Below are 72089 nucleotides of genomic sequence, written 5' to 3' on the forward strand. Positions count from 1 at the left end.
TGCAGGACCCTTTTTGCATAGATGATTCAATCCTTACCCCTAATAATAATAATTTCTTTATTCACCAACATATTTCTTTACATTACAATAGATTGCTGATCTGTAATTACAGTTTGGTAAAAAAAGAAAGTAAGGTATTAATAGACAATGGCTCTGTTATAAGCCGTCTGTCATATATATAACTTTTCATGCCTTCTATACGGAGTTGTACTCATTTACTAGAAATTTCCTGTAGGATAAACAAGTTTTTAAGTATGAAATTAGCTGTCGCCAATTGTCAGGTTCACGGCCGTCTAAGATGTTGATCATGGTTTCCTCAGATAGCACAGCAGATTGGAATATTGTAATTCTAAATTCTCTCAAAACAGGACACTCTCCAAGAAAGTGCAGTAATGTTTCATCTCGATTAAGGTTGCACATAGAACATTTTCTTTCCTCGTTTTCTGCATTAAATCTGTTGGCATTCAGGTTGATCAATCCACATCTTGCCTTAAAGACCCAGGAAATTTGATCGCTAGAGTAAGAATCAGTAAAGTACATTTCTCCCATTCTATAATCTAAATGTTTGTATATTCTAGATTGGCTTTGATATTTTAACTTCAAGTTTTCATAAAAGATATAATGTCGTTCACTATTAACCAAGCATGTGCTGAATAAATTCCACTCATATTCATTCGTGGTATTTGGCCATTGTACGTTTAATCGTTGTGCAGTTCTTTTAATATCTGATACCCAAAATCCTTCTTCTTGCAGTAATAAATTAGTTAGCTTTCTTGGTAAACGAGTTTCTTGATATTTGTGCATTATTTGGTGTATGTATTGTAGATGTAGATTTAGTGTATATAAATGGCAACTTTCAACCGCGGTCTCGAGCATGAGTGCGTAGTTAGGAGCAAAACAGGGCACCTTCAGTATTTTCTTCAAAAAATAACGTTGTAGTTTATCAACCTCGTCAAAGTGAGCAAATCCCCATACTTGAGCAGAATATGTTTGTATTGCCCTGCAAACGGCCTGGTAGATTTTCCATTTCATGGGAATATTGACATCTTTTTTTCCCAGAAAGTTAGTCCATGTGGTATTTATTGCCATCTTTGACTGGTTTGTGCGATTTTCTACATGCTTTAAAAATGATAGCTTTGGTGTAAATGTGACGCCTAGATATTTATACTCGTTTACAATTCTAATCTCATTTCCATTATACATCCATTTCTCTCTTGCGCTAAGCCTTCCTCCCTTTCTGAATATGAGTATTTCAGACTTGCTCATATTGACTTGTAAGTTCCACATTCTGCAGTAGTTTTCGAGGTTTAAGATCATGGTTTGCAGTATATGTATATCATCTGCTAGGATAACAATGTCGTCTGCATATAGCAAAAGTCTTATGTTCAAATTTTTGATGTATATTCCACCTTCTAAGTGTTCATGTAGATCATTTATATATAGAGAGAATAGCATTGGCGATAATAGGCATCCCTGTTTAACACCCGAATCAGTTCCAAAGTATTCCGAAAGTTCCTCTCCTGTCCAAACCGCATATTCTGTGTTGTCATATATATTCTGAATCAGTTTTACGAACTTGTTTGATACACCAAGTTGAGCCAGTTTGTATAAAAGTGATTTTCTGTGAACATTATCAAAAGCCGCTTTGAAGTCCACAAAAAATGCGTATACTTTTTTATTTTCCTTGATTTTAAGGCTTACAATTAAGGCAATCCTTACCCCTAAGAAGCATTATAACAACGTCTGTGTAGCAGACGGGTTCCACTGCTTTCTCAGTCAGCATTCGTAATAGGTTATTTATGGTGGTCACCCATAGGAGTGGCGATGAGGTTTTTATTGTTAAACGCCCCAACAATATAAGACGTATGTATCGAAGGCATCGAAGGATTATTAAATTTTATGCACAATCTCTTGCAGAGGAGTCTCCGACGACCTACCCTTGAAATAGGGATGCAGTTTGTATTCTAGCAGTTCGATAGAAAAGACGAAAGGCTTACAAGTCTATAGATCATTGGTTTCGCATGACTTGTATTACTAAGCTTGGGTATAAATACCACCCTTGCTTCTTTCCAGGCTTGCGGAGTATATTCAAGTGACAATAGTGGCCAGGTGCCGATCCAGAATGTTAAAAAGAGAATGGCCTTTAATTTGATATATGACATGGGAAAATGCAAATGCAAATTTTGCCCAAGAACATTCCACTAAGGAACAGGGGCAAACTTCTCATATACCAATGCGTGCAGTCCGATACAAGTTTAAGCTCAATGATAAGGAGCGTCAATTTTTTAACCGAGTCCGAACGGCGTGCCGCAGTGCGACAGTGCGTCAGCATAAGGAGGGGGAAAACCACCACTGAAAATTTTTTCTGATGGTCTCGCCAGGATTCGAACACAGGCGTTCAGCGTCATAGGCGGACATGCTAACCTCTGCGCTACGGTGGCCTCCTGGGACATGGAAAATAGCTTTAGCAATTTAGCCGATCACCGGAAATTGTAACGCTTTTGAAAGAATCGGTGCAAATTGATCTGACAGTAAATGGAGATAAAACAAAATGGATGGTATTAACTCCCAAAACGCCTTGTACATCGTTCCAATAAGGAACAGGGGCAAAGTTCTCACAAGTGCAGTCCGATTCAAGTTTTATCTCAATGATAAGGGTCCTCCTTTTTATAGTCGAGTCCGAACGGCGTGCCGCAGTGCGACACCTCCTTGGAGAGAAATTTTACATGGCATAGTACCTCACAAACGTTGCCAGCATTAGGAGGGGAAAACCACCGCTGAGTTTTTTTTTATGATGGTCTTGCCGGGATTCGAACCCAGGCGTTCAGCGTCATAGGCGGACGAGCTAACCTCTGCGCTACGGTAGCCTCCTAGGCCGATAACAGGCTCATTTATTATTGGAACAGTGAGTTGCGTTAAGATTGTGACATTTGTTCCAAACATGGACCGAATTGGGCCATATTTAGATATAGCTGTCATATAGACCGATCTTCAGCTTTACTCTCTAAAGACAGTAAAGGGTGCTTGGACCGCTATTTTACATTCCGCTAATGGGATATGTGTTCTGTCATAGCCAATTAAAGTAAAGTAAGAATTTTATTAGGCCCGTCAATATCCGAACCAAATATGGTTCAGATCGGAACATATTTGGATACAGTTGCCATATAGACCGATCTGCCGATTTTAGATCTTAGGACTATAATAGGCGCATTTTTTATTGGAACAGTGCGGCCCATATTTATAGATAGGTGTCATATAGACCGATCTTCAGTTTTACTGCCTAAAGACAGTAAATTGTGCATTTATTATCCGATTTTGCTGAGATTGAAACAATGAGCTGCTTTGAGACCCTCGAGATCAGACCCAAATATGGTTCAGATCAGTTCATATTCAGATATAGCTGTCATGCAGATCAAACAGCCGATTTATGGCTTAAACACATGTGCGGCTTATTTATTTAAGATTTGGATGAAACAGTGAGTTGGATTGGGTCTCCTTCCTGTCTGAGTCGGAGATGGTCTAGATCGGACCATATTTCGATATAGCTCCTATATGGACCGATCTTCTCATTTAGGGTCTGAAGCTCATAAAATGCGCATTTATTACCCGGTTTCGTCGAAATTGGAACGCTACTTGCACCTAAACCAAATATGGTTAAGATAGGTCTATCTTTGGATATTTATGTGAATATATTGGGTTGCCCAAAAAGTAATTGCGGATTTTTCATAACGCTGAACGCCTGGGTTCGAATCCTGGCGAGACCATCAGAAAAAATGTTCAGCGTTGGTTTTCCCCTCCTAATGCTGGCGACATTTGTGCGGTACTATGCCATGTAAAACTTCTCTCCAAAGAGGTGTCGCTCTGCGGCTCGCCTTTCGGACTCGGCTATAAAAAGGAGGCCCCTTATCATTGAGCTTAAACTTGAATCGGACTTCTCTCATGGATATGTGAGAAGTTTGCCCCTGTTCCTTAGTTGAATGTTCATGGGCAAAATTTGCAAATTTGAAATAGTTGAGTTATAATGAAATAGGATATCTTCCTATATATAAATTTCAATTAGTGTTTTGTTTGTTTGTTTGTTCCGTATAGACTCAAAAACGGCTGAACCGATTACCTTGAAATTTTTACAGATTGTGTAGGTTGGTCTGGAAGGAAACATAGGTTATATAATTAGTACAAGTACGAATTTCATAATAAAAGTTGAGTCCAAGTGCCAGGGGGCCGGCGCAGCGCCAAAACCCATTAAAATAGGTTTATTTGACGATCATGACAATATGAGACTCAAATGAAAGGAATTCGGGAGTAGATTACGAATATGGTCAGGAAGTAGGAATGGCTTAATAATTCGTTGATAACAGCCACCACCTTTACCCAAAATCAAAAGTGGACCGATAAGGACAATATGGGTTTCAAATGAAAAGTATGCCGGAGTAGATAACGAATGTGGCATATAAATTCATGTATAGTGGTCACCCCAGCCCCACAAAAACGCCCAAAATGAGCACATTAGCCAATCACGGATATATGGGTGTCGGATTGTTTGTTCCGTATAGACTAAAAAAGGACAGAACCGATTTTCTCGAAATTTTCGCATATTGTGTAGGTTGGTCTGGAAGGAAACATATAATATAATAATATATAATTTTCGATATCGGAAAGGGGGACGGACCCTCCACCTTATACCAAAAACATTACCCAAAATCAAAAGTGGACCGATAGGGACAATATATGTATCAAATGAAAGGTATTGGTGAATAAAATACGAATATGGTATTAAAATTTGAGTCTAAGTACCCATCGGGCTGTCCCAACCCAAAAACTCCCCCAAACAGACATATTGGGCGTTCATTTCAATATAAGGCTCAAATGAAAGGTATTCGGGGGCAGATTTCGAATCTGGCATACAAAATCAGATCGAAGTATAGGGAGTCACGCCCATTATAAACTATGTGATACTTGGCTAAACCGATTTTCTTACAATTCTTTTAGATTGTGTACGTTTGTCTGGAAGGAAACATAGGCTATATAATTTGTAGATATCAGGTTAAGGCTGACCCTCTCCTTACTTCAAAAACGCCACCCATGTCTGAAAGTGGTCCGATGGGCATAATAAGGGCATCAAATGAAAGGTATTGGAGACCAAAAAACGAACATGGTATTAAAATTTGGTTTCAAGTACCGAGCGGGCTCCCCAACCCCAAAACTCCTCTAAACAGATATATATTCGAAGTGCATGTCAATATGGGATATTAGGGAGTAGATTACGAATATGACATTAAAATTTGCGTTCAAGTTTAGGTTATTTGACCCATTATGACAATATGGGACTCAAATGAAAGGTATTTGAGAGTAGAAAACGAATTTGATATCCAATTTTGGAGCCAAGTTTTTTGGGGTTCGCCCTAAAGCACCCTCTAAACTGAACTTCATTTCCTTTTGGAATAAAGAACGAATTTGATATCTATTTTCAGTGCAGTGTCGGTGGTCGCCCCAGCCTTAAAACACCCTCCAAACGGTTCATATTTACCGGTCATGGCAATATGAGGCTCAAATTAAAGGGATTTGGAAGTGCAGCAAGAATTTGATATCCACATTTGAGTCTAATTATCTGAGGTGCCATCCCTCCCCTAAAAAGCACTTCTCATTACCCTAATTTTTTAAAAACACCAGGAATCAAGCAGGGGCAATCTTCTCACACATCAATGAGTGCTTTCGAGATTCAAGTTTCAAATCAATGATAAGGGTCCTTTTTTATAGCCGAGTCCGAACGGCGTGCCGCAGTGCGGGGAAAATTTTTTAAATGACCATTAAATGTCGCCAACATTAAGAGGGGTAAACACCACTTTGTCCGATGTTCTCGCCAGGATTCGAAAGCGTTCAGCGTCATAGGCTACAATGGCACGAATTCGATTTCCGCATTCAGGGCAAAGTGTCCCCACCCTAAAAAGATATTAGAGAGTCAAAGAGGGCGCAGCGGATCGGGCCCGGTTCGGCTAGTTAAAAATAACCATGGTGGTGGGTCTAACCGAACTTTTGATATTTTCGTTTATACTCACTCATTAGTAATTTAATTTCCTTTCGCCATCAAAGATTCCACATTTTGTAGTTGTTGTTCATATTGTTTTTTTTTTTGTTTTTTATTCTCTTCAAATATTTATTAACATTTTCCACTGACATAACTGCAAAATTCAGTTGATTTATGTGGTTCAGTTAAATGTTTTCATATGTGTTTGTTTATTTGCGTTTTTTTTCTTTCAGTAGCATGCAATGGCACACATACATACATCTGCGTTTGCATTTTGTGTATCATTTAAATTTAAATTAACAGCCATTTTGACGAATTTTCAAATGGTTTAACAGAAGAATAAATTGATCAATTTTGTTTTGGTTTTTCCTTTTTCACATTCGTTTTTATTATAAAATTTAACAAACAAAACGTAAGCACATCTAATTTGTCTTGTTGCAATATTTAATGCCTTAAAAATATTTCTATTTTTCCAGTTGCTTAGCCTTTGTGTCATACATGTTTCTGTTTTTTTTGCAGTAAATATTTTGTTTAAAATTGTCTCACATTTCGATTTAAAGAAAACAAAAAATAAATGTTGTAGTTTTAAGATTTTAAGCCAAATAAAGAAAGCAAATAGAAATGCCAGTGGCTTGATGGTGTCAAAGGGAATGGTTGGATTGATGAGGGAATGAGTATTGGATTGACGACAACATTTTTCAATTATTTTCAAGAGGAGAAATATTCATTTCATTCTACAGGGGCCTTGGGACCTTTTTTTCTTTTGTTGGCATTGTTGTCGTTTCCTTCCACATGGCCCGTCACCATGCTGGGACTACTGCCTGGTGTCTCAATGACCTAGACAAGTGCAATGGAAGGAAAATTTTATGCTTGCAACATTATGAATGTCCGACTGAACAAGAAAAATTTCATTTTCTTTCCAGAAGGCATTTCGATTCGTTTTGTCTTCTTTCAATTTATTTTTTGCTCAAGGAACTGAATCGAAATATGTGATTTTCTATTTGAATATGGTTTTATTGCATTATTGTGTAGTACTACATGTTCGAGAAGATTTTCTTGGGTGGTTTGGTTATATGTTTCCCTTCTCAACGATTTCCGTTTCCGTTGTTCTCTTGGTAACAATAAAATGCTTTATAAAGTTCTTTAATGTAGGGTAAAGATGTTTGGTTTGTTGGTTGCTTCTCGGGTTGGGTTGGTTTTTCAGTTTTACAATATTATCAATAACGAATATATATTCAATATAAGTATGTACAAAGTCAGCCTTATTTTATGTAGATTTATTTCAATTATGTTTTTTTCTTGTATCTCTTGTTTTGTATTCAAATGAACTTTGGACTGCAACAATTTTTCGCTTTACATTTTAATTTAAATGTTTTTTTTAGTTACAACTTATTAAAGTGAAATTATTTTTGTAATAGTTTTGTATAAGGGAAATTGATTAAAGAGAACATAAATGAATTGATATTATGCTTTAAAGGTATTTATGAGTAAAATGAATAAAAAACTAAAATATAAAAGCAAATATAAAAAGTTATTTAAAAAAAATTGCTATTATTTAACCTCAATGTCATTGCCCGGCTTTTTCACTTATAACAGATACCTGCACTTAATTGGGACACTATACCAGACATGAACCAACTTAGGGCAGTAGCATAGAAAACAATTAAGGATTTTGTAAGTAGCACGGAATTCCTAGCATAGATTTTCTTTTTCGAGGTTACTTTATGAAGACCGTAGCCTTTGTGAGCTGGGGGATATCCATCTTTCTCACCACGTCGAGCTTTGCGCCCTACCAGGGAGCGTGAATACCTCTGATGAGCTGTTTGACGGTATCAATACATTCCGCCGACGCAAAACTATACCAGACATGAACACATGAAAACTATACCAGACATGAACCAACTTAGGGGAGTAGCATAGAAAATAATTAAGGATTTTGTAAGTAGCACGGAATTCCTAACATAAATTTTCTTTTTCGAGGTTACTTTATGAAGACCGTAGCCTTTGTGAGCTGGGGGATATCCATCTCTCTCACCAGGTCGAGCTTTGCGCCCTCCCAGGGAGCGTGAATACCTCTGATGAGCTGTTTGACGGTATCAATACATTCCGCCGACGCAAAACGCAGCGTAAAGATGTCCCCTCTAAACTCGCAGCCCATCATTTGTATGGGTGGACCCTCTACAGAGTTCCACACATGTTCAAAAAACCGATCGTTAACCAGATCCCCCACTTGGGACCGACGATCTGGTGGAATCCTACCGGATGCACAGCCGATATTGATGACTGCATAAGTCAGCCCATCTCTGTTGTTCTTCCTTGCCGCTCTGGACATATGTATACTTTGCGTACCAAATTTCTTCTAAATTAGGCATCACTTTAAGCTTCTAGGGGCCGTAGAGGACTAATCGGGAGGTACGATTATATGAGAGCTGTAACAGAACACTTACTTTAAATTAATTTAATATAATGCAAATTTGCAAATTTCACTAAGCAACATAGGCAAACTTCTCAAATATCAATGACTGTTGTCAGATTCAAATTTAAGCTCAACGATAAGGGACCTCCTTTTTATAGCCGAGTCCGAATGGCGTGGCCCAGGGAGAAGTTTTTACATGGCTGCCATACCAAATGATATAGTTCCTCACAAATTTCGCCAGCACTAGCAGGGGAAAACCACCGCAGATAATTTTTTCTGATTTCTCGTCAGGATTTGAGCCCAGGCTTTCAGCATTATAGACGGACAAGCTAACCTTTGCGCTACGATGGCCTCCACTTTTCACTTAAGAACATGAAACATATTGTGGAATTCCATACCATCTAAAAGAGTAGGACTACGCCAATGGAAGGTCGGTGAAGACAGGGTTGTGCAATGAAATATAAGAATAACAAGACTTAAACATTGGCGGAATGCATTGACCTTGAGGCGGCTTTTAACAATTTGGGAAAAGGCACACTGAACCAATCCTTAGACCAGAACCTGGTTCTTAGAGACTGAATAAACCATATGCTAAGGAACGGATGGATAAATTATGGTTTCTATGGAGGGCTGCCAGACGTGATGATTTTACGTTATTTTGATTATTTTTTGACCAAAATTTGGCACTCTGACGCTTGCTTTGTTATTAGCTTTGAGTCCCTTTATAAGTTGACGATTTTTTTTCTAGGATTTATTTGTATTGAATTATGTTTACGGTTGACTTTGTACGGCAAATCCGTATGATTGTCCTATTTAAATGTAATGATTGGTTAAATTTAAAGGATCGATGTTGGTTTTGAATTACTCTAACGCTTTGTTCGATTGTGTACCTTTCCATCATAAAAATTGAGCTAGTCTGAAATCGATAAATGTCAAATGAAATACAGAAAAAAGCTTTACGTTTACAACGTCGGCCCTTTATATAATAAAACATTTAAATGTTTTAGCCCTCCAATCATATGAAAGTCTGAATTTAATATATTTAGTTATCATTTGTTCTGTTATCACAATACAAATTATATCCTTATTATAAAAAAAAATTATATATTTATGTTTTTATTGAAAATATTAAAAAAAAATAGTTAACCTTCAATATTTTTTAAATCGCTCAATTTAATTGATTTAGACTAATTTAGGGGAGTGACGATATTGTGACGATGTTTTCAAAAATTGTCGATGATTTTTAATTTTTTTTTTGCGGAAAAGACCTGGCAGCACTCGCTCCATGCCATTAATATAAGGGAGAAAGTGGCATATGGCACGGCACAAGGGGCATTTTATCGCCACTCCTATGGGTGGCCACCATTAATAACCTGTTACTAATATGGACTGAGGAGGGATTTTGTATGCAGCATAGTATTTTTCTTGGTTACTTTTAACATTTAATATTTAATAACAAGCCGATTACTAGCCCGTATGTGCACAGTGGCATGGGCGGATTAACATTAGCACCCTCTTTTCAACCTTACCTAACCTTACGTTAATTGGCTATTGCAGAACATTTGTACCATTAGACGAGCTGAGAAAAAATTTCCAAGCGCCTCGATCTCCTACTCCAATCTCTGACACCAAGTTTAGAAGCGTCTCCCACCACTTGATTTTTTCATCGAGTTTACAAACATCTGGTATGCGTTTTTTTAGACAGATCGCGCAGACGAGCTGATGAAGCGTGTCACCCCCGTTCTTGAACCCGTACAACCCATCGGCTCCTGCTGAATTTTTGTTCTTAAGTTGTGTCATTGCTACATGGACCTCATCCTGACTAGGAGGTAAACTTTCTAAACCATAATCAAGGATTGGTTGGAAGGGAATCCTCTTTGCCGCCATTGTCGGACACTGGCAGCTGGGAAAAATATTCTTTCCATATCCCAAACGCACAGATGTCATACGACAGACTTCCTCTGTTGTCTTCAGTAGCTTTTCGACACTCTTGGTCGTACCACGTGTTTGATGGGTACCCAAGTAAGGATTTAGCGGCAATTTCTATATTGTGGGAAATGTTTTGCCATCGGGCCACTATACTATCGGGACAAGGAGTGCTTTCATCAAGCAATTGGTTCAGTCGAGTGGAGTATGTTGTTGCCATCTGTTGTATTTATAGCTTTTCAATGTCCAGATTCCGTGTAATGTCAGATCGTACTTTTCTTGCCACGCTTAAACGGATGTGAACCTTTGCAGCTACAAGGTAACGATTCGAATCTATGTTCGCTCCTCGGATCGATCGTACAACTTAAGCTGGGTGAATGCCTTCCATTTATAACAACGTGATCAAATTGGTTATTTACTTCATGATCTGGGAACAACCATCTGACTTGGTGTTTATTTTTTTTTATGTTGAAATCTGGTATTGCGAACTACCTTGTTTTTTGCCGCTGCGAAGTCTATTAGCATCAATCCATTATCGGACGGTGTCTCGATCGAAACTTTCTGACCGTTGAACCAAAGACATTTTCCTCCCGTATCTTAGCATTAGAATCTTCCTGAACTATCTTAATATCAAGGGCTATCATTCTCTCCGATATGGCTGATAGTGAAGAATTTGGCCTTTATGCAGATCCACCAGAGTAAACCTGGAGACAAGATGTTTCAGTCTCCGAATAACCACAAATCCACAGCTTAATTCATGCCTCGTTTCATGGTAGCTATTGTATAGTGTGTTAACTTTTAGTGTTTGTTGTGACACCTCTGCCAGTCCATTGCACATCCTGTCAGGTAATAGTGTCTGTCATTTACTTTTCTAATATATACGCCAGTGCGTATACTCCATCTTCTGTGGACTATCCAGGTGCAGATCCGCAAATCATGATACTTTTTCGTTTGTATGGGTCGTCAGCTTTAAGAGACCATAATTTGCCAATAAATATTCCATTAAGGAACAATGGCAAACTTTTCACATATTAATGAGTGATGTCCGCTTCAAGTTTAAGCTCAATGATAAGGGTCCTCCTTTTTATAGCCGAGTCCGAAAGGCGTGCCGCAGTGCAACACCATTTTATGGAGAAGTTTTTAAACGGCTACCATACCAAATGGTACAGAATCTCACCCGCGAACCCAGGCGTTCAGCGTCGTATCCGAACAAGCTAATCTCTGCGCTACGGTCGTCGTTTTTACTATACCTGTGTTTGTCATAGTATTCTTTTTAGTTTTACGGGTGCGGGTCTCTGTGGACTTGCGCCCCAACCTCGATGTTGGGTAAATTTTTAGCAAAATTCATGGAGGTGGGTTCCCAAAATTCGGCCCTGCTGAACTAAGCACGTTTTTACTTATTTTCTTCATCAATATGCGGAGGATGTTTCCTATATATTACAGTGTATTTCAAAAAATTTTAGAATCGTAGGCGGGAAAAGAGGAAGTAGCATTTATTAATTTTCGTTTTAAATTTCTGAGCATCAAGCTGATAGCAAAAATATTAGCCGGTAATCGCAATATGGACTTGTTGCCCAAAAACGAATTTTCTTGGTAACACATTGTCTGATTAACTTATCAATCAATTCCAAATCTCTATGAACACCCTAAAATCAGGAATAATAAGACGGATATGCTCGTTCACTGTTCACTTCCCCTCGTATGCTAGCGTATAACACGCTGGAGGGTACGTCAGTTTTTACATCTATTTATTTGGTTAAGCCACAACAGGGCTAGGATATCAAGATGAATATTTGTCGCCTAGACCTGGAACGGCACTCGGGAATACGGGCCAAAACTGACAGTGGCTGGGTGATGTAGATGGAGACCTCAAACGATAATCCCATCTCCCAGTTGGATTACACAACAGCGGTGCCGCGTCAGTGAAGACCTACGACGATACTTCGTCGAAAATGGACGATCAGATCGTGGCTATAACGTGGCTACGCGGTGGTTAGTGGTTGTGGCAGGGTCAGGCAATGGAGGCTGGGAACAGCACTCACAGGGCTGTGACTAGGGCAGAATGCTCTATAGCAGGTCGATGGCTGGGCGATACAAGACGACGAAGTTGAAGACCTGATACGGTACTTCCAACTTCCCACACAGATGCTAGGGTTAATACTAGGCCGGGCCAGTAATTTGGTTGCGGTGGAAGCCTATAACGGCACTCCCAAGCGAGGCGGTAACGTGAAAGCACATGTAACCATAAAACAATACAACGCTGCCCACATTCCGACGTTGCTCAATGAAAGCAATACAGTTGGATAACCCAATGTATCCAAACAAAACCATCACCCTAATTTGAATTCGGCCAAGAGGGCCCCAGGATAACTTTGAAGCTCCTGCCCATAGATTTATACACCATATTCGGACTGATGTTGGCAGTAAAGGTATTAAGAAGATCAGAATAAGTGAAGTACTTTTTGCACTGCTTAAAAAGCGCAAACACTTGAAAGCTTCTTTCGACATTTCCAATGCATGTTTTGGCCGCTCTTAGTATATGCTTTCACCAACGGACATCAAATTATACTAACATTTAAGACATAAGTTAAGTAATTTCAAGTAAAACCTATTTCAAACATTTCAAAGGTAATGTTTCTTTAAAAAGGTGGGAAATGCTTGTCCTATGCTTCCACTCACTGTGATATCTCTGTAGGCAAAAACTGGTTTTTACACTCATCTTTATGTAAGGATCTCCATTCAAACAGACCTAAATAATAAAATTCAAACTCCAGCTGTTTGATCTCTTTGTGCTAAGTGAGACCCTCATGCAGGATTTTTAGATACTAGGCCACCGTAGCGCAGGGGTTAGCATGTCCACTTAACAACGCCTGGGTTCGAATCCTGGCGAGACCATCAGAAAAAATTTTCAGCGGTGGTTTTCCCCTCCTAATGCTGGCAACATTTGAGAGGTACTTTGCCATGTAAAACTTCTCTCTAAAGAGGTGTCGCACTGCGGACTTGGCTATAGAAAGGAGGCCCCTTATCATTGAGCTTAAAACATGAATCGGACTGCACTCATTAATATGTAGGAAGTTTGCCTCTGTTCCTTAGTGGAATGGTCATGGGCAAAATTTGTTGTATTTGTAGATTTAACCACATCTATCGCGCCTTAATAAAAGCAAATCTTCTATTCCTTCTTTCCTTACTCTTAATTGAAAACAAAATGATATAACTTTTGTTGACTTATTGTATTTTAACATTTTACCAAGTTTGTAAACAATTGGCAGCAGAAAATTTTATAATGTATGAATAATTGAAACAAGAACTTGAACTACTGCATAATTATATGCCAATAAACCAAATTGTATCTGATGTTCGTTTATTAAAGTATTTATTAGATTTACTTTTAAAATTTTTTTCTTCAAATTTGTACCAATTTCATTGAAACCTATTACAATTTTTGCCGTTGTTGTTATTTTTAAATAAAAAAAAAAAAAAACAAAAAAATCCAATCCATTTTAAAGCGAGCACAAAAATTAAAACTTCTGATGATGATTTGTGAATTGTTGCCAGTCCATGGCCGATAATAAGCTATGGAAGGAAGGCTGTCAAAAATGTTGACATTTTCATTTATCTTCTAAAACAAAGGCAAATTTTAACCAAATGTTTTCTGCATGAATTAATTCCTCTGTAGACTAGTGTAATTATTATTTTTCCATTTTAATTCACATGAGTTTGGCATTAATAACTCTACGAATGTATGGGCATACATACATGTGAAAATCAATACATATGTATGCGTGTGTGTGTGAGTGTGTCTGTGTGGGTATGCAAGATTGCATGCCACATTTTCCCTATGAACTAATTTTGTAAGTACATATTTCTTTGTATATAAGTTATTATGTATGCAAGTATGTATGTATCAACTAACCTATCAACCTTTTATGCAATTTATGTATATATATGTTCACTAAATAACTTATATAACTACATATCTAAGTTTGTTTATTTGTATGGTTTTTAATGTATGAAACTATATTCAACTAACTTTAGAGTTTTGTTTCATAACATTCTCTCTTTAACATGATAGTATTGTGCGTTAAATAGAAATTTCTTATCGACTTAAAAAGGCCTTGGTATAACAGCATTTACGATGTACGAAGTAGCACATTAAATGTGCCGGTAATTATATAACTAACGAATGGGTAAGAAATGTGCCATTTGGGTCTGTATCTATCCGGGAAAGGGATCTGAACCGTTTTCTAAAAAAATTCATTTACAAAAATATCTTATTGATAATAAAGAATTTTTTTATTCTTCTTTATTCTTTATTCTTTATTATCAATAAGATATTTTTTGTAAAATTGTTTTATACATATCATAACGTTATATGAAATAAAGAACCATTGAATTGAATAAAATTCATTTCGTGAGAATCGGTAAAAAAATTACTAAATTATTGCCTTAATTATTTAAATCGGACGAACATTTATAAAGGGCTATATCTAAATCGATTGCTATGAAATTCACCAATAATCTCGGAAGTCATAAGGGCATCCTTCTTGCCAAATGGATGCTATATCCAAATCTGATCCAATATTGACCAAAACCTAGAGATATTTTAGCAGTTGTAGAGAACAACTTTGTGCACAATTTTGTGAAGTTCGTTTGATAAATGCGCTTGCAACAGCTCTAAAAGCGAAAATAAATTGGGCGAAACATATATATGGGAGCTATAGCTTAATCTAAGTCAGACGATAATCCCTTGTGAGAATCGGTAAACAAATGACGATGTTATCACAGTCGGACGAACCTTGAGAAAGTTGGACCGAGCTGATCAATAAATTTGTATCCCATGCAAAATGATTGTCCCAAAATTTCCTTTATAGGGTAGAAAGGTGATAAAATAAGGAGGTAAGTTTAAAACAAGTAATAAGGCGTAAAGTTCGGCCGGGCCGAACTTTGGATACCCACCACCTCCGGTATATATTTAAACCACCTTTCATCAAAATTCGGTGAAAATTTTATGCCTTATGTCCCATATCAGTTATATCCAAATATGTTCCGATTTGGACCAAATTCTAATAAGTACATTAGCTATATCTAAAAATAAACTGATCTGAAATATATACGACACGGATGTCGAAAAGCCTAACATAAGTCACTGTGTCAAATTTCAGTGGAATCGGATTATAAATGCGCCTTTCATGGGGCCAAGACATTAAATCGAGATATCGGTCTACATGGCAGCTATATCCAAATCGGGACCGATTTGGGGCCAAGTTGCATAAAAATTTTGAAGAGCCTAACCAAACTCACTGTCTCAAATTTCAGCGACATCGGACAATAAATGCGTCTTTTATGGCCCCAAAACCTAAAACCTAGAGATCGGTCTATATGGCAGCTATATCTAAATCTGGACCGATCTGTGCGATATTGCAGAAGTATGTCAAGGGGCTTCACTTAACTCACTGTCCCAAATTTCGGCGACATCGGACAATAAATGAGCATTTTATAGGCCCAAAACCATAAATCAAGAAATCGGTCTATATGATAGCTATATTCAAATCTGAACCGATCTGGACAAAATTGAAGAAAGATGTTGATGGGCCTTACACAACTCACTGTCCCAAATTTCAGCGAAATCGGATAAAAAATGTGGCTTTTATGGGCCTTAGACACTATATCGGAGGATCGGTCTATGTGACAGCTATATCCAAATCTGCACCGATCTGAGCCTAATTGACGAAGGATGTCAAAGGGCCTTACACAACTCACTGCCCCAATCGGGCAGTCTTAGATTTTTACGCTGACCAAGAATATATATACTTTATAGTGTCGGAAATGGATATTGCGATGTGTTGCAAACGGAATGACAAAATTAATATACCCCCATCCTTCGGTAGTGGGTATAAAAATTCAAACACACAAATTAAAAACTTGAAAAAAAAATATGATGGGGGTACATTAATTTTGTCATTCCGTTTGAAACACATCGAAATATCAATTTCCGATTCTATTAGTTACAGTTAATCCTCGATTATCCGGGTCTATATTAACCGGTTACCACTGTTAACCTTCGTGCTGTGCTTTGTTTTGATATAGCTGCCATATAAACCGATCTTGGATCTTGACTTCTTGAGCCACTACAGGGCGCAATTTTTATCCGATATGGCTGAAATTATGCTCGGAGTGTTTTTTTTATGATTTTCAACAACTGCGATAAGTATGGGTTAAATCGGTCCATAACCTGATATAGCTGCCATATAAACCGATCTGGGATTTTGACTTCTTGAGACCCATAGAGCGCAATTATTATCTAATTTGGGTGAAATTTTGTACAAAGGCATCCCTCATGACCTTCAACATACTTGTCAAATATGGTCTGAATCGGTTTGTAACCTTATACAACTCCCCTATAAAACGATTTCCTTATTTTATATTTTGAGCCCCTAAAGGGCGAAATCCCTATTCGATTTGGCTGAACAATTACTTCTACTGTGATCTCTAACATTCATCCGAATCGGACCATAAATTGATGTTGCTCCAATAGCATTGCAATTCTTTTTTTATACCCTCCACCATAAGATGGGGGGTATACTAATTTCGTCATTCTGATTGTAACTACTCAAAATATTCGTCTGAGACCCCATAAAGTATATATATTCTTGATCGTCGTGAAATTTTATGTCGATCTAGCCATGTCCGTCCGTCTGTCCGTCCGTCCGTCCGTCTGTCTGTCGAAAGCACGCTAACTTCCGAAGGAGTACAGCCAGCCGCTTGAAATTTTGCACAAATACTTCTTATTAATGTAGGTCGGTTGGTATTGTAAATGGGCCATATCGGTCCATGTTTTGATATAGCTGCCATATACACTGATCTTGGGTCTTGACTTCTTGAGCCTCTAGAGTGCGCAATTCTTATCCGATTTAGATGAAATTTTGCACGACTTGTTTTGTTATGATATCGAACAACTGTGCTAAGTATGGTTCAAATCGGTCTGTAACCTGATATAGCTGCCATATAAACCGATCTTGGGTCTTGACTTCTTGAGCCTCTAGAGTGCGCAATTCTTATCCAATTGGAATGAAATTTCGCACGACGTATTTTGTTGTGATATCGAACAACTGTGCTAAGTATGGTTCAGATCGGTTCATAACCTGATATACCTGCCATATAAACCGATCTGGGGTCTTGACTTCTTGAGCCTCTAGAGTGCGCAATTCTTATCCGATTGGAATGAAATTTTGCACGAAGTGTTTTGTTACGATATCCAACAACTGTGCCAAGTATGGTTCAAATCGGTTCATAACCTTATATAGCTGTCATATAAACCGATCTTGGGTCTTGACTTCTTGAGCCTCTAGTGGGCGCAATTCTTATCCAATTTGAATGAATTTTGGCACGTAGTATTTTGTTATGATATCCAACAACTGTGCCAAATATGGTTCAAATCGGTTCACAACCTGATATAGCTGCCATATAAACCGATCTGGGATCTTGACTTCTTGAGCCTCTAGAGGTCGCAGTTATTATCCGATTTGCCTGAAATTTTGTACGACGGATTCTCTCATGACCATCAACATACGTGTTTATTATGGTCTGAATCGGTCTATAGCCCGATACAGCTCCCATATAAATCGATCTCGCTATTTTACTTCTTGAGCCCCCAGAGGGCGCAATTCTTATTCGAATTGGCTGACATTTTACACAGGTCTCCCACATGTAATTTAATTGTGGTCCAAACCGGACCATATCTTTATATCGCTCTAATAGCAGAGCAAATCTTTTCTTATATCCTTTTTTGCCTAAGAAGAGATGCCAGGAAAAGAACTCGACAAATGCGATCTATGGTGGAGGGTATATAAGCTTCGGCCCGGCCGAACTTAGCACGCTTTTACTTGTTATCCTTTCCTTTGTTTGCCTAACAAGAGACACCGGGAAAAGAACTCGACAAATGCGATCCATGGTGGAGAGTGTATAAAATTCGGCCCGGCAGAACTTAGCACGCTTCTACTTGTTCTTTTTTTAAGGTGAATATTAAATCACATTTAGTCGTTGATTGAAAATTGACCGGTCAAGGTGTTTGTTCGAAAATGGCTCCAACAACAAAGGAGAAAAAAAGGGCACGTATAGTTCTTTCATTTCAGGAAAAATTAGAACTGATTTAAGATCACAGTAGAAATATGTCCATTGGTTAGTTATTAGAAAAATACAGCTCTGGCTAACAAACTGTACGCGATTTAATAAAAAATAAGGAAACAATTTTAAAATTTGGCCCTAGAAGTGAATCTATGGATGTTGGCTTTAGAAGTGAATTCCTGGATGATTTGATTTCGCAACATACGAATGGTTTCGTCAAGAAATGTTCAAGAGAACCCCAATTTCAAATGAGTTGACTCAAATTTAACAATTTTATTGCCTGACATGACAATTTGGTTGCGAATTTTAGGTGAAATAATAACTGAAAAGCTGGTAACACAAGAACTTTTCCTCGAGTGGTTCAACAACCATGTTGTGCCAGAAGTAAGAGAACTTCTACAAAACCTTGGCTTCGATAGGAACTGCCAAGTACTTTTGCTTCTAGATAATTGTCCAGCACGCCGAGAAGTAAATGTTCTGAAATCTGAAAACATTGCAGTAAAATTTCTTCCACCGAATTGCAGTTTCTTAATTTAGCCTAAGGATGAAGGATCAATTACCGAAATGAATTGTCCAAAAGATCGATTTCCCGATTTACCGTCTTGGACTTATAAAAGGTGCATTTATTGTCTGATTTCTAAAATTGGGACAGTGAGCCTTTTTAAGATATGCGACATTCTTGCCCTACACATTCACCGATCTCCCGATTTAAGTTCTTAGGCGCATGAAAGATGCATTTTTAACCGATGAATATGGTATAAAGAGTTGTTTTAGACACTTATATAGCCTTCCTGAATATAGTAGAGATCGGACTACATTTCGATATAGCTGCTATGGGTCCATAAATGAGGCATTTTTCACAGTACTATGACGATATTTGGTTAATATAAACCGTGACACAGAAAAGTCTACATGGTTAGGTTAGGTTTAAGTGGCCATTAGACTCACTTAGACGTTTTCGTCCATTGTGATACCTCAGGAACAGAAGAAGGAAGATGCCTTCTAGTTCCTACCTTTGAACCATTCAGATCGCTTTAAAAAGTCCAAAAGTCTACATACCCTACTCAAAAAAGACGTTTCACAAAACGAAACTTTTGTTGGAAAAAATTTTTACGCCAAATTTCTATAGTTGATAAAATTGTTTATCGGAACCATGGTAAAAATTTATCATAATTAGTTAACACTTTTAGTGTTAAATCTTATCCTACCTAAGTTACTGTCAGTTTACGTAACTGCTGTTTATGAAAGGGTATGTAGACATATCTGTACCACTGTGTATTTGAGGTGGTAGGTATCCCAAGTTCGGCCCGTCGTAACTTAATACCATTTTACTGTGATGCTAGTTTTAAAGTTTAAAAAAATCTACATGGAAAACTTTTTGGGCGTTTTTAAATCCGTTCATTTGTTTTAAAGTTATAGCGGTTCGAAAATTATTTTGTTACGAAATTTGACAAACTAACTATCCATGCGTCCATCTGTTCGTCTGTCTGGTGAAATGAAGCTTTAGTCTTTAAAAATGGAAATAATGAACTGAAATTTTTCACATAATATTTTTGTACTGAGTTTGGTCAAGATCAGACTGTATTTGGATATACTTACCATATGTTATGATCTACCGATATAAGGTCCAAACCGTATATATCGTTTTTAATTTGATCCTTACCAGGTGATATTGTGTTGATACCATACCGGATTGCTTCACTATCAATACCGTATGGTTTCGCAATAATATAAATTTTTCTATCAGTATATAAACAACTAAAGAGCATCTTTAACCGCGAAACAAAGTCAAGTAATCTTTGTATCATTAACGAAAGGGATGATATAGAATGACACATCTCGTAAAGAAGTATTATTATGATAGCACAAACTGTGTGCATCACTTTGACCATAGGGCGCTGCAAGCTACCTACGTATACTTCATGCATCAACGTATGTTGTTATACCATATGTCCATATTTTTGAGTTATAATTACTGGGAATGATCACAACTTGTTATTATAATTCTTCTATAATTAAAAATTAATTTTTTTAGGTTCATTTATTATCGGTTTTTCATGTACATAATGCTAAAATTTTGTTAATCTTCCTAAAATGTTGGATTATCGATTCTTTGTCTAATGTGGCATTAAGATTTCGCTGATTATTATATAATGGGAGTATTATTGCTTCACATTATCGAAAAGGGAAACCAAACAACGAAACAAATAAAAAGTCCTGTATGTTCAAAAACCACATAAGTGTGGCATTAAATATTGTAAACCATGGTGGGATATATTATTGAATTCATTTGTTATTCATTTTTCCGTTTTGCTTTTGATTATAATACAAAATACCATAAATAGGTTTTCACAATAAAATGTATGTAGTGGCAACATTATGCATGTAGTTGGTGTGAGGGAGGATTGGTTGGGGGCTTTGAAAAACTAATGCTTGAGTCATCATCAACAGAGAACTCACAGTAAATTCTTTAAGATTCTATATAACCTCTTTTAATTCATTTTGCAAATGAATATTTCTAAAGTTATTATTGATTAGTACATTTTTCTATAGGCTCTATGTTATTGCCGATAGTTTCTTCCTATGCCCTTTCAATAACACCATGATACTGAACAATGCTAAGTTTTAGGGGTATATTTCACAATTAGTTTTGCATCCGTTAGCGGCAGTATTCGCAACGACTCTCTCCACCTGCGTTTGTTAGGGAAATCCTTTATAAGTTTTCATTGTTCTTCTTCCTCATCATCATCATATGCTTATCTAAAAAATTCTTTAAGTATTTTGTATTAACTTTAAATAAAGTACTCGTATCTACTCTCTCTTCGTTATTTTTTTTTTTTTTCAAGTTTGAATGAGAGAAGTTTGCAAAATTTGCATTACTTTTTGGAGTTAGTTTACAGTGTATTGTTTTTTTTTCTTGTGTTCAATTTCAGATAAACTAGTCTAAAAACATTTTTTGTGGCTATAATATCTAGTATTGTATGTTTGTTTGTAATATTAAGTGTTGTTGTTGTTGTTGATTGATTTCAATGACGCTTTTCACCTATATCTGTCTATGCTTTCTTCTCCTTTGATGTGGCTTGACAATGTTTTCTATGTTTGTTGTATATCTTTTTCATTTTGAGTTCAAAATATTGATGTGGTACTAAAAAACTTATGCAGCAATTGCTAAAGTATTGTACAACGTCCTTTATTTCTATTTGATTGTGAAAAATCTGTGCCAATGGCACTGCCAGTGCTGGTACAACCCATTAATTCACGAAAGACATCACCAATTTTGTAGTTGTATCTGTTGTTTTGTTGGGGTAGCATATGTGTCAGACGCAGAAAGAGATTGAAAAGAAACAAGAAAATATTTTGTAAGTATAGAACATTAGTATTGATGGTAGTTGGTTGTGTTGTCACACAATGGGATGAGATAAACGAATATAAGATCATAACTTTTACTACGATATTTAACAGTGTTAACAATTGTGAATAGGCCAAATGGATCCGATTTATTTGATTTCCTTTTTTCAATAAAAACAAAAATTCTCATCACAATCGCATACTATTTTGGCCAAGTAGGGCCAAAATGATCGATTTTCAATTGTTCGATTATTTGGAAGGACACGGTAGAGTGTACGCCCTAGTCACAACGTTCTTGGGTGAAATTATTCTGTCGTCGCTTTTTAAACCATATAAAGCATTTCGTAAACATAAATTAAAGGGTTAAGTGAAATTTTGTTATACACATTGTCTGCCTCTAATTCATTTGCATCAAAAGTCATTTCAATTTACAGGTATTTTTATCTTCAACACCCGGGCCCGCTCCGCTGCGCTTTCTTTTACTTTATATGGAACAAAAGTTTCCTTGGAATATTTATTTTCGACAATTAAAGATCTTTTAGTGAAATACCATGCTAACTTGACTAACAGTAACACCAATATAAGTGCCTTTATCTGTATCCCATATGATCTTTATTGGTCTACGAATTTAAGTTCGAATGTAAGGTGTACTCCATTCTTAAAATAAATTATTTCAGCCTGATATTCTCTTGATGTCTGATTTAGTGGTGTTTTCGGGGGAGAGGTGGTCCCCCAGATACTTGGCCCTGAAAAATGTCAGCATCGTGCTCTTCTTTCAAATACCATTTATTTAAACTCCATATTGCCATTGGCTTAAGAGGAGTTTACAGGATGAGGCGTCCCCCAAACACATGGCCACAAAATTGGTTATCAAATTCGTTTTCTAATCTCAAATACCTTCCATTTGAGCCACATATTGGCATGGTCGAAAATTTTTTCCCTTTGGGTATGTTTTGGGAAAGGGGTGATGCCCTAAATACATGGTCCTACATTTGGATATCAAACTCGTATTCTACTCCCAAATACTTTTATTTGAGCCCCATATTGCGATGGTTACTAAAAAATTGCTGTTTGTGGGGTATTTCGGGAAAGGGGTAGACCCCCAGAAAATTGGTCCCGAAAATGGGTATCAATTCTTGCTCTAACCCCCAATACCTTTCATTTAAGCTTCACATTGACATGGTCGGTAAATATGCCCGATTTAGGGGTGGTCCCCCAAACCCTAAGCCTGGAAAATATATCAGCAACGTGCTCTATTCTCATATGTCTATATATCATTTATTTGAACCCAAATTGCCATTGGCCTCAAAATTGGATATCAAATTCGTTTTCTAATCTCATTTAAACACCTTATTGCAAAAGGACCTAAAAACTATGAATATTTAGTTCCACTCTCTTTAAGACCCAAATTGTCTTGGTGAGCAAATACGTCCTATTTGGGGTTTGGTATGGTGGTGGGACGTTAGCTAGACAGTTGGCCCCTAATGTTGATATCAGATACGTTGTCTACTCCCACATACCTTTAATTTGAGCCCCATATTTCCATAGTCGGCAAACATGACAGGCTTGGGGGTTGTTTTGGGGGATGGGCGGCCACTCAGTGAGATGGCCTTGAAAATATATATCGGATTCGTGTTCCACTTTAAAAACCTTCTTATTTGAGCCTCATAATTCAATAGTCAGAAAATACTATTTGGGTGGTGGTGTGCGGGTGGCGTTGCCCCGTAGACACTTTCCCCGAATATTGATATCAAATTTGTGCTTTACTCCCAAAGACCTTACATTTGAGCCCTATACAAATTACTATCGTAAATTTGTGCCCTTTGGGGGATATTTTTGATGAGAGGCGGCCCCCAAACACTTGGCCCATATTTGTATTCTATATTCAAATACCTTTTATTTAAGCCCCATATTCCCATGGTCAGTAAATAAGTCCTGTTTGGGGGGTGTTTTGGGAAGGGTTGGACCCCCAGAAACGTGGTCCCACATTTGGATATCAGATTCGCATTCTACTCGCATATACCTTTCATTTGAGTCCCATATTGCCATGGTCGGTACATATGTCCGATTTAGGAGTGTTTTGGAACTTGGGGTGGTACCCCTAGCACTTGGTCGGACAATTGGATATCAGATACGTTTTCTTATCGTAAATACCTTTCATTTGAGTCCCATATTGTCGTGATTGGTCTAAATATATGTTTGGTAGGTTTTAGGGTGGGGAGGCCCCCCTAGGTACCCCATCCGAAATTTGGATATTAAATTTTTATTTTTAGGGTACTATATGAGAGCACAACAAATTTCGCTTAAATCGCATCACCCATCTCCGAGATCTGGCGGAAAACAAACAAACAAACAAACAAACAAACAAACAAACAAACAAACAAACAAACAAACAAACAAACAAACAAACAAACAAACAAACAAACAAACAAACAAACAAACAAACAAACAAACAAACAAACAAACAAACAAACAAACAAACAAACAAACAAACAAACAAACAAACAAACAAACAAACAAACAAACAAACAAACAAACAAACAAACAAACAAACAAACAAACAAACAAACAAACTAACTAACTAACTAACTAACTAACTAACTATGGTTGAAGCAAGATTATATTTAGATATAGCTGCCAAATAGACGGATCTGCCGATAAAGGGTCTGAAGCCCATAAAAACTTTATTTTGATCCGATTTCGTTGAAATTTGAAACAGTGAGTAGTTTTAGGACACCCGCCATCTGAACCAAATATGGTTAAGTTTGGAATGTATTCAGATATAGCTGTCATATAGACCCATATACCGATTAAGGGTCTGAAGCTCATAAAAGCTTTATTTATTACCCGATTTGTTGCAATTTGAAATACAAAATTCTACAGTGACTCATATTTATTAGACCACTCAATGTGCTTGCCGAATTTGTATGCATAAGTTATCCAATTTTCACTGGATTGTGACGAAATGGGGTTTACATATATAGCCAAGGTGGTGGGTATCCAAAGTTCGGCCCGACCGAACTTAATGTCTTTTTACTTGTTTTTCATGATCTTTGGAAGACCGGCCAACGCGACAAATAAACTGATTTTCTGGATGAACCCTTCGCAACGATTCTCTTACAAGTCATTGCTTTATAATCATTCATATGTGTTGTGGCAAAATGGCATGAGCCGGCTTTAAATTAAAGTGGAGAGTTTCTAAGAGCATTCCTTGTGCAAACAAATTTAAACATAAACATAAAGATCGTCAAGTTTATCTTAAAGCAAACCATATCTCAGAGACAAAAGAAAATAGAGTAATACTCTGCAAACATTTTTGAACGCCAAACAATCTTCCGTGAATCTTCTAGATAAAGGTTATGATCAAGAGCCAGCTCGTCTAAGAGTCGTAGACGAATTTCCCGTCGTAAGGAGTTGTGTCTTCGAGACGAATCTCCTGGGATAGTATTCCGCGAATCTCCCATATGAGTTGCTAAAAAATAAATCAGACGGATCTCCCCTTGATAGACACTACAGTGATCGGACAACCTTCTAAGCCCAGTCCCAGTCCCAGTTCCGCAGAGTAAACCCTAATGCACACATGTTAACCCAGTCTCAAACCATCTGTATCTAAGTCTACGCATCTTTTATTACCATAAATATTCTAGAAATGATATTTGTAAATTTGTATATATATATATCTTTCATATATATCCATATATAACTTTCATTCGATATGGTTTTTTAAGGCTGTAGAAACCACAATTTTGTACGATCTTTACAAAATTCAGCATGAGTTGTTTTATTTAGCTTCCATATATATTTTTCAACCAATATGGCCTTTATGGCTGTAGAAAACACAGTTTTGGTCCGATCTTTACAAAAATTTGCACGAGATGTTTTTATAGTACGTGTGCAAAATTTCATTAACATCTGTTCAGATTTAAATATAGCTGCCATATATATCTTTCATCCAATGTGAAAAATTTGCATGAGACATTTTATTTAACGTCCCAATACGTGTGCAAAATTTAATCAAAGTCGGTCCAGATTTAGATATACAAACAAATACAAATTTTTCTAAGGAACAGGGGAAAACTTCTCACATATCAATGAGTGCAGTCCGAATCAAGATTAAGCTCAATGATAGGGGGCCTCCTTCATATAGCCGAACCCGAACGGCGTACCGCAATGCGACACCTCTTTGGAGAGAAGTTTTTACATGGCATAGTACCTCACAAATGTTGCCAGCATTAGAAGGGGAAACCCACAGCTGAACATTTTTTCTGATGGGTGCGCCAGGATTCGAACCCATGCTTTCAGCGTCATAGGCGGACCTTCTAGCCTCTGCGCCACGGTGGCATCCATAGATACAGTTCCGACATATGTCTTTCATCCGATATGGCCCTTTAAGACAATTAAGGCTCTATCGCAAAAAATCTTACAATATTCAATATTTCAATAGGTATGTAAAATTTAAGTCTGAATGGATTTCAACATAAGTTCCATGTATTGGATGAAGTACATATTCTCGGTGGTGTGGGGTATTAGATAGTCTGACCCGCCCGACTTTTGCCTTTCCTTACTGGTTTGTATATATAGATGTGCGGGAATAAAAGGAAGTCATTGGCTGCCAAGTGAGGGCTGTATGGCGGATGACACATCAATTCGACGGTTTGGCCGGTCGAAAAGGCACTTGTTTGAGCCGAGGTGTAAGTGCTCGTAAGACTTCCAACAACTGTGCCAAGTACGGTCGATATCCCAATTTGATTTCTTGAGTCCTTACAAGCCGAAATTTTTGTCCGATTTGGCTGAAATAATGCATGTAGTGTTCTCTGAGGACTTCCAACAACTGTGTTTTCTAGGATTCAAATCGGTCTTAAACCTGGTATAGCTCCCATATTATCAATCTCCCGATTAGATTTTTATACCCATATTATATATATTCATTTTGTCATTCCGTTTCCGACCCTATAAAGAATATATATTCTATTCTATTCTATTCAATAGATCAGTGTACAAATCTAAGACGATCTAGCCACTTCCGTCCGTCTGTCTGTCTGTTGAAATCACGCTACAGTCTTTAAAAATAGAGATATTGGGATGACATTTTGCACAGATTGTTTTTTTGTCCATAAGCAGGTTAAGTTCGAAGCCCCCATATAGACCGATCCGCCGATTTAGGGTTTTTGGCCCATAAAAGTAACATTTATTATTCGATTTTGCTGAAATTTGGAACAGTGAGTTGTGTTGGGCTCTACAATTTGGTTCAGATCGGATCAGATTTGGATATAGCTTCCATATAGACCGATCTCTCGATTTAAGGTTTTGGGGCCATAAAAAACGCATTTATATTCCGATTTCACTGAAATTTGACTCAGTGACTTATGTTAGGCTTTTCGACATCCGTGTCGTATATGGTTCAGATAAGACCCATATTTTGTTATACACAATTGAACATTGACTTGTACTTATAGTATTTGGTCCAAATCGGAACATATTTCGATATAGCTGCTATGGGGCATAAGGTATGCATTTTTCACCCGATTTTGACAAAAGATGGGTTAGATATATACCTGAGGTGGTGGGCATCCAAAGTTCGGCCCTGCCGAACTTAACGCCTATTTGCTTGTTTGAGTCCTTAACTGTCCCAATTTCGTTTGATTTGGCTGAAATTTTGCATGTGGTGTTCTGTTTTGACTTCCAACAACTGTGTTTAGTATGGTCGGAATCGGTCTATAACTAGATATTGCACCCATATAAACCGATCTCCGCATTTGACTTCCTGAGTTCATACAAGCCGCAATTTTTTCCGATTTGGCTGATGTTTTGCATGCGGTGTTCTGTTACGACTGGCAAATATGGTCGAAATCGGTTCATAACCTGATATTAGTCCCATATAAACCAGTCTCTCGATCATCTTGAGCAACTAGAGGACGCATTTATTATCCGATTTGGCTGAAATTTTGCATGACGTGTTTTATTAAGACTTTCAACAACTGTGCTAAGAATAGATCAAATCGGTCCATAACCTGATATACCTGCCGTATAAACCGATCTGGGGTTTTGACTTCTTGAGCCTCTACAGGGAGCAATTATTATCCGATTTAGCATATGTGTCGAAAATGGCATAAATCGGTTTAATGCATAATGCAGCTCCCCTATAAACCGATCTCCCTATTTTACTTCTTTAGCCCCTTAAGTGCGCAATTCTTACTAGATTTGTCTAAAATTTTACACAATGACTTCTTTGGTCCGAAATGAACCATAACTTGATATTGTTCCAATAACATAGCAATTATTTTTTTATACCCTCCACCATAAGATGGGGGGTATGCTAATTTCTTCATTCTGTTTGTAACTACTCGAAATATTCGCCTGAGACCCCATAAAGTATATATATTCTTGATCGTTGCGACATTTTATGTCAATCTAGCCAAGGCCGTCCGTCCGTCTGTCTGTCGAAAGCACGCTAACTTTCGAAGGAGTAAAGCTATCCGCTTGAAATTTTGCACAAATATTTCTTATTGGTGTAGGTAAGTTGGTATTGTAACTGGGCCATATCGGTCCATGCTTTGATATAGCTGCCATATAAACCGATCTTGTGTCTTGATTTCTTGAGCCTCTAGAGTGCGCAATTCTTATCCAATTGGAATGAAATTTTGCACGACGTGTTTTGTTATGATATCCAACAACTGTGCCAAGTATGGTTCAAATCGGTCCATAACCTGATATAGCTGCCATATAAACCGATCTTGGGTCTTGACCTCTTGAGCTTCTATAGTGCGCAATTCTTATCCGATTGGAATGAAATTTTGCACGACGTGTTTTGTTATGATATCCAACAAATATGTCAAGCATGGTTTAAATCGGTTCATAACTTGATATAGCTGTCATATAAATCGATCTTGGGACTTGACTTCTTAAACCTCTAGAGGGCACAATTCTTATCCGATTTGAATGAATTTTTGCACGAAGTATTTCGTTATGATATCTAACAACTGTGCCAAGTATGGTCCATAACCTGATATAGCTGTCATATAAACAGATCTGGGGATTTGACTTCTTGAGCCTCTAGAGGTCGCAATTATTATCCGATTTGCCTGAAATTTTGTACGACGGACTCTCCATCCATCTTGATAGAGACCCCTATGGACCGATCTGCCGAGTTTAGTTCTTGGTCCCATAAAAGAAATGTGTCTTTTATGGGACCAAGAACCGATTAACCGATTTGGTTGAAATTTGTCACAGTGAGATGACTCCCTGTTTAATATGGCCTAGATTATTGATATAGCCCCCATATATACCGATGTAAGTTCTTTGGCCCATAAAAGATGCATCTATTTTCCGGTTTAGCTGAAATTTGGTCAAATGAGCAGTGTTAGACTCTACAACATCCCTGTTAAATGTGGCCTAGATTTGTCTATTTTTGATGGGCAGCCACATCAAAAATAGACAAAGAGGTTAATATGTATATCCGAGGTAAACCTCGTCTTGGTCGAACTTAATGCGTTTTTTACTTGTTTTTACAAAATTAATTTTTTCATGTCCCTATAATCTACACAAAAGATGCACGTACGCTAAAATGTTCTGAATACGGTTATGCTAGAAAATGTCGAACTTTCCAATGGAAATGTTAGATTGCACCTGGCAACACTTTGTGCTGCCTAGATCAGAAATATACGGAGCGGCCCTCGTACATATCTAAGCTCTGCAGGGTACATTGTGCCGCATCAAATACTTTTAGGCCCATCGAATTTAAAGCCTTTTACTGAATGGAAGTAAGAAGGAAGTCAGTATAGCTATTGGTCTCATCACGGGACACATAGGACTACGAGATCACTTATGTAAAAGTCGGTGCGGCAAGTGATCGCATGTGTAGGGCATGCGGGGAAGATGTTGAGACGTGGGAGCATTTCCTTTGTCATTGCCTGGCTTTGCGTCTAACAAATAACGGCACTTAGGTGGAGACTCAATACCAGACATGAACCAACTTAGGGGAGTGGTATTGAAAACAGTTAGGAATTTTGTAAGTGGCACGAAATTCCTAACCTAAAATTTTCTTTTTAGAGGTTACTTTACAGTTCTTAGAGCGCACAACAAACCGGTTACCGATTAATATCTGCACTCTCTTTTCAACCTAACCTAACCTAAAGCCTGTTTTGTTTTGTTTAACTGCAAGGTTCGAATTTAATATATAACAATAAACTGTAGGACAGTATGCGTATTGATCAAGCACAAACAATGTGGACTTTATAAGTAGGAGGTCCGTAAAAACCATTCCACATGAGGAAGCATAGAAGAGTTCAGGAGCTATAAAGCTATAAAAACTGGTCAACATATTCCTTGACAGGGCGAAAATCCTTCCTGACGAAGTTCGAGAGAATCGGTCAACAAATGACAATTTTATTGCTGTATTACTGCAAATCGGACGAACATATATATGGGAGCTATATCCAAATCTGAACCGATTTCTATGAAATTCACCAATAATGGCGAGAGTCATAAGAAACCCCTTATGGCCAAATTTCGAGAGAATCGGTTAGCAAATGACTATTTGATTGCTGTATTACTGCAATATATATGGGAGCTATATCTAAATCTGAACCATTTGTACCAATTTCAAATGCTTCGTCTCTAGGCTGAAAAACATGGCCATACCAAATTTGGAGACGATCTGATAAAAATTGCGAACTGTAGTTTGAACACAAATTAACATGGACAGACGGATAGACAGACAGGCAGACGGACATAGCTAAATCGAATCAGTGATTCTGAGTCGATCGGTATACTTATCAATGGGTCTATCTCTCTTCCTTTTACAAACAAATGCACTAAGTTATAATACCCTGTACCACAGTAGTGGTGTAGGGTATAATAAAATAAATATTGCCCTCACACATTTGCATTTGAGCAAACTGGAAAGCCATTTACTAACATATAAAACTTTTAACTTGTACACTTTGGGGGGTACCAATTGGCAACAGTACCAAGCTATGAAAAAAGGAATACGATGTTTTCTCATCCCAATGTGAAACATTTTGTGAGGAACAAGAAATAAAGAGTAAGATGAGAAATGCTGCAAAATACTTACTGTGCAGAACATTCGACATAGCCACAGCGCCAGTGTTTCCGTACTAAAGTTGAAATGTCTTTTAGTTCCTGCAAAATAAAAAGAAAGCATTTTTCATAAAGAAGTGCAGTAAATAAAAAAATTATGTTGGAGTGGTATATAAATTTTGCTCAAATTTAAAAGCACTTGGTTAATGAGGAAATGGTCTTATTTTTTAGAGGAAAAGAAGAAAAAAAATTAATAATAATAACAACTAAATGATTATAAATGTTTGTGTTCCATGGTAGTGTTTTTTTGTCGATAGATTTAAAGATTTAAATTAATTAATGAGCTAATGGACAATTAGCATGACTCACCTGTGAATTTGCTTGTGTTTCACTTATTGTATCATATTTATTGCCGACAACAATTATACTAAAATCACGATGACAAAAGCTGTCCAAAATTTGATCTCTCATAGACCTGCAATACTGAAACAAAGAATAAAAATTAGACATTGGTAGTATTGGTATTAATGAAGACTTTAAGTTTTATAAAGTTGTTTATCACTAGCCAGCAAAATAAATTCGGAGTTATTCTAAAAGACTAGTATTTTATGTACTTCCAAAGAGACGAAGTTTGTTCTTTTCTTACATCTTCAGAAAAATATAAATTGGGGGAGTTATGAATGAATTGCATGTGCAGTAGCTTCAAAGTGACAAATTCTTGGTTGTACGCTGTACCCTATTTTTGACTATTTGAGCTAGGTGCTTTAAACGGGTTTCGTCATACTCTGGCAGAATTTTCGGTCGATTTTCCACTTAAAGCTTCTATGGTCATTTCCTTTCAAGTGGATTTTACTCTGCGTTTTTTCTTAACATTTCCTAAAATCTTGTTATACCCTCCACCATAGGATGGGGGTATACTAATTTCGTCATTCTGTTTGTAACACCTCGATATATGCTTCTAAGACCCCATAAAGTTTATATATTCTTGATCCTCATGACATTTTAGGTCGATCTAGCCATGTCTGTCTGTCTGTCGAAAGCACGCTAACTTTTTAAGGAATAAAGTTAGGCGCTTGAAATTTTGCACAAATACTTTGTAATAGTGCAGGTCGGTTGGTATTGTAAATGGGTCAAATCGGTCCATGTTTAAAAATAGTTTCCATATAAACCGATCTTGGGTCTTGACATCTTGAGCCTCTAGGGGGAGCAATTTTCGTCTGATTTGACTGTACTTTTGCATGAGGTGTTTTGCCAAGACTTTAAACAACTGTGCTTAGTATGGTTCAAATCAGTACATAACCTGGTATAGCTGCCATATAGACAAATCTTGGATCTTGATTTCTTGAGCCGCTAGAGGGCGCAATTCTCATAAAATTTGTTTGCCTAAAAAGAGATACCGCGCAAAGAACTCGACAAATGCGATCCATGGTGGATGGTATGTAAGATATGGCCCGGCCGAACTTAGCTTGCTCTTACTTGCTTAAATCTCATTTGGTAAACCTTAAAAAACATAATTGAAAATATTAAGCCATAACAGCAACAAACAAGTAAAAAGGCGTTAAGTTCGGCCGGGCCGAACTTTGGATACCCACCACCTCGGGTATATATGTAAACCACCTTTCATCAAAATTCGCTGAAAATTTCATACCTTATGTCCCATAGTAGTTGTATTGAAATATGTTCCGATTTGGACCAAATACTAATAAGTACACTAGCTATATCTAAAAATAATCTAATCTGAACCGATCTGAGCCAAATTGACGAAGGATGTCGAAGGGCCTAACACAACTCACTGTCCCAAATATCAGCGAAATCGGATAATAAATGTGGCTTTTATAGGCCTAAGACCCTAAATTAGCGGATCGGTCTATATGGGGGCTATATGAAGATATACTCCGATATAGCCCATCTTCGAACTTAACCTGCTTATGGACAAAAAAAGAGTCTGTGCAAAATTTCAGCTCAATATCTCTATTTTTAAAGACTGTAGCGTGATTTCAACAGACAGACGGACAGACGGATGGACATGTCTAGATCGTCTTAGATTTTTACGCTGATCAAGAATATATATACTTTATAGGGTCGGAAATAGATATTTCCAAGTGTTTCATGGAAAATGTATATACCCCCATCCTTCGGTGGTGGGTATAAAAAGGGAATAAAATTCGCCGAAAAGGATGATAGAAAAACTGTTGCTTTTTTTGGCGACAGATCCGTGCTAAAAATCACAACGTTTGGTGCTGTTTTGGAGCACATCGAGATCCCCTAAAATCATATTTTGTTTACATTTTTGGAAGCAACAAATTTTGCTGGGTATATGGTGTCGTATAAGTAATTTTAACTTGCTATTGTAATACGCCACACTGTGTGTGCAATCAGTAAAAATCCAAGAGGTATTTATCTGCTAATTTGCTTAATGCAAATGCAAATTTGACCATGAACACTCCATTAAGGGACAGAGGCAAACTTCTCACTTATCAATGAGTGCTGTCCGATTCAAGTTTAAGCTCAAAGATAAGGGGCCTATTTTTTATAGCCGAGTCCGAACAGAGTGCCGCATTGCAACACCTCTTTGGAGAAAAGTTTTACATGGCATAGTACATCACAAATGTGCGTCATAGGCGGACATGCTAACCTCTGCGCTACGGTGGCCTGGTCATAATAGAACACAATCTGGAAAATTTAAGCTAAATCGGACGAATATTGCGGCATCCAGGGGCTCCAGAAGACTAATCGGTAGATCGGTTTATGCTCGTATGGGAGCTATATCCTAATCTTAGCCAATATGACCCATTTGCAATCCTTAACGACCTACATCAATAGTGAGTATCTGTGCAAAATTTCGAGCGTCTAGCTTGACGCGTTCGACTTCTATCGTGATTTTGACAGAAGGACGGACGGACATGGCTAGATCGACTCAGAATGTCGAGACGATTCAGAATATGTATACTTTGTGGGGCTGCAGATCAATATTTCAAAGTGTTACAAAACGAATGACGAAATTAGTATGCCCCCATCCAATGGTGGGGGGTATAAAAACGGATGACACTTTGTTCGGTCTCAAATCAATATTTCGGTGAGTTACAAACTGAATGACGATGTTAGAATATCCCTAACCAAATACCCCATTGGCAAAGGAACTAGGGCCAAAAGGAAAGGTAATTGTGAGTAGAATGAGAATCGGATACCCAAATTTGGCGTCAAGTCTTTGGTAGAGACGCTCACCTTCAAAAATCCTCCAAACAGGAATCCGGTTCGTCCCCGATCAGAACGGTATTGGACTGAAATGCAACGTATTTGAAATGCAAATCCACACTTGATGACAACTGCTTAAAAATTGTTTATATATTCTTATCAGGATTTGAAGACACGTGTATTTTCTGACCTTTGCACATTGGTGGCCCCAAAGTTGTAAATTCGCGAATGTTTAAATAATTAATAATTAAATAATAATACTCTTTATTTGCATGTCCGCCTATAACGCAAAACGCCTGGGTTCGAATCCTGACGAGACCATCAGAGAACATTTTCTGAGGTGGTTTTCCCCTCCTAGTGCTGGCAGCATTTGTGAGGTACTATGTCATGTAAAACTTCTCTCCAAAGAGGTGTCACACTGCGGCAAGCCGTTCGGACTCGGCTATAAAAATGAGGCCGCTTATCACTGAGCTTAAACATGAATCGGACTGCATTCATTGATATGTGAGAAGTTTGCCCCTGGAATGTTCATGGGCAAAATTTGCAATTTTTACTCTTTATGCTTTCCGGTTAAATCCATTTTTTTTCAGTAGTCTCCCAAAGCCAGGACATGCAGGCTGTATGACCATGAGAAGGAAAATCGCTTAACTGAAAGGCTTTATTGATAACAGTGAGGTGCCGAAGATGGGCCTAACCAACCTCCTTAATGTTCACCAATGGTGTGTTTGTTTTGTGTCTAATCCGCCTGTGTGTTATTTCATTTCTGTAATCAACAAAACAGCCCGTATCTCTTCCCTTGGGGAGATTAATGAAATAATAATTTAATTTCTATCAAAACCTAGTTTTCCGGGAGGTTTTATATACGGATAGGAATATACATACATATTACATCAGAAATGTATATCGTCTACGTCATAGTTTTCGACAGACGATCTCTGGTGCTGTACATATGTATTAATTAAAATTATTGTCATTGGTTTTTGGCCTTGCAAAATAATTATTCTTAGTTGCACTTATGTGTGCAGTGAAATCCTGCCATAGCTAAAATGTTACCAACATGCCATATTTGCACTAATTACTTACGACTTACGCTTTGCGGCTCTTAGTCGGTAACTGTAATGTGCATTACATCACAGAAATTGCTTGAAAAGGTCAACCGTAGTTTGCGTACATTGTATGCATGTCCATGAGAAGGCAAAGATCCAATATTACCAAATTTTAATATTATGCATTTTTTGGCTTGGAGTTTCAATGACAACAGAATACTAACATTAACATAATTTGTAATAAAAAATTACTGTTGACAATTATTGATCCAAACTACACCACATTGACTTGGCAAAGCCATCCTTTTGATTCTCTATACTTAGTGAATGTAAGTGCAAAGTAGTTTGAAGGAAGTTAGATGGGGAAAATATCGGGGAAATATGATATGCATTCATAAATGCAGTTCGGGTGGTATATATCTATGAGAGTAGTATACAAATATAAGCCAAATTCAGTGGCTAACATTTGAATGAAGAGCGACCTTTTTGGGAAAATCGGTTAGAAATGAGCCGGTTTCTCATTCTCCGGTTGCTATTTATCGTATCGATATTCCTCTTAGTAACGAAATTTGTTTTTCTGAATACATATATGCTTATTGCTTATCCTTTCGTTAAACCTTCACCGGCAGAAACAGATGGAATACTCAATCAGCCGTTTTATACCCTACACCACTACTGTGGTACTGGGTATTATAACTTAGTGCATATGTTTGTAACACCCAGAAGGAAGAGATATGAACCCATTGTGAAGTATACACGTCCTTTGAAGGGTATTTAGTTGGTGGGATGGTACCAGACTCTGTCGCAAATGTGTCATTTCCCAAAGACCTTTCATTTGATACCCAATTTGTGACGTTTGACTTTTATGCCTGTTTAAGGGGGTTTTAGGGACGGGGAGGCTCCGTAGACACCTTGGATAAAATTATTATAACGTGTAAATAATAGACAGATGTGTACTCAACTTTCAAACTCCTTTCGTTTGATACCCACATTGTCCCAATCGGTAAATATGCCCTATTGAGGGATTTTGGGCAGTGGGGGCGCCTTAGGCACCAAGTAATTCATTTTTATATTATCTTTCTACTCTAACTTTATACACCTATAATTTAAAACCCATATTGTTCCAATCGGTAAATATGTCCTGCTGGGGGTTTTGGGGGATGGGAAGGCCCCAGGACATCAAGGAATAAATTTGTATCTCAGATTTGTACTCTACTTTTAAATACCTTTCATTTGATACCCATACTCGTCATTTAAGGTGACATTTTTATGCCAAGTACATTCTCAACTCTTAAATATCTCTCTTTTGATACCCATATTGCCCAAAGCGGTATGTGTCCTGTTGGGTGATGTTTTTGGTGGTGGGGGACTCCCCGACACTAAGGTAGACATTTTTATGCCAAGTTCGTACTCTGCTCTTAAATACATTTCATTTGATACCCATATTGTCCCAGTCGGTAAACATGTCCGTTCGGTTGGGTTTTGAGATGGCGTTGAACCCCCAAGTTGGTTGAGCTCAAAATATTATACCAATTTCATGTTATGGTACCCCCAATAAGTTGGCTTGAAAAATGTCGCTTAAATCGGTGCACCCATCTCCGAAATCTGGCGTTTTTGAAAGTGGAGGTAAGGGGCAGTCTCTGCTCACCCTCCTCGGATATCAAAAAATTAAGTACACTAGCCATATCCGTCTGTCTATGGAAAGCACGCTACCTTTCGAAGGAATCAAGCTAGCCGCTTGAAATTTTGTACAAATACTCATTATTAGTGTAGGTGGGGATTGTAAATGGGCCATAACGATCCATGTTTTGATATAGCTGCCATATAAGCCGATCTGGGGTCTTGACTTCTTCAGCATCAAGAGGGCGCAATTCTTATCCGATTAATTTGAAATTTTACATAACATGTTGCGTTGCGACTTCCAACAACTGTGTTAAGTATGATTCAAATCGGTTCATAACCTAATATAGCTGCCATATAAACCGATCATGAATCTTGACTTCTTGAGCCACTAGAGGATGCAATTTTTATCAAATATGTCTGAAAATTTTCAGATCTCATTTTGTCAGTCAAATATGTTTCAGATCGGTTCATAACCTGATATAGCTGCCTTTAAACCAATCTCGGATCTAGAGGGCGCAATTATTTTCCAATTTGGCTGATTTTTTATACAACGGCTTTTACCATGACCTTGGGCATACGTGTCAAATATGGTCTGAATCGGTCCATAGCCTGATACAGCTCCCCTATAAACCGATCTCCCTAGTTAACTTCTTGAGCATCTAAATGATATAGATCCAATAGCATAGCTATTCTTTTATTTTATCCTTTGTTTGACTAAAAGAAGATATCGGGAAAAGAACTCGACAAATGCGATCCATGGTGGAGGGTATATATGATTCGACCCGGCCGAAATTAGCACGCTTGTACTTGTTACATAATAGATAATTGCTGGCACATTTCAGGGTAGTGTACTGGCTCCAACATAGTGGACGATATTTACCTTATCATTACCTTTGTCACCTTTAATTCTTCCAGGGGCCACATTCTCGTATTCGTTATAGAGTGCGTTTGCGACACCTTTCCACTAACTACTCTTTTCCACCGCATGTGTTTTCGTTTTAGTGATGGATTCTTATACCTTCCACCATAGGATGGGGGGTATACTAATTTTGTCATTCTGTTTGTAACTACTCGAAATATTCGTCTGAGACCCCATAAAGTATATATATTCTTGATCGTCGCGACATTTTATGTCGATCTAGCCATGTCCGCCCGTCCGTCCGTCTGTCTGTCGAAAGCACGCTAACTTCCGAAGGAGTAAAGCTAGCCGCTTGAAATTTTGCACAAATACTTTTTATTAGTGTAGGTCGGTTGGTATTGTAAATGGGCCATATCGGTCCATGTTTTGATATAGCTGCCATATAAACGGATCTTGGGTCTTGACTTCTTCAGCCTCTAGAGGGCGCAATTCTCATCCGATTTGACTGAAATTTTGCACATAGTGTTTTAGTATCACTTCTAACAACTGTGTTAAGTATGGTTCAAATCGGTCCATAACATGGTATAGCTGTCATGTACACCGATCATGGGTCTTGACTTTTTGAGCCTCTAGAGGGCGCAATTCTTATCCGATTTGACTGAAATTTTGCAAATGGTGTTTTAGTATTACTTCTAACAACTGTGTTAAGTATGGTTTAAATCGGTCCATAACCTGGTATAGCTGCCATATAAACCGATCTTGGGTCTTGACTTCTTGAGCCTCTAGAGAGCGCAATTCTTACCCGATTGGAATGAAATTTTGCACGACGTGTTTTGTTATGATATCCAACAACTGTGCTAAGTATGATTCATATCGGTTTATAACCTGATATAGCTGCCATATAAACCGATCTGGGATCTTGACTTCTTGAGCCTCTAGAGGTTGCAATTATTATCCGATTTGCCTGATATTTTGCACAACGGATCCTCTCATGACCATCAACATACGTGATTATTATGGTCTGAATCGGTCTATAGCCCGATACAGCTCCCATATAAATCGATCTCGCTATTTTACTTCTTGAGCCTCTAGAGGGCACAATTCTTATTCGAATTGGCTGACATTTTACACAGGTCTCCAACATATAATTTAATTGTGGTCTAAACCGGATCATATCTTGATATCGCTCTAATAGCAGAGCAAATCTTTTCTTATATCCATTTTTGCCTAAGAAGAGATGTCGGGAAAAGAACTCGACAAATGCGCTCCATGGTGGAGGGTATATAAGATTTGGCCCGGCCGAACTTAGATGCTTTCACTTTTTTTTTTTATACAACAACAATTGCTTCCATGGTATACACATGTTATTTGTGCATCTGTTGGAAGTTATATTAATGGCTTCCAACGCCAGCCCTCGCTGTGGCTCCTAGCCCTAGATTCAAGCCCCGTCCGGGCTCTGCCTAATATTATAAAGTTTTTTTGTTGCAAGGGCGAAGGTTATTATTTCATAATTTTCCGTTAATTTCTTTCGGAACAGCAGCGAGGGCCGTTGCCGTTGTCTGGCGTGCAAAGTCATGTGTGTATAACATGGCAGCAGTTGTAGTTGTGTGAAAAAAACAGTCCATCATTGGTTTACGTGTTCGCTATTAACCATATTTTACAACAAATAGCACGTGAGATTAGCGTTTTGGAAATCACATTAGAATTTTCCTCGTAGTATTTTTTAAAATATTCCACACATGCGTATAGAATGAAAATAATTCTAAACACCCTCAGTGGGCAAGAACTTACTCATATACTTAGTTAGTATTTATATGTTTAGTTTAATCCTAAGTCTATAAGATTCATAAAATATCGATGCATACTTACTCGGAAAGTTTCTAAATTTCCCATATCGAACACTAAGACATAGGCATGAACTGTTCTCAACCCCAGTGGGTGACCATTGTTCCATTCAGCAAAATTATCCGCTGGAAACCGTTTCTGTGTCCGTGTTGATTTGCATTAAATCGTCGTTGAAGGACGCGACAGCATGATTTGTGTTGTGGCGTTGGAAAGTTGGGAAGTTGTAGTTTGGTGGATATCGAAGACGTTTTCAATGGATAATTTGGAAGAAAATTACAAAAGTTTTAATTGGCCAATGTTTCATTATTCTTGTATATAAATAATTGTGATTACGATTATCAGGGGCAGTCAGTTGGTGGGACACGAAATTAGTGGTCTGTGTGTGTGTGTGTGTTTGCCTGAATGTTAAATTAAGTATGAGAAGTGGGAGAAGGAATACATTTTGGAGGTGGCAAAATTATTCCTTTGTGATTGTGAGAATTTTGATAAGAACTTTTTGAGTTTTTCTCGCCGTCTGCTAGAAATGAGGGTTGGTTGAGTTGGCGAGGCAAGCTGGAATATGCTTGAGGGAATGGGAATGCAGAAGGCTCTTGATTATCATTCTATTACCTGGGGCGGAACATCGATTACCATCAGCTCTCGGATACAGGTATCACATACCAAACAGCTTTTGTACACTTTTCTTCTTGTTGTGGTTTGATGTGTCTTGGGGAAGTCATGGTAGAAAAATTGCTGAAACGAAAAAAACAAAGGCAGAAAAACATTCATTGTGGGGAAATCTGGCAGGCGGAGAGACATTTAACTGGCATAATGAGTCCATAAACTTAAGTATTTTTAGTGAGTTAGCGTTGCTTTTTTCTCTTGCCCATTTGTACTTGTTCTTAATGCGAAAGGAAAAGGAAACAAACTTTTGGCGAAGCTAAAGATATGAATTAATGGCATTTGGTTGTTTGCGCATTCAGGCGAATAATGAATACGACGATGGCACTTGGGTGAAGAGAGCATCTATTGATGCGTAGGCTTTCAAAGACCTTCAACGTGACCCTCTGAAGCTTGAGACTAATTTAAATGACTTTTTATTCTGATCTTGAACTAATGTACAAACAAAACAGGAAAAAAATCATGCCAATTAGATGAACAAGTTAACAATTTGGATTGGACTAGTACCTGCAAGGATCTACGTTTACTTTCGAAAAATTTTTGTATTTTTTGTATGCACCATTTCACTGTACACGCATAGAAAAAAAGTTTTTCTGCTATTATAGCAGTAGTTCTGCAATTTAAGAGCAGCAGGCTGGCTGTTAAAAGCCTGTTGTTTGCTGAAAATTACCGCTGCTTAATTATGAAGAAACATGTAAAAGCGTGCAAAGTTCAGCCGGGCAGAATCTTATATACCTTCACCATGGATCGCATTTGTCCAGTTCTTTGAAAGACTTTTTCAAATAAATATGAGCTATATGAAGTTTTTGACCAATATGGACAGTACTTGTCATGCCATACAAGTCATAGAAAAATATCACCTCGAAAATTTCAGGGAAATTGAATAATAATTGCGCCCATAAGAGGCTCAGAAAGTCAAATTGGGAGATGGTTATCAGGTTATCAACCGATTTAGATCATACTTGGAAGTGATACCAAAACAACATGTGGAAAATTTCAGCCAAATAGCATAAGAATTGCGCCCTCTAGAAGCTCAAGAAGTTTAATCGGGAGATCGGTTTATATGGCAGCTATATCAAGTAATGCACTTATTTAGACCATACTTAGCACAGTTTTTGGAAGTCATACCAAAACGACATATGGAAAATTTCAGCCAAAACGGATAAGAATTGCGCCCTCTATAAGCTTAAGAAGTCTAATCGGGAGATCGCTTTATATGGCGGCTATATCAGGTTATGGACAGATTTAGATCATACTTGGCACAGTTTTTGGAAGTCATACCAAAACGACATATGCAAAATTTCGACCAAATTGGATAAATCATTCAATCGAATATTATCCGGCTGCAGACCACAGGGTAATCTGTTTCTATTACAAATAGACCACAAAAAAGTAAAAGCGTGCTAAGTTCGGCCGGGCCAAATCTTCTGTACCCTTCACCATGAATCGCATTTGTCCAATTCTTTTCCCGGTATCTCTTTTTAGGCAACCATATGATAAAAGATAAGAATTGTTATGATATTGGAGTTATATCAAGTTATTGTCCGATTTGGACCATAATATTGGGTTGCCCAAAAAGTAATTGCGGATTTTTTAAAAGAAAGTAAATGCATTTTTAATAAAACTTAGAATGAACTTTAATCAAATATACTTTTTTAGCCTTTTTTTTCTAAAGCAAGCTAAAAGTAACAGCTGATAACTGACAGAAGAAAGAATGCAATTACAGAGTGAAAAAATTTGTCAACGCCGACTATATGAAAAATCCGCAATTACTTTTTGGGCAACCCAATAGAATTGAATGTTGGAGGGGTTCAAGAAGTAAAATATGCAAAACGGTTTATATGGGAGCTGTATCAGGCTATTGACCAATTCAGACCATAATTGACACGTATGTTGAAGGTCATGAGAGAAGTCGTTGCACAATTTTTCAGCCAAATCGGATAATAATTGCGACCTCTAGATGCTCAAGAAGTCAAGATCCCAGTTCGGTTATATCAGGTTATATACAGATTTGCGCCATACTTAGCACAGTTATTGGAAGTCCTAACAAAACACCTCATGCTAAATTTCATGCCAAATGGGATGAGAATTGCGCGCTCTATTGCCTCAAGAAGTCAAGATCCAAGATCGGTATATATGACAGCTATACCAGATTGTGAACCGATTTATATCATACTTAGCACAGTTTTTGGAAGTGATACCAAGACACCACGTGCAACATTTCAGTCAAATCGGACGAGAATTGCGCCTTCTAGAGGCTCAAGAAGTCCAGGCCCAAGATCGGTTTACATGGCAGCTATATCAGAACATAGATCGATTTGAACCATACTTAGCGCAGTTATTGGAAGCGATACCAAGACACCACGTGCAAAATTTTATTCAAATCGGACGAGAATTGCGCCCTCTAGAGGCTCAAGAAGTCAAGACCTAAGATCGGTTTATATGGAAGCTATATCAAAACATGAATCAATTTGGGATTGTAAATGATCCCAACCGACCTACACTAATAAAAAGTATTTGTGCAAAACTTCAAACGGCTATCTTTAGTCCTTTGAAAGTTAGCGTGTTTCGACAGACAGACGGACGGACGGACAGACAGACGAACGGACATGGCTAGATCGACTTAAAATGACATGACGATCAGGAGTATATGTACTTTATGGAGTCTCAGACGCATATTTCGAGGTGTTACAAACAGAATGACGAAATTAGTATACTTCCATCCTATGGTGGAGAGTATACAAAGAGGGTGCGGATATTTATCCGCCCCATGCCACTATAGACATACACCTAAGCCAGTATTCGGCTTGGTCTGCGCTCTAAATACTAAAAAAAGGAACTTGGAAAAAGAGAATCTGAGTTATAAATTCGCTGTTACTTTCAAAATCCTTAATTGTTTTCCATGCCTTGCGCTTAAGTTGCTTCATATCTGGAAATGCATCCCCAATTAAGTACTGGTGTCTTTTAGCCTTGAAAGCCGGGCAAGGACATGCCCTACACTTGCCGCACCGATTTTGCATAAGTGAGCTCGTAGTCCTATATGTCCCGTTATGACACTAAAAACTATACTGACCTCCTTCTTACTTCCTTTCAGTAATAGCCTCGTCCTCCCACGATCTGAATCACCCCACAAGATTTTCGCCGTCCTACCGACTGTATCGATTTTCCACAGTGTTGCATGCGTTTGTCGCCCACGCCCTTAACTCGGACTGCGTCGACCCGAAAGGCTTCGGGTTAATCAAGTTTATCGACCGCAGTTCTCTGGCCTTCACCGCCAAATCGTCTGCCCTTTCATACCCCTTACTCCGTTATGGCTCGCCACCCAAACGCAAAAAATGTTTGTTGTGTTTAGTGGTCATATGAAGTGATATAAGTACGACTGGGGCGAATCTTGGGTACCCACCAACATGGATGCTGCTAAAAATGTCATTTATTAACTCAGTTAATAAAATTAAATCTCCAGTAGAGTGAAGCGGACCAGTATTCATTTTACTCCTCCAAGAAACATATCCGCATCTCGGAGTATGTACCTATTACGAAAAATTTTAAATCCTTTCATCCTTACCGTAGCATGTTTTCCGCCCCTCCTACAGGTGTGGGAGCCTTGGCACCTGTAGTCGAGTGTAATGCTTCAAGAGCACAACCAGTCGCCAGTCTAACTATTCAGGAAATGACTGATAAGCCAGGGGGTTGTGCAGTTTGTCCCCAGCCTTTAAGTAAAGGCGGTGTTTCCGATTCATATTCAGACAGCGACAGTGTCATTGAAGCAGTCATCGCAACCGAATTAAGAGATGAGTACAGCGGGATGACGGCAAAAGTTAACGAGGGCTTTGCTAACCTCACTAGAAGACCGAGAAAGTAATCCGGGGTACGACGAAGGAGACAGAGGTATATTCCAGATACTTCTACGGAATCTGGGAAGAGAATCCGAGCTCCCGAGCACTGCTAAAATGCTAAAAAAGAAAAAGCTACCCGCTTCCAAGTACTCTGGAAAGACCACCCAAATTTAACCTATGATCCTGCAATAAGATATCCGGGCGATCAAGGAATGTGTGGTGTGGGGTGATGTTAACGCGAGGACATCGAGTGTAAATATCTTTTTGGACAGTAAACTGGTCATCAGGGCAGGGTGTTGGGTCATAGCGGAATAAGAGGGAATAAAAGATCAGAAGATTTGGCAGTGAAGACCAGAGGACTGACATTAATAAACTTGGCTAACCCTTTTTAGCCTTTCGGGTCGGCGCAACCCGTGTTAAGGGCGTGGGCAACGAACGCATGTAACACCGTGAAATAGCGCAAAGGTCGGTAGGATGGCGAAAATCCTACGGGGAGATCCGGATCGTGAGAAGACGAGGCTATTACTGAAAGGATGTCAGTATAGCTATTGACATCATAACGGGACACATAGGACTACGAGCTTACTTAAGCAAATTTGGAGCGGCTATTAATAGCATATGTAGGGCATGTGGGGAAGATGATGAGACGTTGGAGCATTTCCTATGTCATTGCCCGGCTTTCGCGACGGCTAAAAGACACCGGTACTTAGGTGGAAACACAATACCAGACATGAGCCAACTTGAGGGAGTGGTATGGAAAACAATTAAGAATTTTGTAAGTAGCATGGAATTCCTGACTTAGATTTCTTTTGCGAGATTACTTTTTAGTGTTTAGAGCGCACATCAAGCCGAATACTGGCTTAGGTGTATGTCCATAGTGGCATGGGGCGGATTAATATCTGCACCCTCTTTTCAAACTAACCTAACCTTATCTAACTCAGTTAGTATTTGAATTATTTGGCAATAATCAAATCGGGAATTGATTGCGCCTTCTATGGTCTCAAGAAGTCATATCGGGGTACTGATATTTAAGAGACCCTATATCCAAATTAGATGAAAATTTTGGCTTCTAGAGGATCAAGAAGTCAAATCCGGGAATCAGTTTATATGGGGGCTATATCAGTCTAAAGATCGACTCAGATCATACTCAGCATAGATGTTGGAAGTTAGAACACATGATCTGGTGCTAAGTTTGATCCAAATTGAATGAGAATTAAGGTATCTAGGGGCTCAAGGGTCACGGCCGACACTGGATAATTATGAGCACCTCACGGACTGAACCTGTGAGCGTTGACTTGTTTGGTGTCCATCGTTACCACGCGAAGCTGAGATGATAGCTGCCGCGCACAGGCAGCGAATGGTGGACAGCTCTGTTGTTATGCGGTGTAGCTGCAAAAGCGGCCGCGGGCAGTCAGTGATTTTCGAAAGGAGAGTCTCAGTGAGGAGTCAGGTGGCACTGGCTCTTAATTAAATACAGAGTGCCAATGATATTCGAGATGACAAGACGGGTTATTGGCGTCTTCACATAACCAATGGGCAACATTGGCGGCGAGCGTCGGATCTTGGAGCAAGCGGCTCGGGACAACGTGAGATACATGTGCAATCCCAAAAAACCCATGCGGTTGGAGCGCTGGGCTAGTAACCCACCTCCGGAAAACTATGAGAAACAAAGGAATAGTAAAAACGGACCCCCCCAACTTTGACGACCCACGCAAACGGAAAACGGACCATAATTTGCGGATCTGCACCTGGAATGTCCACACTCTTTATAGAGAAGATGCAGTATACGCGCTGACGGATGTATTAGAGAAGTACAAGGCAGATATTACCGCCTTACAGGAAGTGCGATGGACTGGGAATGGCGTCTCTACAACACCAAACGGTGACGAACTATACTATAGCTGTCATAACACGAGGCATGAATTTGGCTGCGGATTTGTGGTTAGTCGGAGACTGAAACACCTTGTCTCTAGCTTTACTCCGGTGATGAGAGGCTAGCCATAATCCCCATAAAAGCCAAATTCTTCAAGTAGACCAAGGATATTTTCTACGAGCGCCAAGAGAGAGAATATGACCGCTGCCCCGCCCATGATATTAACATCGTTCTGGGAGATTTTAATGCGAAGATAGGGAAGGAAGACATCTTTGCTCCAACAGTCGGGAAGTTTATCCTCCGAGAGATAACGTCCAGTAATGGGTTGAGGCTGATGGATTTCGCCGCGGCAAAAAACATGGTAGTTAGTACCACCAGATTTCAACATAAAAATATTCACGAGCAACCAAATTGATCACGTTGTGATAGAGGGAAGGCATTCACCCAGCGTGTAAGATTCACCCAGCGTGGAGCGAATATAGATTCGGATCATTACAATGTTGCAGCAAAGGTTCGCACCCGTTTGAACATGGCGAGGAAGTTTCGATCTGACACTGCACGGAAGCTTGACATTAAAAGCTGCAAACACAACAGATGGCAGCGGCATACTCCACTCGACTGACCCAACGGCTTGATAAAAGCACTCCTTGTTCCGATGATATAATGGCGTAGTGGCAAACTGTTGCCCACTCCATGGAAATGCCGCGAAATCCGTACTTGGGTACCAGAAGCCTCCCCCTACGACCAAGAGTGTCGAGATGCTGCTGAAGCCAAGATTGCGGCATATAGAGCAACCCTGCAATCAGTTGCGACGGGCATACTTATCGGATAAAGAGCGCACAACAAGACGATTACTGGTTAAGGTTGTGTTCATATTCGCATGGGTCGGATTAGAATCAGCATCCTTTTTTCAACTAAACCAAACCTAATCTAGTTTTTTAAGAACTTTGAGTTTTAAGATATAGGGAAGTACATTTCAATATATATAGACGACTATTATGCTATAAATCCCTTGTAATCGATTTCATAAGTGTTTCTTTTTTGAAATAGGGCGAGCGAAAAGCGATCATAGTATCAGTTTTAAGCCGTTTGCTCAGTCTCTTTTTTAATTGAACTTTGAGTTTATGCTTTGGATTGTTCTCTGAATGAGTTGTTGTGGAAAGAGAAAAAAACATTAAACGTATTATAGATCAAGACTCACCTGTAAGATACTGGTTTTTCCGACGCCAGTGGCCCCCAAAAATGCCGCTTTAAGGGGGCCCTGTAGCCATGGGGGCTCCGCACCACCCTCCAGAGTGATGCGCTATGCTGAGATGCACTTGTTTTGTATATGAATTTCCATTGCGATTGATATCTTTGTTGATTTTGTTGTGGAATTGTCACCGACATAGTCAACGCTGCGTGTGCTGCCAATTAAAAGTTTCTTCGAATTGGTCGGCGATATAGTGCTCCACATTATATTTTGAAAGAACGCCAGTTTGCAATGGTCTTCAAGGTAAATTCGGAATGGGCAGACTGGTGATGTTGGGCAACGTCTTGCAGGTGCTTTTGGGCGCTGATGATGTTTCTTTTCGAGTCGCTGCTGCGTATCAGGAAGATTGAAGTGGCACGTGTGAGTTTACGTCTATCTTAGAGCGAGAACGAGTGCGTGTGTGTGTGTGCGTTTGTTTGCTCTTAATTTTTGTGTGTTTCTTTGGTTCTACAACTTTCTTTTTATTGATATTTGCTTTAATTCTATTTTGTTGTTATTTTTTTCGCTTCTTTTTTTTGTCCTTATGGCTCGCTCGACTATGTCCTTCTTGGAGTTTAATTTAATATTGCAAAAAGAATTGAAGAAAGTCTATAGATTCACTTGGTTTTAATTAAAAGAAAAATTATTGCTTTTGTGGGTTTCGCTACAGGTTCAGGGGAGTCTTTCATTTAAACTGAACTGACATTTTTTCTCTCTCTATGTCTGATGGGATGGCTGATGAAGGGAACGCGAAATGGGGCAGCGCTGGATGTAGGCTTTAGTTGAGAGGTTGTGTATTGCTGTAAAAATCGAGAAAAGTATAAAGAAACACACACATTGAATTATTTAAAGAGCAATCAAAACGAAAATTGTTGTCTTAAATTTAATTTGTTGCTGCTGTGGAGAGGGGAAGGGGGAGTGGGTGGTTTTGGCCGTGCCATTACCTATCTTCCCAGATTCATGGGCGAGACAACAATTTATGATAAATTACCGCTCACATTTCTTATTCATTGTCAAAACGGAAGAGGACCTCCGCCCAGTGAAATTTGAGACGAGACATGGATGTGGCATTTTTGGCCAATGCGTAGGCAAATTGGGGAAATATGAAATGGAAAGCAAACAATTCAAGATACACGCCGACAGTTGGGTTTCGTGGGCGGATTGATGAAACAATGGATGGGTGGCTAAAGGGGCAAAGCAAAAGTTCAAGCAGTCTGAAGAAGACATTTGTTCAATACAATAAAAGTCGGAAGTAAAAACCTACGCCAAGAATTTATTAGGATTCTGGTTGTTCGTCTGTCTGTCTCTCTGTCTTTCTTTTTCGCCGTTTGTCTGTTGGTTTATTTACTTTTTTTTTCAAACCTGTTTGTCTGCCTGCCTGGCTGCTTGTCAAACGCCTCGTTTCTTGTCTTTATGATACTTGGAGGCTGCAATAAAACTTAATGGATAATTTTGTTGGATAGACATCCTTTGGCCCACGTCAAATGCCCCTTCTTTGCTCCCGTATGCTGGCAAAACTCTTCCTGTTGGCATTCGCTTGTTTACTTCGTGCAAATGATATCAATAAAATTGTAATTTATCAAAAAAACCAACCTTGTGAGGCTTTCCTTTTTTCCGAACAAACGAACGAATGACAAACAATGGACCGCAAACCTAAAATAACTTCAAGTCACAAGAAACTCGCTTCACATCTCTACAGAAGTGACAACTGCAATGTCGATTTCAACGTCGTTTTTATGACAAGAGTGGAATTGTATTCAGACTCGCTTTGTTTTATTTATGTGAGAAATTCAATTGCCAAATGATTTGCAAGCATCTTAACCGTGCAAAGGCGATTGCTGCACAATTGTGGAGATTTTTATGAGTCGAGGAGTGAACAAATTGTGGACTATTTAAAAGATTTATTGCACATTTATTTGACGAATATTACATATTTGGATTGAACATGAACCACTTAAACTAACCCACATGCAGAAAATGTTATCGACAAGGATGAATCACATATACCATCACATGGTTAAGTTTTAAACATAGGTATATTTTCCAGAAGAAATAAAGGAGTCAAGAAAGGTGAAAGGTTCCCAATTTTGTTCTTATCGGTCAAGTGGACGAGTGGCAATAGTCTAAAACATGTAAAAGCGTACTAAGTTAGGCCAGACCTAATCCTTATACGCTCTATCATCGCATCTGACATCATGCTATGAACCGATAAAAACCGTACAATAGAGTCATAACATAGTACCAGGTTTAAAATTTCAGCCAATTCGAGTAATAATTGCTCCCTGTAAAGGCCCAAAGTCAAAACGGGCGATCGGTTTATATGGACGGTAATCAGGAAATGAACCGATTTAGACCACACTTGTCAGGTCTTTCGATATCACTATAGAGGACGAACGAATAAAGCTAGCCATTTGAAATGTTGCATAGATACTCCTTACGTCATTGGAAATTGAAAATGGATCATACTGGTTCAGATTTGGGTATAGTACACATGTAAATCGATCCATCTATTTGACTTATGTAGCAATTGTGGTGTAAATCTGTCCATAACCTAATATATCACCCATATAAACCGATTATACTTATTGGGTCACTAGAGGGTGCAATTCTTATATTTACGATTTGGATGAAATTTTGTACCAACGATTTCTCGTACGACCTCTAATGCAAACCGGTCCATAACCTGATGTAGCTCCCATCTGAGCTCTTGTCTGAGCATCGACTTTGTTCCCCAAAAATTGCAAAATCTCGTAAAGTTGCATGTAGAGGCAGATGATTAATGCCGCAAAAAAACACAAGACATCATTGTAATTTATGAAAAAAATTTATATCAAATTCCCGTGAATTCCAGTCCATGGATGTCATAATTGTTTTTTTTTTTGCAGTTTTGGTATAAGCTACTTAGGTTAGGTTAGGTTGAAAAGAGGGGGCAGATATTAATCCGGCCCATGCCACTATGGACATAAACCTGAGTCAGTAATAGGCTTGTTGTTCGCTCTAAAAAATATAAAGTAACCTCTAAAAAAAAAATTTAACTCGGACGGTGTCGACCCGAAAGTCTTCGTGTTAACTAAGTTTATTGACTGCAGTCCTCTGGCCTTCACCGCCAAATCGTCTGTCCTTTCATTTCCTCTTACTCCGCTATGGCCCGGCACCCAAACGATGCGGATTTTGCCATCCTCAGAGAAGGCTTTAATCTCCTTCTTACACTGCAAGAATGTTCGTAACCTTACCGTCCTGGTTGTTATTGCCCTTATGGCAATTTTACTTACTTACTTTAATTGGCTATGACAGAATATTTGTTCCACTAGCCGAACGTAGAATAGCGTTCCAAGCGCCTCGATCTTCTGCGCTCATTCTAAAATCTCTGACACCAAGTTTCGAGGTGTCTCCCACAACTTGATCTTTCCATCGGGCTTTTGGTCTTCCCGGTTTGCGTGTATCACCGTGTTTGCCTTCAAAAGAATTCTTTGCTGGAGCTTCTTCATCCATTCTGACAACATGACCTAGCCAACGCAGCTGTTGTATTTTGATGAGTGTAACTATGCTATCGTCGTCATACAGCTCATACAGCTCGTGGTTCATACGTTGCCTATATTCTCCGTTAACTCAAACTAGTCCATATATTTTACGAAGAATCTTTCTCTCAAATACTCCAAGCACTGCCTCATCTGCTTTCACAAGTACCCATGCTTCAGATCCATATAACAACACGGGTAGTATCAGTGTCTTGTAAAGCGTAGTCTTCGTCTGTCGAGAGATGGCCTTGTTTCTAAGCTGCTTACTAAGTCTAAAGTAGCATCTGTTTGCCAGTATTATTCTTCGCTTTATCTCAAAACTGGTGTCATTCGTTTCGGTTACGGCGGTGCCGAGGTAGATAAAGTTACTGACTATCTCTAAGTTGTGGTTCCCAACTTTCTCCATTTTCTATTCACATCTGCATCTCGTATAATCTTCTCCTTCTCCAGCAGGATATTAAAGAGATCACACGATAGGCTGTCTCCTTGTCTGAAATCTCTTTTGATATTAAATGATTCGGAGAGATTCTTTCCCATTCTTACTGAGGAACGCGTATCAGCAATTGTCATCCTGCAGAGTCTTATTAATTTTGCAGGGATACCAAACTCAGACATGGCTTGAAATACCTTTGAACGTAAAGGAGTATCGAAGGCGGCTTTGTAGTCAATAAAGAGATGGTAGATGTTGATTTGTCCTTCTCGGGTCTTTTTCAGGATTTGGCGCAGTGTGAATATCTGGTCTAGAGTGGATTTACCAGGTCTAAAGCCGCATTGATAGGGCCCAATTATCTCATTGACTTTAGGTTTTAATCTTGCACACAATACGTTCGAGAGTATCTGGTATGCGATGGAGAGGAGACTTATTCCTCTGTAGTTGGCACATTCCGTCTTGTCTCCTTTCTTGTGTACGGCACATAGTAGGCTGAGGTTCCAATCATCGGGTATGCGTTCTTCTAGCCAGATTGCGCATATAAGCTGATGCATACGCCTTATCAGCGTGTCGCCTCCGGTCTTAAATAGTTCAGCGGGTAACCCTTGTTGTTCTTTAGTCGGGTCAATGCTACTTGGACCTCATTCTGACTGGAAGGTAAACATTCTATACCATCATCAGGGAGTGGTCTTGCGGTATCCTCTTCGGGGGTATCGGACACTAGCTGTTGGGTAAAATGTTCTTTCCATAACCTCAGCATGTTATCTGTGTCAGTTACCAGATTTCCTTCTTTGTCTCTGCAGGAGGATGTGCCTGCACCGAAGCCATCGGTTTGATGTTTAATTCTTTGGTAGAATTTCCGGACTTCATTCTGACTCCTATACATCACAATTCGCTCATACTCAAGTCTTTCCATTTCCTTTTTCTTTCTTCGGAATAGACGTTTCTGCTCACTTCTTTTCTCCTGATACCTTTCCTTCATCTGGCGCGTTGCTACTGATTGCAGAGTTGCTCTATATGCCGCATTCTTGGCTTCAGTAGCATCTCGACATTCTTGGTCGTACGGATTTCACTGCATTTTCCATGGAGTGGACAATAGTTTACCACTGCGCCATTGTATCATCGGAATAAAGAGTGCTTTCATCAAGCAGTTGGGTCAGTCGAGTGGAGTATGCCGCTGCATTTGTTGTGTTTGCAGCTTGTCAATGTCCAGCTTCCGTGCAGTGTCAGATCGTACTTTCCACGCCATGTTCAAGCGGGTGTGAACCTTTGCTGTAACAAGGTTATGATCCGAATCTATATTCGCTCCACGGATCGATTCGTACATGTAACACGATGGATGAATGCCTTCCATCTATCACAACGTAACCAATTTGGTTTCTCGTGTTTTGATCGGGTGACAGCCATGTGGCTATGTGAATAGTTTCATGTTGAAATTTGGTGCTACTTACTACCATGTTTTTTGCCGCGACGAAATCTATCAACCTCAACCCATTACTGGACGATATCTCGTGGAGGTTAAACTTTCCGACTGTTGGACCAAAAATGTGTTCCTTCCCTAGTTTCGTATTAAAATATCCCAGAACGTTTTTAATATCATGGGCGGGGCAGCGGTCATATTCTCTCTCTAGGCGCTCGTAGAAAATATCCTTGGTCTGCTCGTCTTTGTCTTCCGTCGGGGCATGGACACAAATAAGGCTGATGTTGAAGAATTTGGCTTTTATGCGGATTGTGGCTAGCCACTCATTCACCGGAGTTAAGCTGGAGACAAGGTGTTTCAGTTTCAGCTATGGTATAGTTCGTCACCGTTTGGTGTTGTAGTGACGCCATTCCCAGTCCATCGCACTTCCTGTAAGGCGGTAATGTCTGCCTTGAGTGCGGACATTCCAGGTGCAAATCCGCAAATCATGATACTTTTTTCGTTTGCGTGGGTCGTCAACTTTGGGGGGTCCGTATTTACTATTCCTTTGATTTTCATAGTAGTTCCGGGAGCGGGTTACTGGCCCTGCGCCCCAACCGCATGGGTTTGTGGGATTGCACACATATCCCACGTCGTGGCGAGCCGCTTGCTCCATGATCCGACGCTCGCCGCCAGCCGCCCCTAACCTGGGAACAGACGCTGATGTTGGCCATTGGTTATTTAAAGGCGCCAATAACTCACCTTGTCATCTCGAGTATCATTAGCACTCAGTATTTAATTAAGAGCCAGTGCCACCTGACTCCTCACTGAGACTCTCCTCTCGAAAATCGCTGACTGCCCGCGACCTCATTTGCAGCTACTCCGCATAAAAACGGAGCTTTTCACCATCCGAAACCTGTGGACGCGACCAGTAGCTTTCAGCTAAGCTTTCCGTGATAACGATGGGCACCACACAAGTCGGAGCTCAAAGTTCCAGCCTGTGTGGTGCTCATAGTTATCCCGTATCGGCCGGGATAACTATGAGCACCAGAGTACAAGATGTTATAACTTAGTGAATTTGTTTGTAACACCTAGAAGAAAGATAGATAGACCCATTGATAAGTATACCGATCGTTTCAGAATCACTTCCTGATTCGATTTAGCCATGTCCTTCTGTCCATGTTAAGTTGTGTACAAAATACAGGTCGCAATTTTCGTCTCATCGTCTTAAAATTTGGTACAGGCATGTTTTTCGGCCCAGAGACAAGGTCTATTCCAAATTGGGAAAAATCGGTTTAGGTTTGGATATAGCTCCCATATACATATATCTTCGTCCAATTTGGATTAATATTACAATAAAGTGGTCATTTGTGAATTTCAATCTGAACTAGTGAATAGAAATCATAGAAATCGGTTCAGATTTAGATAAAGCTCTCATATATATACTAGCTGCACCGGGCCCGCTTCGCTGCGCCTTCTTTTAGTTTATATGGAACAAAATTTTCCTTGGAAAATTTAGTTTCGACAATGAAAGAGCTTTTAGTGAAATACCATGATATGAAAATAGTATGTCGCTTGACAAACAGTTCAACAGAATGAGGTGTCCCTCAAACACATCATCAAACATCTCAAATACTTCTCATTTGAGCCATATTTTGAGCATGGTCGAAAAATGTTTACCCTTTGGGAGGTGTTTTGGAGAAAGGGTGATGCCTTATATCCATGGTCCTTTATTTGGATATCAAATTCGTATTCTACTCCTAATTACCTTTATTTAATGCCCATATTGCGATGCTCAGTAAACCCCCCCCCCCCACAAACAGCTAGTGGGATATTTTGGGAAAGTAGTAGACCCCCAGAAAATTGATCCCGAAAGTGGGTATCAATTCTTACTTTACTTTATTTTAATTGGCTATGACAGAATATTTGTTCCACTAGCCGAACGAATAGCGTTCCAGGCGCCTCGATCTTCTGCGCTCATTCTAAAATCTCTGTCACCAAGTTTCGAGGTGTCTCCCACAACTTGATCTTTCCATCGGGCTTTTGGTCTTCCCGGTTTGCGTGTACCACCGTGTTTGCCTTCAAAAGACTTCTTTGCTGGAGCTTCTTCATCCATTCTGACAACATGACCTAGCCAACGCAGCCGTTGTATTTTGATGCGTGTAACTATGCTATCGTCGTCATACAGCTCATACAGCTCGTGGTTCATACGTCGCCTATATTCTCCGTTAACGCAAACTGGTCCATATATTTTACGAAGAATCTTTCTCTCAAATACTCCAAGCACTTTCTTCATGTTCTTTATCTGCTCGGTTGTACAAGGCTTTTTGGGAGTGGAGACCATCCATTTCGTCTTATCTCCATTTCCATAGAAATGGAAATGGAGATATCAATTCTTACTCTATCTCTAATTCCTTTCATTTAATCCCCACATTGTCTTGGTCGGTAAATATACCCGATTTAGGGGTGTTTTGGGAAGTGGGATGGTCCCTCAATCACTAAGCCCAGAAAATATACGAGCAACGTGGACTTCCAGAAACTTTGCCCCAAATTTGTTTGTCAGAATTTTGGATAATGTGCAATAATGTGCTCATTTGTCAACAGTAGTTGTTACAGTTCGAACATATTTACTCGAAATTTGATACGGATGGTTTAATAACCCATCTAAAAACATCCGGCGAGGTCCATAAAAATTGCTTCAGAGAAAGAGATAGCTCCACTTTTTACTTATAGGGCAGGTGTAGGGTATTGTAAAATCGGCACCGCCAATGTGTTCGTCTTGGCATTAAAGATTCGTCTTTATGCGCAACCTCGAGCAGGGCGACCTTTCCTTGACGTAGGCATGGTGTATTGGAGCTGTTTGCTGGTTGTCCTACTCTTTACTATGGTCTCCACCATACATTTCATGGTTTTGGGTAGAAAGGATGTAAGGCTAATAGTTGTGTGGGCTTTTGGTTTGGCATAACTTTCCTAGCAGGGTTTGGGTATAAATACCACCCTTAACTCCTGCCATGCTTTCGGAGTACATGCAAGACCTAGGCAGGCTGTGAAAATTGCGGCCAGATGGGACTCCAGATAGTCCGCCTCTTCCGTAGTAACGCCGGAAACATTCCATCTGGTTAGGGTTACTTAAATTGCTGGAAGCTTCTCAAGGCTTTCCTTTGCATAAATTCTATTATGATAAGCTTTCGATTATACCTATTATTCCAAGTTTCCGGTGTCTCCGTGAGTCCCGTAGTATTCTGCGGAAAATGCGCATTCATAGTTTTTGAGTGAAATTTGTACATACCCCATTTGTGCAGTCGTACTCCTGTTGACATTGTCGTCAATGTCTTCTATGCTTGAACAATTCGAATGATCTTACCCAAGTCTTCTAAATACTCTTCAGAATTTTGTCAATTTTGTTTTATTCGGGAAGTTTTTCGGATTCGGCGCTGGCTGTGCTATACAAAACATGTATCGATGGGGCGAGGAGGCAGTACCCCAAGGAGACCCTCCAATACTGATCCACATCGATTAGACTTTCAGCACATATTGTTACATGTAAGACCTCCTCCCAAAGTGAAGGTGTTACCAATACTAAGTGTTATTTGGTCAGTATAAGATTAGTATTGAAGAATGTTGCCAGGGCTTATGCCCGCTTACTAATGTTGGTACAACCCCACTAGATGGAGTGAGTGTTCGCATCGCACTCTACTAGTACCTTATATCCAATTGAAGTTTTCCATGATACCCAGCAATATTTTTGTACTAATATATGATCTCAATGACATTCATCAAATATGAATTCTCATGAAAATAAAAACATGTTTTTTTTCGTTTTATATAAGCTCCATAAAAGGGAGAATTGAAATGTCAAGTTTGGCTATGAATCAAAAAGACTTCTTGAAGTATTGTAATTGATTACTTCATTGTTGAAATCTCTCCTATAGCTATCGGTTGAAACCAATAACACCCACTCTTAAAATTGAATCGCAATATGTAGAGCTGCAGTTACAAAGAAAAATTAATTAAATATAACTCAACAATTTACGTGATTTATTTCAATTCAAAAGTTTATTTCTCGTGCCAGCAAAGAAGTTTACAAAATTCAATTAATTGAACACCCACAACGACTTCTTAACAACAGCAATCGCAATTGCTGTGAGTGGCGCGTAAAAAGAACATTAAAATGAATTGAATAAACAATTAGACATCAATAAATTCTTCATAACCCAAGGTTTCAGAAAGGATAATAAATTTGCTCGAGAGGCAATTTCGAATATTTGCCAACATGTGTACAACGCACACCAACCTGTGTGTGAGTGGTAGCGTATGCCAGAGTATATTCGACGGGGTCTGTGTAACGGTTTGAGACAGATTTATGAGCCAAATATGCCCAAGCACCTTTCGAGTTGTTGTTTTTTCATCATCGGCTTCATCATCTTCTCAGCCACATCATTATCATCATATTTTTCCACTCAGGACAAAAACAAATGTGATTCATTACATTTTATTACTCCGGATGTAATTTACGATTTGTTCATTCCCAGAGCATACTTTTTCAGACCAGCCAGCGAAAACCTCACCTGCTTTTCTCCCCCAATAGTGGGCAGGGGGCAAACAAAAAAACAAAACAAAGCAGCCAAACCAAGAAAAAGAACAGGACTCTTTATCTTTTTGCGACTTTAGCAACGTGGACAATTTGTCGTTTATCAGAAGTGGCAGCAGCACAAATTTGGCCAGTGATACATGCAAAGAACGAAAGAACGTGGCAACAGCATCCTATCTAGCAAGCACCCCTCACATGCAACCCACTTCTTACTGGCCCAGTTAGACAAACAGGGCTAAAAATAATGGCATCCCGTAGCCACACAATCGTTCGGCGAAAAGGAAGCAGAAGACCATTTAGGCTAAGAATCCAAACGAGGCAAACTTTAAGAGGTTTTATGGGCTCCACAAAGTCGATGGTGGCACTTTTTCTTTACTTTTTTGTTTTGCTGCAGTACTGAAGGTCTTCATTGAAAAATCCTTTCTTCAAAAGCAATAGAGTCGTGTACAATTGTATGTCAGCCTGGAAGGATGATGGGTGTGAACATGGCTGTCCTATGTTCTCTGTGTCATCGAGGCATCTGGCCGTGCTGTGTCAGCGGAATAAATTTTTATATAAAAAAAAAGAAAAACATTTCTGATGTAAGTGCCGGGATGATTACGAGTACGTTTTTAATCCTTTAATGGATGCAAGTTTTTTATTTGTGGGATTCGTCCTATCTCTGTTGGATGGTCTACAGATGTTCGCTATGATGACAATGATGACCTAAGCATGTTCGTGCCGTCTATAACAAGCAAAGAGTTGATGCTGGTTTAGATGTTTCGCAGAGACAAAACATCCGGGTTTGCAAACATTGTGATTCTCGTGAGCACTTCAAAATGTAAGATCTACAGCAGCAAGAAACAAGTAAAAGCGTGCTAAATGCGGCCGGGCCGAATCTTATATACCCTCCACCATGGATCGCATTTGTCGATCCCAGATCGGTTTATATGGCAGCTATATCAGGTTATGATCCGATTTGAACCCTTTTTGGCACAGTTGTTGAAAGTCATAATAAAATGCGTCATGCAAAATTTCAAATCGGATAGGAATTGCTCCCTCTAGTGGCTCAAGAAGTCAAGATTAAAGATCGGTTTATATGGCAGCTATATCAGGTTATTGACCGATTTGAACCTAATTTAGCACAGTTGTTTGAAGTCATAGCGAAACACGTCGTGCAAAATTTCATTCCAATCGGATAAGAATTGCGCCCTCTAGTGGCTCAAAAAGTCAAGACTCAAGATCGGTTTATATGGCAGCTATATCAGGTTATGGACCGATATGGCCCATTTACAATCCCAACCGACCTACACTAATAAGAAGTATTTGTGAAAATTTCAAGCGGCTAGCTTTACTCCTCGAAAGTTAGCGTGCTATCGACAGACAGACGGACGGACGGATGGACATAGGTAGATCGACATAAAATGTCACGAGGGTATAAAAACAAGAAGAGATTGTATCGACAAACATCTTACAATAGTCATCTAAAACAAAATAAATGAAAACGTGTTAAGTGCGGCGGGGTAAAACTTTGGATACATTGTATATCCAATACGTTTATTAGGCAGATCGGTTTATATACAGCTATTTTTATACCCTACGCGTTTACTGTGGCCCTTCACGGGATAACTGTGAGCACCACACAGGCTGGTACATTGAAATTGAATCTGTGTGGTGTTTATTGTGGTCACAAGGACTCAGCTGGGAGCTTCCGGGCGAGTTCATAGTTTGTAGTAGTAGAAGCTGCGACTGCAACGGAGTAGATGCAACTGCAGTAGCGGACAATCAGCAATATCAAGTGGAGAATCTGAATGAGGATCGCTTCCTCCACATACACATATGGTTTGTCGTAGCCAACAACAACTGTAGTACAGGGTATTATAACTTAGTGCATTGGTTTGTAACATCCAAAAAGTAGAGAGAGCTAGACCCATTTGTAATCAATTTCATGGGGAACAGTTTGAATCGGATAATCATCAAATTTGGCAAAAGATGAATATCTCTTGTATTTGAAGATAAAAAAGGTCTTCAATTAAAAAATTTATTGATTCAATCATTTTTTGAAATGATTTCGGATTTTTTTTCAATACGACTGTTTAGCATAGGCTTTTGACGAAGACACCTGGTTCGAGCCTAAAAGACAAAGCCGAACCTATTTTATCTTCGCATGCCTATAATTTGCCTAGGCAATCCTTTTTCGGCAATCCAACAAGCTCTTTAAGAGGTTGGAATAATAAAAGGTGCATCGCTCTCAGGTTTATTGAGAGGCTTGGTGCGAATGATTCTAAAACTCTCATTGATAAGGAGAGAGGCTTCCTCAATTGGTCTCTGAGATTCGCAGCACAGGCTACCCCAAAGAATACACGTATAGATTCCGAAATTATACCGCAGTCAACCAAAAGGCTGCGGTCACCTGGAGGGCATCCCAAGCCTAAAAGGACTAGGGCGATTAATAGTATGATGGGTCCAAAAACATTTGCTAATGTCGCTAGGGATGGTTTGGTGATGGCAGTAGTGGACAAGGGAGAAGAACAGGGCTGCATACGTAGGAACAATTGGAGTGGGATAGTTAATGGACAGTCCTCGTTAAACTCCGATGTCCTGGTATCGGGGTCGATACAAACGAGTTACTTTCGGGGATCAACGCTCAGTTGAAATGTATTGTTGCGCTCTAAAAAGATTGGTGAGATCTGGCCAGGTGCAGCACTAGATTTAGTCAAGAAGTAAGATATTCCTTCTCGACCAGTGGCGTATGCTTGGATACCAAGGATTCCCTCAGATCCTTAATCCATACTTGGAAAGCTGAGAGAATGTAATCCCAATCTTTCAATTACTGACTGGAAGATTGGATGAGTCTGATGGTGAACGCAGACATGCAGTATTCGTACTAAACTCCGGCTCCCTCGCAGACTTCAACAAGTCTGGGAGATTTGTATCCTACGTATTTAACAAGTTGAAACTGAAGGACTATAGAATCGGTGAGGTTGGAGAATCAGGAAATGACTCAAAAATTGTTGCTGAACACTTGCCTGAGGAACTTTCGACCACATCGCTAAAGTCTGGCGGATTGCAGGAGACTGAAAATCCCCATGCCACATCGAGACAGGAGAGGAAGGCATTGAAAGGGGACCCGCCAAGCCCTGTGTGGGTGGGTCATCTGGTTGGAATGGGCTCAAGGTGTGGGACACCGGGGAAGCACGGCACTAAAAAAGTATTTCGACACCAACAGCTGTGAAACATCTCCAGTGTCCTGAGGAAGAATGATTCCACAGCTCTCTCACCTGCCCCTGGATGGGAACGGCAGCTCATCATGACAAGATCTAACGAATCTTGTGTGAACGAACGCCCGACGGTATCAGAAGACTAGGCTAACGCAGCAGTGGTGGAAGTTCTGAATTTTGCACAGCTTCTCTGATCATAGTTATATTATTTCAGCCTTGGAGAATATACTGCAGAAGTGGTCCCTCGGCTAACAAAAGAGTGGCGGATTGGGATAAATTTCGTCACAAATTCAGTACGTCTCTTCTAGACCAGAAAAGGAAATAGAACTTGCGGAAGATATAGACATAATGGTCAAGCGGATCATAAAAGCCCTGAATGACTCGCTTGTGTCAGCATGTTCTAGTGCCAAGCCAGGGGGCAAACAGCGACCGCCATGGTAGACCCCAGAACTGGTTGGTCTAAGGAAGGACTGCAGAAAACTCTTCAACAGAGCAAAAGGCCAAAGAGCGATTGGAACATCTATAAGGCTGAGCTAAGAAAATATAAGGGCGAGCTGAGAAAGACCCAGAACAAATCCTGCGTAGAATTCTGCAGCTCCGTGGAGGATACATTTGAGGCCTCTAGGCTAAGGAAGATTCTTTCCTCGAGACCTATTACGGTGGAGTATATTCAGAAGTCAGAGTAAATATGGACAATGTCTATTGAGGAAAAACTAGAACTACTCGTTGATACATATTTCCCGGGAAATTCTCCAACGGACAACGTGGCGCCAGAAGAGGTTGTCACTGGTACGCATTCGTCGGATGAAATTGTGTCTGAGCCAAAAATCGTTTGGGAGATAAGATGTATCACCGGTTGAATTACAAACTGTATCTGAAAGACTGGTTACTTGGCTTAGGCATATCTTTGCTTGTATCAGGATGTCATATATACCTGTGGGATGGAGGGACACGAAGGTTATTTTCATTCCGAAAGCAGGGAGACCTTACCACACGAAGGCGAAAGATTTTCGTCCTATTAGTCTCTCATCCTTTATGAAAGAATTATATCTAAGATCCTTAGAGATCGCCTGTCTCGGCAGCCCTTCACGACCTAGTGGGCTATATAGAGGGTTCAATCGCTGTCAAGGAATATACAATTTTAGCATTTCTTGACATTGAAGGTGCTTTTAATAATGTAAAACCGACGTCAATCATGAAGGAGTTGGAGATTCTAGGCATCAACTCTACCGTAAGAAAGTTTATTTAACTCCCTTTCTAAAAGATGCATTACGGCAGGCTTGGGATTTGTGGATCTTAAAAAATAGGTCAGCAGAGGAACACCTCAAGGTTGTGTACTGTCTCCTCTACTTTGGAACATAGTCATTACTAATGTATTATAGTCTCTGGTGCAAAAATGTGCTAGTGTGGTCGTGTACGCTGATGACGTGGCAACTGTGGTTCTGGGAAATTTTGCCACCCCTCTTAAAGATAGACTTCAGGAAGCTCTACGTGCATCAGCAAAGTGGGCCACCGAATGTGGTCTAGGCGTAAAATCCGTGCAGGACAGAAGTAGTTCTTTTCCGCAGGAGATACAAGTTACCTACAGTGGCACCTGTTTCCTTGGGAGGAAATGAAAAAAAACCTGGGTGTTGTTGTTGGACAGGAAATTGAACTTCAAATCCAACATTTTTGAAAGAGCAAGAAAGGTCACTCTTATCCTAAACACCTTCAAGAGAGGCATTGGCAAAAGATGGGTGTTTAGACCGCGTGTCATGCATTGGCTATATACTGCAGTTTTCAGACCTAAAGGGTGATTTTTTTGAGGTTAGGATTTTCATGCATTAGTATTTGACAGATCACGTGGGATTTTAGACATGGTGTCAAAGAGAAAGATGCTCAGTATGCTTTGACATTTCATCATGAATAGACTTACTAACGAGCAACGCTTGCAAATCATTGAATTTTATTACCAAAATCAGTGTTCGGTTCGAAATGTGTTCAAATTTTGACAAATTTTGTTCAGCGATGAGGCTCATTTCTGGTTGAATGGCTACGTAAATAAGCAAAATTGCCGCATTTGGAGTGAAGAGCAACCAGAAGCCGTTCAAGAACTGCCCATGCATCCCGAAAAATGCACTGTTTGGTGTGGTTTGTACGCTGGTGGAATCATTGGACCGTATTTTTTCAAAGATGCTGTTGGACGCAACGTTACGGTGAATGAACACATTTCGAACCGAACACTGATTTTGGTAATAAAATTCAATGATTTGCAAGCGTTGCTCGTTAGTAAGTCTATTCATGATGAAATGTCAAAGCATACTGAGCATCTTTCTCTTTGACACCATGTCTGAAATCCCACGTGATCTGTCAAATACTAATGCATGAAAATCCTAACCTCAAAAAAATCACCCTATATCATCAAAACGATGAATAGGATATGATGTGTCAAAAGGGGATGAGATCGGCAGTGAAATATCAACAATTTTGTGAAAATGAGAAACCAAAATATCTGTTGCTATGAAGCAACAGACCAGAAAGCCAATTGACAGCACTTCGAGGTCAATGGCTCAAATACAGCAGCAATTAAGTGACCCTTGGTAAAGTCATAAAATATTAAATAACCGTTTTTTTTTTTTCTCAAAAATGACTTACTTCTATTTTTCGACGAGACAAAATTATCCAAAGAATCTTAGGCATTGAGTCACAATACAATGACAGAATAGGGAGAATGGGAAGAAAACAAACAAGTAAAAAGGCATTAAGTTCTGCCGGCCGAACTTTGGATACCCCCACCTCGGTGGGTGAACCCCATTTCGTCATAATCCGGAGAAAATTGGATAACTTATGCACCCAAATTCGGCACGGCATTGAGTGGTCTAAAATATATGTCACTAATTAATTTTGTAGAACAAAATATTGGTCTTTTTGGCAGATATATCCAGTTATAAACCGACCTGAACCACATTAAAGTCAGATATTGTGAGGTTCAAAATAATTTCACTGTTTCAAATTTCATAATTTAGCTTTTATGGGCCACAGACCCTTTATCGGCAGATCGGTCTATATGGCAGCTATACCTAAATATATTAGTTGCCCAAAAAGTAATTGCGGATTTTTCATATAGTCGGCGTTGACAAATTTTTTCACAGCTTGTGACTCTGTAATTGCATTCTTTCTTCTGTCAGTTATCAGCTGTTACTTTTAGCTTGCTGTGGAAAAAAAGTCTAAAAAAAGTATATTTGATTAAAGTTCATTCTAAGTTTTATTAAAAATGCATTTACTTTTTTTTTAAAAAAATCCGCAACTACTTTTTGGGCAACCCAATAGTCCGATGTGATCCATCTTTAGGTCAAACATCAGGTGGCTTAAAACAACCCTTTGTTTCAAATTTCAGCAAAATTGGGTAATAAATAAAACTTTTACGGGCTTCAGACCCTTTATCGGCAGATCGGTATATATGACAGCTATATATAAATATAGTCCGATATGAACCATATTTGGATGTCGGAAGGCCGAAAACTACTAACTCTTTCAAATTTCAGCAAAATCGGATGAAAAATTAAGCATTTATGGGCATTAGACCCTTTATCGGAAATTCGGTCTATATAGCAGCAATATCCAAATATGGTCCGATTTGGCCCGTTCAAGACTTTAACCAGCGTGCATCAAAATGACGTATCTGTGCCAAAATTTCAGCTCAATATCTCAATTTTTGAAGGCTGTAGAGTGATTACAACAGATGGACGGACAGACACACGGACATCGTTAAATCGTCTTCGAATTTTACGACGCTCCGAAATATATATGCTTTGTAGGGTCGGAGGCCAACGTAGCGCAGAGGTTAGCATGTCCGCCTATGACGTTGAACTCCTGGGTTCGAATCCTGGCGAGACCATCAGAAAAATTTTCAGCGGTGGTTTTCCCCTCCTAATGGTGGCAACATTTCTGTGATACTATGCCATGTAAAACTTCTCTCCAAAGAGGTGTCGCACTGCGGCACGCCGTTCACTGAGCTTAAACTTGAAGCGGACTGCACTCATTGATATGTGAGAAGTTTGCCCCCGTTTCTTAGTGGAATGTTCATGGGCAAAATTAGCATTAGGGTCGGAAATTGATATTTCGATGTGTTGCAAACGGAATGACTAAATGAAAAAACCCCCTATCTTCATGTATGTAAGATGTATCACCGGTTGAATTACAAACTGTATCTGAAAGACTGGTTACTTGGCTTAGGCATATCTTTGCTTGTATCAGGATGTCATATATACCTGTGGGATGGAGGGACACGAAGGTCATTTTCATTCCGAAAGCAGGGAGACCTTACCACACGAAGGCGAAAGATTTTCGTCCTATTAGTCTCTCATCCTTTATGAAAGAATTATATCTAAGATCCCTAGAGATCGCCTGTCTCGGCAGCCCTTCACGACCTAGTGGGCTATATAGAGGGTTCAATCGCTGTCAAGGAATATACAATTTTAGCATTTCTTGACATTGAAGGTGCTTTTAATAATGTAAAACCGACGTCAATCATGAAGGAGTTGGAGATTCTAGGCATCAACTCTACCGTAAGAAAGTTTATTTAACTTCCTTTCTAAAAGATGCATTACGGCAGGCTTGGGATTTGTGGATCTTAAAAAATGGGTCAGCAGAGGAACACCTCAAGGTTGTGTACTGTCTCCTCTACTTTGGAACATAGTCATTACTAATGTATTATAGTCTCTGGTGCAAAAATGTGCTAGTGTGGTCGTGTACGCTGATGACGTGGCAACTGTGGTTCTGGGAAAGTTTGCCACCCCTCTTAAAGATAGACTTCAGGAAGCTCTACGTGCATCAGCAAAGTGGGCCACCGAAAGTGGTCTAGGCGTAAAATCCGTGCAGGACAGAAGTAGTTCTTTTCCGCAGGAGATACAAGTTACCTACAGTGGCACCTGTCTCCTTGGGAGGAAATGAAAAAAAACCTGGGTGTTGTTGTTGGACAGGAAATTGAACTTCAAATCCAACATTTTTGAAAGAGCAAGAAAGGTCACTCTCATCCTAAACACCTTCAAGAGAGGCATTGGCAAAAGATGGGTGTTTAGACCGCGTGTCATGCATTGGCTATATACTGCAGTTTTCAGACCTATAATGCTATATGGTGTTGTGGTCTGGGGGACGGCGCTTCAAAAACCCACCTACTGCTCGATACTTAACTCGATCCAAAGGATGGCTTGTTTGTGCATCACAGCCGCACTGAGGACGACACCATCTGATGCACTGAGTTTAATGCTACATCTTATGCCTCTGGACATTGTGTCTAGACAAATTGCAGCGACCACTGCCGTGAGGTAAAGGGGAGATCCTTGCAATTTAGGAAGTGGTTGAATGGCTAAGATATAATGTCAGAACGACGGTTGGCATAAATATCTTCTCAGACAGTAAGGCAGCCTGGAGAACGTATTTCTGAACACAAAAACCGCCCTCGAATGTCGCAGATCTCTCAACGAGGTGGCTGAACAGTTCCAAATTCACCTGTTCTAGGTGGCGGGCCACAGAGATATCCCAGGGAATTCTAATTCTAAACATATGTAGCTTAATCTAGATTTGAAGAGGTCTACTGATTTGCTGTCACTGGCAAGAACAGACGTCTCAGTCATTGTGTCCGTCATGGCAGGTCACTGTCTAATTGAAAAACTTTTGCAGAAGCTGTGAGGACATCGAAGAAGAAGAGATTATAAAACACCTTCTGTGTATGATCCGCACTGGCAGTCAGAAGGAGTTCCACTTAAGGTTCTCATTTCTTTGAGAACCTGCCTGATTTAGTGGATGTTGACATTCACTAGTTGTTGGTTTTTTTTAAAAGCGATCTGGATGGCTCAATGGTAGGAACTAGTAGGTATCTTCCTTCTCCTATTCCTGTGGTATCACAATGGACGAAAACCTTTAAGTGAGTGTGATGGCAGACTGCCACTTAAACCAAACCTATCGTAACCATGACGAAATGTTGTTTATATGTATATTCGAGATGATGGGTATCCAAAGTTCGGCCCGGCCGAGGATCGGAAATCTTTAGGTGTTACCCCCCTTGGTTGGTGTGGCTCCTGTGGCTTTCATTTGTCCATTGTATACAATTTTGGATCATCAATCTCATCTCAAACGAGATATGAACGCAAAAATGTTTTTGAATTCGAATATACCTTAAAATTCCTCTCTGCACTGAAATAAGTTTGAAGAAATCTTTTCGTATCTTCGAAAAATCATATGAATCAATTGAATCCGTGCGAATAACGCTGCATTCGTCACGCAGAAATGACACATATATTGTTGTTTTGAAATGTGATAATGGCAATATGCAATATTTATACCCTGCACCACCACTGTGGTACAGGGTATTATAGATTTGTGCATTTGTTTGCAACGCTAAGAAGGAGAAGAGCTAGACCCATTGATAAGTAAACCGATCGACTCAGAATCACTTTCTGATTCGATTTAGCCATGTCCGTCTGTCCGTCTGTGAGTCCATGTATTCTTGTAATCAAAGTGCAGGTCGTATTTGTTGACCGATTGTCACGAAATTTCGCGCATGTCACTTTTTTGGCCCAAGGACAAACGCTTTTGATTTTGAAAAAAAAAATCGGTTCAGATTTAGATATAGCTCCCATATACATCTTTCATTCGATATGGCTTTTTAAGGCTGTAGAAGCCACAATTTTCGTCCGATCTTCACAAAATTTGGCATTGGGTAATTTATTTAAGGTCTACATATGTGTGAAAAATTTTATAAAAATCGGTTCAAATTTCATTTCCAATGTGTATATTTCATCCGATATGGACTTTTATGGCAGTAAAAACCACAATTTTGGTCACATATTAATGACACATACTGGGCCGTCAATCTCTATTTGACGCCCCAGTATGTGTCATTAAAATTGCCACAGGTTTCGATATAACTCCTATATAATCTTTTATCCGATATGGCCTTTTAAGGATGTGGAAATCCAAATCTTTTGTCCTATTGCTATTGCTATTTCAATTTGTATCCAAATTAAAGTCTGACTTGTTTTTTATTGAATTTTAATGGACTATGAAAACGGCATTCAATCCTTTTTCTGGAGCCCAATATCATGTTTTAAGCCAAAAAGCACAACAACAAAGGTACGGGTAGTTTTTTATGCATCCCGAAAATGTACACTTCAATGATGTTCTCCACATCGAATTTCGCTTGCAGTCATTTTCAATGACAATTCTCCCAAATTGTTGGCTTTACCTATACGTATTCAATGGCAATAATGAAAAAAATGAATCACCACATTATTCTTCTTTCAAACCTAATCCTGATAAAAACATACAAGACCTTTTCTCTACGAACATTTACTTTTACACTTAGCTAATCCCCAAATTTCACATCATACGAACTCTTCACAAATTTTGTTCTTTCGAATAATTTGGATTAGAGAAATTTTCAAAAACATTGAGGATTTTCAGAACAAACCTCTAAATACGACGATGAGAACTTGTCTCTTTGGAGTAATGTTGGGTCCATTACAGACGCATTGAAGCAGACATTTACTGCCGCCCAATATGCCAGATTTTTCTCTAAGGAAAAACGACATCCAATTACCCCAAAATATTAGACTTTGTTCTACAAAAATCCCTATGAGAACAATTTTTTAAGATTTTACTACACCATCTCTACTAGAACTCCCGGTGTATGATGCAATTCAGTATAGTTCGACAATTCCCATATCTATTTGCATTAGGATTTTTTTTCTATTTCGCCAGTGATTAAAACAACTACCAATATTAATATGAATGTCTATCTCATCGTTGCATTGAAAACAAAATCTCATTAAAATTATTTCATATGAATGTATAAGGACAATTTTGCATCAAGTTTAATTGTACAAAGCATAGTTGTGAACTTTAATGATACAGATAATGTATCCATAGCTGCCATGTGCCATGGAATGTTGCGTTTATGAGTATGAATATTAAAGATGAGTAGCTTTAGATATCACAAGTATACTACCACTAATCTTCTCGTGATTACACTTCATAGAATTGAAGAGCACTAAAGTGGAAAGATGTATAAGCATAATATTTTGCTGTATGTTCCTAAAGATACCACGAATATGAACGACATTCTCGAACCCTCTTGGAAATCTTAATGGAATACTTAAAGTAGAGCTCTATTCATATCAAACAAATGAGCAAATTTATTGGCTATTTTTGCTAGGTAGCGGTATTTGATGTATTAGTCAATATATGTATGGACATTCCAACACTTCTTAATTGCCGAATTGTATGATTTCACTGTTTGACATTTTGAACAACTTGATCTTTCCATCGGGTTTTGGTCTTCCCGGATTGCGTGTACCACAGTGTTTGCCTTCCAAATACTCCCTTGCTGGAGCTTCTTCATCTAGCCAAATACTCCAAGCACTGCCTCATCTGCTTTCGCTAGTACCCATGCTTCAGAACCATATAACAACAAGGCGTTTTGGGAGTTGAAACCATCCATTTCGTCTTAATATAATAATTTACTGCCAGACCCGTTTTCACTGACTCTCTCGATTCGATTCTTTTAAAGGCTGCAGTTACTACTTCCGGTTAACGACCTATGATGTCGATGTCGTCGGCATAGGCGAGTAGCCCATATCTATTCACATCTGCATCTCGTATAATCTTCTCCAGTAGGGAATTAAAGAGATCACACGATAGGCTGTCTCCTTGTCTGAAACCTCGTTTGGTATTAAATGGTTCGGAGAGATTCTTTCCTATACTTATTGAGGAACGCGTATCAGCAAGTGTCATCCTGCAGTGTCTTATTAATTTTGCAGGAATACCAAACTCAGACATGGCTTGATACAGGGAGATATGGTACCACAATACGAAAATCTTGAGGCCTTGGGCAGGGTTAAGAAAGTGACGAGGCGAGCGAAGAGGTGTTCCTGGAAAAGTAGGGACACTAGTGAAGCATTTAGATGGCGTAAAGTGCTCTCCAAGGATCGTGGCAAACCAAGCTCGCGGAGGTAAGCGGACGGAACCCTCACCAAGAACAACCAGGAAATGGTGGAACTACTGATGGAAACACATTTTCTAGGCAGCCAGGAAGAGGACGACGATCACGACATCATCTCATCGCTGACATAGTTGACGAGGACATAATAGCGAAGGCGATTCACACCTTCTTGTCGTTTGAAACGGCAGAACCAGACTTGATCATCCCTGCTCTGCTAAAGGAGTCCTCTGCCACGGCTGGAACGGATTTTCAGGACGATCCTAGCATTGTCCTGCACATCAAGGACATGGAGCGTGGTCAGGGTGGGAAAAATAAAACGCAGTACTAAGATAGATTATAGTCCAATCAGTCCGTTTTTGCGGGAAGACCTGAAGGTAAGGGAGGGCCTGATACTGAAGAATTTCAGTGGAGCAGAACATGCATACCTCAAGGAGAGATCGTTGGAGACGGCTCTACATGAAGTGGTGCGAGAGGTCGAGATGTCTCTCCATCAAAAGGAGTACACAAGGCTACCATGCCTTTCTCGATATTGAGGTGGTATTTAATAACTTGGTCGTATTTTTATACCCTACACCACCATATTGGTACAGGATATTTTAACTTTTTGCATTTGTTTGCAACGCTAAAAAGGAGAAGAGCTAGACCCATTGATAAGTATACGATTGACTAAGAATCACTTTCTGGTGTTTGTCTGCCCGTCTGTGATTCCATGAATTCTTGTAATCAAGGTACAGGTAGTGTTTGAAGTCCAATCATCGCGAAATTTTGCACATGTAATTTTTGTGGCCCAGGGAAGAACGCTATTGATTTTGATACAAATAGGTTCAAATTTGTATAAAGCCCAAAAAGCCGCATTAATAACCCATTTCGCTGTACCTTGGAAGAGTGAGCTGCGTTAGACACTCGACGTCCGTTTGCCGAGATCGGACCCTATTTCGAAATAGCTGCTATGGATTCGTAAATGGTGAATTCTCATCGGAATTTGTCGAAATGTGGTATACTCTAAATATTGATAGAGACGCATGACTGCTGACTGACTGACTGATCATAGCTCAGACCAAAAGTGCTAAAAAGTGCTATTGCAAATAAAGGACATATATACTTGGAGATATGATCGATAGTCGCTGGACCGCACGAGGGTCTACCCAAGTATCTCCCGGTGGGTAATATGCTTCGCGGCTGGATTATTACTGCGTACTTGGAAGATAGTGTGGGCAAAAAGCGGGTAATAAGGAGAAAGCCTCAAGGATGGATGTTCTCGCCAATTCTCTGGAAACTGGTGATAAATGAAGTCCTATTGGATCTTAACGGAGAGCGTGAAACCAATCGCATATGCGGACGACGTCGTCCTATTGATTCGAGTCAGATTTCTGTAGACGATCAGCGAGATTTTGTGAGGCTATTGAGAGGGGATACGAGATATGGGTAGAGGACTTACCCAAGGAAGACGGAGTTGGTGCTTTTCATTTGCAGTTCTCAAAAGAGGCTTAATATCTGGGCCTAGTTCTGGATTCGAATCTATCCTGGAAAAGGAATGCAGAGGAAGGATGTCCAAAGACGATATGCGCCTCTTACTCCTGGAGAAGGATATTCGTTGGGAAGTGGGGATTTAGACCAAAGATGATATACTGGATGTATATCATCTTTGGTCTATGGAGCACTGGAATGATGGAAGGCTGTGAAGAAGAGTAGACGTACCAAGGAACTTCGAAAGTTACAGGAACTGGCTGACTCTAGGAGTCAGAAGTCAGTAACGACCCAGGTCTCATCCAGATTAAACACATTATCCGCCTCCTACTCCACCCTTCTGGGAAAGCGAATCAGGAGCAACATCTAACGAATCAGTCTTAGAAACCCATGGCCGTTCCCGCCTTCACTCAGCATACCAAGTTCCTTCAGCATAAGCGCTACCTTAGTGGCACAGCCTGAATATATAACTCAACAGGTTGTTACTTCAGCATCACCCCCAGATCTGCCGCGGTGTGATCCCGACGCAGGGCAGTCCCTGTATTATTCGAAGTTCTTTGGTCTGTGTACTCTTCTTCCATCACACCAGGATGGAGTCAGAGAGATGGGGCTTAAATTGCTGGTCGTAGTGCACGATTTTTCAGGCAGAAGTCTGTGCCGCAAAGAAAATCCTTAGGCTGGACCTGCCAACTCAGTGTGTTTGTGGGTCGTATAGCTGCCCCCTACGCCTTGAATTTAAGGACGATGAGATCAAAGTGGCGGAGTGTTTGGGGCCCTCAACGAGATTCTGGCTCATGACGTTGTGTTGGCCTAGGTTCCTGGACACTTAGTGTCTAGGGAAATGAGAAGTCAGCTGAGTATGCCACGAGGGGATCCTCCACGACGAGTAAACCTGTCCCCAGCACACATTCCTCTTGTCGAACTACTGAACATAGTATAGTAGATGACCAATGCGGTGGTGGCAAGATAGAGGTCTGTGGATAGTAGTCAGAATGCCAGGACACTCTGGTCATATGTTGACCGGAAGAGGACGAGGGAGCTGCTGCCCCTCGATAATGGGTCACTGAGTACGATTACATAAAACTATGCGATTGGTCGTGAGCATGGGAGTCCCACACAACGTCTACTGTGGACGATGTCTTGATGAGGAGGAGACGATCGAACACCTTCTCTGTTCCGGGTTAACATCCTAGGGAGGCGGTTCTTCTCCAATCTCGGCGAACTTGCTGATGGGTCTTGGGGGAGTCTCCTGCGATACGTGGTTAAGACGGGTTTAATTCGAAATCTTCAACACGCTGTCATGCATGTGCAAACGCGGAGAACCAATGCTTGGCATTTGACGAGTGAATACTTGAGTGAGTGTGGGCTTACGTTACAGGTTTTCTTCCTATTCTATTGCTATATTTTCTGTATTTTTCATATATCTTTATCTCCCTGTCTTCTTTTCGGTTGGAGCAG

General features: G+C 39.4%; 1 protein-coding gene across 1 annotated transcript; it reads right to left on the minus strand.

The window, feature by feature from the left end:
- Window positions 1-19635: 19635 nt before the first annotated feature.
- Window positions 19636-48709, minus strand: LOC106087613 (ras-like protein family member 10B). The gene is given in 7 exon segments (XM_059363530.1): window positions 19636-21780; window positions 30913-30980; window positions 31248-31361; window positions 39471-39584; window positions 40056-40178; window positions 47017-47846; window positions 48640-48709. Coding segments are annotated over 6 exon segments (795 nt in total). The 5' UTR covers window positions 47272-47846; window positions 48640-48709; the 3' UTR covers window positions 19636-21659.
- Window positions 48710-72089: the final 23380 nt, after the last annotated feature.

Source organism: Stomoxys calcitrans, chromosome 2 (genome assembly GCF_963082655.1).
Source record: "Stomoxys calcitrans chromosome 2, idStoCalc2.1, whole genome shotgun sequence".
Taxonomy (NCBI): Eukaryota; Metazoa; Arthropoda; class Insecta; order Diptera; family Muscidae; genus Stomoxys; species Stomoxys calcitrans.